The sequence below is a fragment of the Cryptomeria japonica genome, chromosome 3, assembly GCF_030272615.1.
Source record: "Cryptomeria japonica chromosome 3, Sugi_1.0, whole genome shotgun sequence".
Lineage (NCBI taxonomy): Eukaryota > Viridiplantae > Streptophyta > Pinopsida > Cupressales > Cupressaceae > Cryptomeria > Cryptomeria japonica.
Window position 1 is genome coordinate 727,645,187 of NC_081407.1, and position 72,089 is coordinate 727,717,275.

General features: G+C 35.3%; 1 protein-coding gene across 1 annotated transcript; it reads right to left on the bottom strand.

The window, feature by feature from the left end:
* Window positions 1-38,541: 38,541 nt before the first annotated feature.
* On the bottom strand, window positions 38,542-41,926 carry LOC131032456 (uncharacterized). Its single transcript, XM_057963434.2, has 5 exons — window positions 41,345-41,926; window positions 41,092-41,149; window positions 40,915-40,998; window positions 39,336-39,477; window positions 38,542-39,196 (listed from the first exon to the last, which is right to left on the bottom strand). The coding sequence occupies exons 1-5, from the start codon at window positions 41,688-41,690 to the stop codon at window positions 38,906-38,908; spliced, it is 921 nt and encodes a 306-aa protein (XP_057819417.1). The 5' UTR covers window positions 41,691-41,926; the 3' UTR covers window positions 38,542-38,905.
* Window positions 41,927-72,089: the final 30,163 nt, after the last annotated feature.

The following is a 72,089-nucleotide window of genomic DNA, read 5'->3' on the forward strand; positions in this document are numbered from 1 at the left end:
GGGAAAATGAAATCTTGGTCAACAATTGGATGGGATGATAAGGTTTCAGGATCTTGATCTTGATTTGTTTTAGGACTCATTTCTTGATAGTCTAAATCATCCTCTTGACATGGGGTTGGACTTTGGATATGCACGGGGGATTATAGAAAGGAATCAATGTTTTGACATGAGGGAGATGGAATTTGAATGAGATCCTTTGAAACAATTATGATGGGAAATGAAGTGCACTGTGGCATTGGGTCTAGCGTTTCTAAAACATGGCAGGGACTTGCATCTTCGATTGTATTAGTTTGGCAATATATCGTGGATAGCCCTTGGGGGATTTCATCCTTGGGTGTATCATTTGATGAGGATGTTATGGAAGGAGCTTGCAAATATTCGAAATGTGTAGGAATAGAGACCACTGAAGAGTCAATATGTTTATGAGGGGATGATCCATTGCTAGACATGAGCATATTATTTTGATCTTTCTCAGAAAAATCACTTAGGACTCTCCTTAAGAGATTTGTAATAGAGCTACCTTTCTTTGGAGACACATTTGAATCCTTGTGAGGTTTTGACATAGTTGCATTTGGATTTTGGATTTGTGTGAATTGGTCTGAAATGTTTGAAATTTGGTCTAATGTGAATTGCAACTTTTGTTTTTAATTTTTTGGTTGTAGTTGTTGATACTCCACAGTTGGTTGAACCAATTGTTGACATTGTGTGTTTGGTTGAGCATATTTTTGAAATTGGAGCACTGGTTGTGTTGGTTGGATTTTGTTGGACCATTGGTTGTTGATGGATCATTGGTTGTTGTTGGATCATTGGTTGTTGTTGGATAATTGGTTGTTGTTGAATGATTGGTTGTTGATTCAAAATTGAACTCAATGGACTTTGATTGAGTGAAGTCTGACTTGGGATTTGGTCAAAATTTATGTTTGTTGCTTTAAATTGTTTCATAACCCCTATTTAAGAGATGAGAGTTGGTATGTCTGATCATTCGATGAGAGCCTTCACGTCAACGAGCTCAAGGTTTGGATTTGAACTTTGAAATTTCCGAAGCGTTTTCATCATTTGGGATCTAATCTTGTAACTGTTTTTCGCTTTTTGTTCTACAATCTCTCTTTCTCGAGCTAATTTTTCCTTCAATTTTCATATTTGGACACTTGTTTCATCATAAAATGTTTGATCATTATTGCCTTGTTGTTGAGTTGGATAGAATTGTGATTGCCTTGGATTAATACTTGATTGCATTGTTTTATTCATTGGACCAACCATTGGTTAATATGTCAAACTTTATTGCGTCATAGGAGCTTCAAATCTTGTTTCAATAGACATGTCACTATGCAATTTTTTTTGGGATTTTTGAATTTTTGAATGATAATGATATGCAACTAATGGAATGACAAATGCAACTTATGCTTTTTTTTTTATACTTTTTGAATTTTGAAATGAGAGTGATATTGATGCATAAGGTCTCGGTACCGGCATAGGATAGGTTCCCCTAATCCAAGAACACACCAAGGACCCTAGAAATCACACAACACTCTTAGGGGTTAAAGAATATTAGTTTGACAAGTCCCACATCCCTTTCTTCCAAACAAAAGACGACCGGTACAAGGTCTCTTTCATTGATCGGTACAAGGACCCTATGGTCAACAATGGTTTGGTCCCTTCTCCAATTCTACAATGACTATTTAAGGTTTGATTTTAACTCCCCTAGGTCTGAGAAACCTCCTTCAATCATTGAATTAAGGTTCCCTCTACCGGTTTGGGTAACTGTTGCAACAAGGCCTACCAATCCTAATGGCCCCGCTAGACCGGTTTTCCACACTTAACTCTTTATTTCTCCAAAAGACTAGACAAAAAATTCCGGATTTGGGTACCCTTTTGGAAGTTACAAAACATATCCTAAGGGTTCTTATCGATAGGGAACACACGAATCCAAACCCTAGTTTGGTTAGGAGAATGGTATATCCCAATTAGGCCTATTTAACAAAGGTGCGTATAGACACATACCTTAACTTACCAAAAAAACTCAAGGAAAAATCTTAAGCCATTGAAAATACACCAATTTCTAAGTCTTAGTCTAGGATCAGACCTTTAACCCCTGATGTGAGACCTATTTGCTTACATTTGTTGGTGGCCACATGGAGTTGCCCACCTTAATGCATCAAACCCTCGCCTCCAACTGGTCCTAACCTGCAAAAGGCCCTTAAAATCCTAAAATACATTGGCCATACTTTCATCCCCTCCAAATCCATGAACCATCAATGAAGGATCAACAAGGTAAGGCCATTTCTTTGCAAAACCCTAGACAAAACTATCAAATCTAGAACGCTTCCAGAAATTTGCTGATTTCTTCCTTGTCTTGGCGAATTAGGACCTCAAACTTGATGCATATAAAATTTAATTGGCCACTCTAACAAATCCTACTGGTTTCCTAACTCCAAAGTGATCGTACAGTACAGTACATCGCATAGAATAACAAAATTGTAGGAAATTCTCACAAATATATTACTTCAATGATGCCAATAGTTTACAAAGTCATTCTCTCCTCCCAATTATTATTGGGGATTAAATTTTATACCTTCCTTAATGGTTATCAACCACCTTTTGAACTGAGGTGGCCGTTGGAAGGAAGTTGCTATTTGCAACCAAAAGTTGTCATTAAAAGTTGTCAAGTTTGAGCGACTTTTGACATATGTTAAATCCACGTACCTAGAGGTGCTTCAACATGTCCTAAACCTTTCTAAGACATATCCAACACATAAACACCTAGAAAAATACTCAAACAAATACCGCTAGGCCCATATGCCCATGGTGGCTTATCAATTTGCCAAATCCATGTCATTGGGTAACAAGGTGGGCTTTATTACAAACAAATCAAACATCAAATAAATGAGATTACCCTATTACATAGATTGAAATGTCACATTATCATGTGTGTCCTTTATCCTTTATTTCTCTTATTATCTTAGTCATGAGGTGCTCCTGCACCATACTCTTGGGGTGAATGAATCTCAAGTCCACTTGAGATGAGGTCATGTAATGTAGTACCATGCTTCTTGATCTGATCTTCATCCAACCAAATGGCTTCAAAGTCTAGTTTTCCTTTCCATTTGACCAAGTATTGTTTGTACTCATTGTTCCTGGTCTTCTTTACAATCTTGGTGTCCAACGCTTTTTCAAATTTAGGTAGCTCATGTTTGGGAAAATTTATATCTATTGCTCCTTCTAGGACCTGCTGTGAGTTACCTGCATTAGAGTCACCTTTAAAAGGAGTTAGATCACAAACATTAAAAATAGGAGATATGCCAAGGTCTGATGGTAATTGAATTTCATAAGCATTGGTGCCAAACTTCTTCAAGATTTGACATGGTCCTACTTTCCTTTGCATGAGCTTAATGTGTTTTCCCTTGGGTAACCTCTCCTTCTTCAAATTTGCCCAAACCAAATCTTCAACTTGAAACTGTACCTCTCTCCTTTTTTGATCTGCATGTTCTTTGTATTTTTCTGATGACTTTTGAAGTTGTATTTTGACTTGCTCATGAACCTCCTTTATGGATTCAACAAACCTCTCACCATCTGCACTTATGGGATCCATATGGGGTAGTTTTCTCAACTCCAATACCCCTCTTGGATGCAAGCCATACACAATCTAAAATGGTGACTTCCATGTGCTTCTATTTATAGTATCATTGTAGGCAAACTCAGCTTGAGGTAAGATTGAATCCCACTTTTCACCATGCTGCCTTGTAAGACATCTCAACAAATTCCCTAATGACTGATTTACTACTTTTGTCTGCCCATTCATTTGTGGATGATAGGCTTATGAGAAGGACAGATTGGTGCCAAGTTTCCTCCATAGAGTTCTCCAAAAATGGCCAGCAAATTTGACATCCCTGTCAGACACTATGTTCAAAGGAAGTCCATGAATCCTTGCTACTTCTCTGAAAAACAAATCCACTATATAAGATGCATCACTAGTAGACTTACATGGCAAGAAATGTGCCATTTTACTAAACCTATCTACTATCATAAATACATTGTCAAACCCCTTTTGGGTCCTAGGTAAACCCATTACAAAGTTCATTGACACACTTTCTCAAGGTCTTGAGGAATGGGTAAGGGTTGATAGAGACCAGCATTGGTACTTCTTCCTTTTGCCTTTTGGCAAATGGTGCATGCATCTACAAACTTTCTTACATCAACCTACAATTTGGGCCAAAATTAGTGCCTTCTTACCAATTCAAGTGTCTTGTCCAAACCAAAATGACCTGCCATATCTCCACTATGATTTTCCTTGATGATATTAGTCCTCATTGAGCACTTTGGTATGCACAATTGCCCACCTTTGAAAAGAAGTCCATCTTGGATTAGAAAATCAGAAAACTCTACATGATACCTTTCACCAAATTCAGTACATGCCTTGTAAATCTCTTTAAAGTCCTCATCTGCATCATACATATCTTTCATTGCATCAATCCCAATGATTTCTAATTGGATTTCAAATATGGTTAGCACTCTCCTACTCAGTGCATCAACCACTTTGTTGGCTACTCCTTTCTTGTGTTTTATGGAAAAGGTATAGGCTTGTAGGGATTATACCCACTTCATATGCCTATGGCTTAACTTTTCTTGGATATTAATGAAACTCAAGGCTTGTTTGTCAGTGTAGACCATAAATTCCTTTGGTAGCAGATAGTGTCTCCATTGTTTCAATGCCTGAACTAGTGCATACATTTCTAGGTCATAAGAAGAATATTTTCTCTTTGCCTCATTGAGTTTTTCACTAAATAATGTTATAGGTTTGCCTTCTTGTCTTATGACCGCTCATGTGGCCACATGACTAGCATCACATTCAATCTGAAACACTTTGTTAAAATTAGGTAAAACAAGTACCAATTGTTGAGCTACCTTTTTCTCGAGAGTTTCAAATGCCTCATCTACCTCCTTTGTCCAAGAAAACTTGCACTTTTGACCACCTTTTATGGTTTCCAACATTGGAGCACATATCTGATTGAAACCTCTTATAAACTTTCTATAAAATGTAGCTAATCCATGGAAACTTCTAACTTCACCAATAGTCTTAGGAGTAGGCCAAGAAAGAATTGCATTTACCTTATCCTGATCCATCTTCAAGTGACCTTTGGAGATCACAAATCCTAGGTAGATGATCTCTTCCTGCATGAATAAACACTTCTCCATATTGATCATCAATTCCTCTTCACTCACCTTTTTCAAAAACATGTCTAGATGCCTCAAGTGTTCTTCCTTTGTCCTGCTAAATACTAGGATGTCATCCAAATACACTATTACAAACTTCCCTGTGAATTCTTTCAAAACTTCATTCATGAGTCTCATGAATGTACTTGGGGCATTAGACAAAACAAATGGCCTAACCTTCCATTTATACAACCCTTCATTTGTTTTGAAGGTTTTTTTCCACTCATCACCAGGCCTAATTCTAATTTGGTGGTATCCACTCTTTAAATCAATTTTAGAAAAATATTTTGCACCCCTCAAACAATCAAGAAAATCTTCTATCCTAGGCATTGAAAATATATACTGTTAGGACTCCGAGACAACTAAGAGGGGGGGGGGGGGTGGGGGGTGAATCAGTTGTCTATTAATTTCAATCCAAATATACTTAACCAAACTTAATGCAAAATACCAGTAAACCAAACTTTATGCCGGTTCATAGTTTAACAGTTAATTATAATACTGGTAAAGTTTAATACATGAAACAAAAAGACAAATAACATCCACAACACATAACACAAAGATTTATACATGGAAAACCTATAAGGGGAAAAACCACGGTGAGAAACCTTGCCCACAATCAGATGATACTACTGCAGATAGTATGTGTATACAATATGGGGTCTGCACATGCAGAAAGGCCAACTACCTAGAGCTCACTGCTCAATCACAAAATGGGAGTCACACTGACTACAATTGGATGATTTAATCCAATGATAATGTACTACTCAAAATATCATCTTCATATGCTGGATTCAGTGCCGGTTAAGCTCTGATTGCCTTTTTCAAACCTTCCTTGAATCTTCAAATGATGTTTGCGTGTATAGTTCTGCTTATATTCGCATATACCTTATTACAATCCTCTACCACACCTTCTTCTGCATAATCTCACAAACGAGATCTTACATATATACCAAAACCTAAGAACAAATGTGTAGGTCGGCTTACAAAGAATATTACAATTAAATCAATTACAAATGAATCAATATGTGATGCATCATGTCGGATCAATGCATTTACAATAATAATAAATCATCTTCATAACATGTCGTGTTGATTTGGAATAGATAACGCTTGTCAATCCATAACCTAGACCTATTTGCTGATAACAACAAATATGCAAACTCGATTAGACCAATAACCAAATCACCAAAAAAAGTGTCAAAACAATGTCTTTGACATAACCAAGTAATCTCTAGATGATAACTGATCATCGTCAGTGCCGGTGAACTAGATATCGGTGACTATGCATAAGTCACTGAACATGCCAGTGAACATAACCAAAGATTTCCAAGTGTTGATAGGTGTTGATAAGTGTTGGCATCAATGACAAAACCAGTGCAACACATCCAAAATACCAACATATACCTTATGGTGATCTTGTTGAGAGCTCTTGAGTCAGTACAAAGCCTCCATGTTCCATCCTTTTTGGGTGCCAAAATTGTTGGTACTACACATGGGCTAAGGCTCTTTCCAATCAAGTCATAATCTAGCAACTCCTAAATCTACCTTGCCATCTCCTCATTTTTTGTGGCGTGAGTTTGTATGCAACTTTGTCAGGTAATGTGCCCCCTGGGATCAAGTCAATACAGTGATTGATCTCTCTCATTTGCAGCAAACTTTCTTGGTACTCCATCTGCAACTATTCCTTGGTATCTTCCAATGATCTCCTTCACTTCCAAACTGAGATCCTTTTCCTTTCCTTTTGCCCTATCATCTGTAGTAGACTTCCCCTTTGAGGTTGGTATTGGAAGCAATGCAAAGCATATTCCTTCTTCCATCTTTATCTCCTTGAGGAATGGTTTGCCCTCCATCATCATCACTTTGGACTCAGTTTCTTTCTACTCTTCATTGTTTTCAATTAGGGGAAGTAGCTCTATGACCTTGCCATTCTTTGTGATGGAATAGGTATTTCTAAATCCATCATGGTGTGCTTTGAGGTCATACTATCATGGTCTTCCAAACAAGAGGTGACAAGCATCCATGTTAACAACATCAAACAAAATCTTATCTCTATATTCTCCTATCTGGAATTCTACCCATGACTACTCTTCTACAAGAGTTTGTTGCCCTTTTGTGAGCCAAGAAACCTTATAGGGATATGGATGGGGTATCCTCCTTAGTTTCAACTTCTCTACCATTTCTATTGACACAAAATTCTCAGTAGAGCCTAATTCAACCAGAACTTTACATACCTTTCCTCTTGATTGGCAAGTGGTGCGGAAGATAGACTTCCCCTAAGGTGTCTCCATAGGTGTTGGTACCTTCAAGAGGGTTCTTCTCAACATTAGTGCCTCTCTGGTCTCTGGATAACCATAAGAATTAGGTTTACTACTACCTTGGTAATCTGGTTCTCGGGTTAGATTGGCTCTCCTTTCTCCTTGGGAACTAGACCCCATCTTCTCTGGGCATCTGCTGGCAATGTGTCCCTGTTGGTTGCAATTAAAACATTTTATTGGTCCTGCTCCTCTTCCTGATGATCTTCCTCTAAAATTTGGCCTTCTACCTCTGAAGTTGCCTTTGTTGTTGTTGTCATTCCTTGAGGAATCTTGATTTCTCTCTCCTTGAAATTCAAAATTTCATCTTCCTTTGAAGTTGCTCCTTCCTCTTGGTTGCTTACCCCTTCCTCTACTGCTCTTCTCTTGTCTTCTTTTAAGCTTCTCCTCTACCTTTAATGCTAATTAATAGCATCTATGAACAGTGTCAAGGCACAAGAGGTTAAACTCTTCTTGTATGTTCCACCTTAGGCCGTTTAGATAACTTGCCACTCTTTCACTTTCATCTTCAACATTCTTAGACTTTATACTCAATTTCTGAAATTCTTCAGTATATGCACACACATCCATCTCTTTCTGTCTAAGATTCTACCTTCTCTTGTGTAATTGGACTTCATAGTCCTCAGGTACATATACTCCCTTGATCTTTGTAATCATCTTCTTCCAAGAGGTGATCATTCCTCTTCCCTCTTTCACTCTTTCTCCTTGCACAAAATTCCACCATGTAAGGGCTACTCCCTACATCTTAGACTTGGCAATCTTCATCTTTTGGTTGTCAGCAACGTCTTCACATTTGAAGAAGTTGTTTAAGGGCTCTATCTAGTCCATCACTCCATCGACATCCATCTTCCCACTGAAAATAGGAAGGTTTGATTTATGGTCCCTGGTTCTCCTCTCCATAGACTTCAAGGCATTGACCACATACCTATGCTCTGCAAGAACTTCCTCTTCTTCCTACCTTTGTGGGTTCTCCTCTTCTTCTCCCACTTCCTCTGAGCCATCAGGTCCTCTCTCCAACTGCCTTCCAAGTTCTTAATCAACTTCCTAAGCCGATCATTCTCTTCTCTGTTCTCTTGTACCATCCTGGCAAGTTTCACATTTGTCACCTTTGGAGGCATTCTTCTAGCCTCACCCTCTGATTCTTGTGTTGACAGGTACTATTCTTCTTCCAAAAAGGATTCCTCCTATGCTCTGATACCCATCTGATGCAGAAGGTCCAGGTATTGGTATAGGATAGGTTCCCCTAATCCAATAACACACCAAGGACCCTATCAATCACACAACACTCTCAGGGGTTAAGGAATATCAGTTTGACAAGTCCCACATCCCTTTCTTCCAAACAAAAGACTATCGGTACAAGGTCACTTTCATTAACCAGTACAAGGACCCTATGGTCTATGGTCAACAATGGCTTGGTCCCTTCTCCAATGCTACAATGGATATTTAAGGTTTTATTTGAAGTCCCCTAGGTTAGGGAGACCACCTTCAATCTGTAGCATCATAAATTGTACGCACTTGCTAGGGTGGTACAATTTCACGCCTATTTTAGCACCCGCCTTGGCGCATTTTGCATTTTGCATTGCATTTCCCCTTTAGCACTTAATTAATTAAATTAATTAGGTCTAAGGTTCTATTTCATCATCTTCCACATCATAAAGTTGGGCCCTTTTCATTAAAGTGTGCCCCTTTCATTTTATTCTTCCAATACATCATTTAATCAAAAACCCTAATTAGGTCCTATTTTGAACTTGGGGGCTTGATTTTCGGGGTCAAAACATCTCGAAATCAGCTGTAACTTTGGGATTCTCTCTAAAATCATCATATCCGACGGCCCTAAAAATTTGGTGAAAAGTTGTCGGGACCATGGTGCCCAGAGAGGACCATGGCGCCCGATGTGCACATGGTCCCGGACATTTTTCCCAAAATTTTAGGAGCGCGATCCAATCATAAAATAAAGCTTAACCCCAAGAAATTGGTGGGAGATTCAATCTCTAAGTCGGCCTAAAGTTGAAATTAAGACCTAGGGTTTCATATATAAGAGCTCTCTTTCTTCATTTGAAAGGATCCGAATTTTGGTTTCAAGGACCTTCTATGCAGCGAAAGGGCAGATCTTTGAAGACTTCAACAACATTCAACATCCATCCATCAAGCATCTATCAATTTCATTCATCCATTTAAGGCTTTGAAGGCATTGAAGACCAATAGGGGATTACCGACTGAAGATTGGCTTGTACCCCTCCCTTGGGGTTGGGTATGATTTCATGTTGTTTTCATGTATTTGTGTAAGCCTCATTATATCATTTGTATTCATGCTTTAGATCACTTTGCATTTTGATTTGAAGCATTTACATTATCATTTACAAGCAATTAGGGTTTACTTTCTAGGTTGCTCTAGTTTGCTTACTTGCATTTTAGGATCTTGCACACACACAAGCTCTGCACACACACTACTTTTACAATACTACAGCGTCCTAAAATTGTGACACTTGCAATTTCGACTGCATTTCAGTCTTCACGATGGCGACGCAACACGCAACCTGAATGGAGACCCCGAAACCTGATTATGACACCAAAAACTGCATTTTCTTGCACCCTGGCCTGAACCTCCTTTGCACCCTGTTGTCCCAGGAGGTGGGACCAGAGCGCCCAGCGCCCTGGTCCCTGGGTCCTATTTTGGGCCCGGTCTCTTTTGGACTTCAGGTCTTTATGTTTGCAAATTGGAAAATTATCTTTCCTCGTCGGCCTAAGGTCGGGAAAATCAGTATTTTAACCCTAATTGGCAAGTATATAAACTACATTTTCCTCTCTCATTTGGATATATACATATATGATGGAAAAAGCGTGGAAACTATACTCAAGCATTCAAGCATTCAAGCATTCTTTCAAGCAATTGATCATTCTAAGTCTCCATTCAAGGCTAAGTGTTGCATTCAAGACAAGGATTCAACCATTGAAGAGGAGATCACATACTACATGCTACATACAACATACAGCAATACAACAAACAACAACATCTATACCTTCGCACATAAGGATACAAACATCCTTACAACAAGGTATTAGTACTTGTTTTAAATTACATACATTTACATCTACAGCATTTCTCATTTCTTGGTTAATTCCAAAACCGGGGTTTGACCTAAGGGCAAACCCCTAATCCCTAACCCCCCAATCGTCTTCGCTTTTCTATGTGTAGGTTGCAGGTACGCGGCTGAAATTGAGGATCTGGAATCCTTGTGCAGAGACGAACAGATCCCCCTTCGTTTCGCGGATTTTTCGGAGGACCGTGGCGCTGGGCGCCATCGTCCCGACAACTTTTGCTCAAATTTGCAGGACAACACCGTATCGACATTTTACTGCTAATTCCAGGTCCGCAGCTTCATCCTATATCCCTATCTCAGTTTATAAGCGAATCTTTGTCACTTTCTATGCATTCCTAGCTTAATTCTTCTATCAACATTCTTTACAAAAGAGGGTAGCCTTGCTGTCTTAACCCTTGAAATGCATTTAGCATCCAATCTTGCATTGTGTGGGATTGGATCTTGTTGGTTTCAACCCCTCTTTTGAATGTAAAGTCCCTCCTAAGTGAAAACCATCAACCCTAGACTGACTCTCCCTTCTCTCTCCTTGGAGTTGGAAGAGGGGAGAGCAACTAGGGTTCGATCGCGATTTTCCGCTTTACATTTTGGTGAACCCGACGTGAACATCCTTTCTGATTATTCATAATTAGATCTGAAAATTGGATTCCTTGATTACATTTTCATGTTTGATCTTTTGCAAAATTTTAGAGGTTAATTGCATAAAAACCCTAAATTTTCTTTTTAAGTAATTAAACTTGTGAAATGTTTAATTGTTGATGCTTGTTTCAGATCTGCCCTTCTATTACAAATTATCAACTCATATTTGTGCTTTACTTTTGAAAATTAAGTGGTTAAATGTCAAAACCCTAATTTTTGAAACCCTCTTGATTCAACCTTTGTCCGACAATTTCACTGATCAAAACATCTCCAAATCAACTGTAACTTTGGATTCCGCAATAAAATCACAATATCTTTCATCCCTGAAAATTTGGAAAAAAGTTGCGAGGACCGTGTGCACTCCGAGCACCATCGTCCCCGACATTTTTTCTGAAATTTCGGGAGCTAGATCTTACTGTATTTTTCTGCTAAAATCAAGAATTTTGGCTGATTTTATCAATTTAACACCTTCAAAATTACAGTCAAAGTTGGTCTAGTGATTGCTTGGATTAAGGCTTCTAATCATTCAAAAATTGTTGAAATTGAAATTTGTGTCAAAATTGTGTTTCTTACAGTCCTAAATCTGAAAAGTGTGTTTGCATTCATTCGAAATTTCAGTGATTTATTCAAATTTTTGCAATTTGTGACTTTTGAAATTAAGTGCTTAATTACAACAACTTTGATTTCCGCTTTCAGAATTGAATTTTGCGTGAAATTGAGTCAACTTTCAAATTTCAAAACTTGCATTGCTTTTGGTATTCCCTCTAAAATCATAAAATTCAAAATTTCAGTTTCCCTCTCTTTTTCAAAATTCAAATTTTGCATTTTTTGACAATCTTGGTAGGGTTCAATTTTGAGATTGCAACTTTAATTTGGCCTATCTACAGATCGTAAAATCACTCAATTTTTTCAGGTTAGTTGAAAAATCATCATAACTTTCATCCCTGTAAATTTCGAAAAAAGTTGCGAGGACTGTGTGCACTCCGAGCGCCACGGTCCCGGACATTTTTTTCGAAATTTCGGGAAATTGTCTTGATTGTATTTAACAGCTTAAATCTAGAAGATTGGCTGATTTTACTGAAATTTGCTACCTTTAAAATTCAAAATCTTCTCTCTCTCTTTAGTGCATGAGTTTTACAACAATAAGCCCTACTTACACTATTCCCGTTAGACGAAGCCTTAGAATTAAGTCCTTCCAAGGTTTAATTACTGAGGAGATGGAACCTAATTTGAATGGTCTTTTTAACGAGGACATGGGTAATTCCTCTAATCCTCTTAATGATGAAGAAGCTCTCCATGAGGTTTCTGTAGAACAACTTTCAAAATTGGATAACCAATTTGACGATTTTTGACAGTGGATGTCTCAAGAATACCCTGATAGTCAAGCTCTTCCTTTAATTGAGGGTCTAAAACGTATGCTTCAAAGTGATAAGAATGGAATTGATATTTTGCGTGGTATTGCACACATTGTGGATTCAAATGTGATGCCTATGAAAAGTTGTGCCGAAACCTTAGGTTATACACAACCTCCTACTCAAGACAATCATTCTATTCCTTTGACGACTCCTATTGCTAGTATACCTACTTTTACATCAAACATAATGACTACTTCAACACAAGACATTCCTCCTATGATCACTAGTCATGGGGGCAATCCCTCTTCTTCAATCAACCCTCTTCCTTCATTCAATCCGACTTCTTCATTCATTCCTTCAATGAGTGTTCCTCTTATATCTCCACAAATGAACATGACGCAAGGGGGCAATTCGTTTTCCATTCCTCCTTGTAGTGTTCCTCCTGTCCAATCATCTCCTATGACTAACTATCATAGTGTCCCACCACCTTACTCTCTACCTTCTTTCAATAACATAACACATCCATCACAATCCAACACATCTAATATGAACTCTTCGACTGAAGCGACCATTAACAATCTTGCACAAACTGTCTCTTCTTTACAGCAACAAATTGCCTCTATGAATCAATCTAAGTTTAGTGTGCCCACATTTGATGTTGCGAGCCCACTTTCTCTTGATATTGTTCGAGCTATTCCCCCTAAACATGTTGAAATTCCGCATTTGGAGCTTTATAATGGTAAGGGTGATCCTCTAACACATGTTAAGACATTTCAAACAATATGTACTGATTTTGCTTATGACCAAAGGTTGCTTGCAAAACTGTTTACTAGAACATTAAGAGACAAAGCCCTACAATGGTATTGCTCGCTGCCTTCCTATTCTATTACTTCTTTTGAACAACTTGCAAATGCTTTCATTCAACAATTTCAAAACAATATAAGTCCTAAAGTTACTTTGATTGATTTAATGCATTGTAAACAAGGTGTTAAAGAAAAAGTGACTGATTTCATTGGTAGATATAAGCATTTGTATGCTCAAATTTCTTTTCCAGTCCCTGACAATGATATTCAAAGAATCTTTATTTCTAATTTACAAAAAGACATTAGAGAAAAACTCCTGTTTTCTGAGTTTACTTCTTTCCAACAGTTGTGCGCAACTCTTCACAATTATCAACTGACTGTGAGTCAAATGGAACAATCACATCCTATGGCTCCGAGTGATAAGGGTGATAGTAGTCAACAACCACTTGGGAAGTTTAAACCGAACAGAGAGTCCATTAAATTCAATGAAAACATCATCAACAACAATGTGAATGCAGCATCAGGTGTGTCTCCTATTTCTAAGTTTTTCAAGAGAGAAAGAAAGTTTACTCCTTTGAATGAATCATTGCATAGTATTATGAATAAGTTATTGGAACAAAATGTGCTTACTCTTCCTCTTATAAGGCAAATTGATTCTGCAAAGATTACTTCACCCTATTTTGATAACAAATCTTTTTGTCAATTTCATCGTCAACCTAGGCATGATACTGAAAAATGTTTTTCTTTAAAGGGGAAAATTCAAGATTTGATTGATAATAATACTATCTCTGTTTCTGGTGTGAATGATAAAGGCAACAAATCTGTAGCTCCTCCTAACCAAAATCTTCAGATTTTTACTGATCCATTACCTTCTCATACCTCTAATGCGATTGATACTACTGATTCCTCTGTCTCACCTGATGATCTTGTGTCCATGACTCCGAATGTGATTAACTTTGTGGAGCAGCAGAAAATTCCTAAAGAACCTTCCATCACCTTTGATTCTAGTGAAACTATCAGGGCAACTGATGGTCCTTTATATATAGTTGCAAAAGTCAAGAATACACCTTGTCGTGGAGTGCTTATTGATCCTTCTTGTATGGTTAATATCATTACTGAAGAATTTCTTTTTACTTTGCAATTGAATCAAGTAATCTATGATGAAACAAATGTGGTTGTGAAATTGTTTGATGCATTTTCTTCTCCTACAATTGGTTCTATTACATTACCTATTGAGGTCCATAACAAATCCCTTGAGGTGGACTTTGCTATTATTCCATCTTCGGAACAATTTCGTGTGAAGCTTGGCTATCCTTGGCTATCTTCCATGAAAGCTATTGCTTCTCCTATTCATAAGTGCTTGAAATTTCCCCATAATGGTGAAGTTGTTACTGTCAATCATAGTCTCTTTAAACCAGCTGAAAGAACTTCTAGCGTTCCTATTGATTATTTTTGGCCTAAACAATTCCAATCTCTTCCTCCGCGAAGTGATCATCTTTTCAAATCTTATCAAAAGTGGAAAATAGATATGATCCTATCTCTAAGTGAACCTAGAACAACCAAACTTGACATTCCTATCGTTCTTGAGAAGGAAGTTCTTCCTTTGAAAGATAAAACCAATGTCTTTCCTCAAGAAGATTCCCAACCCATCCCTATGGATGTGACTATGTCTATATCTAATAAACTTCCTAAAAGTAGACCTATCCCTCCTCGTCATGATGGACTTGGTCTCCTTCCTAAACCAAATATTCCTCCTTTATATGGAGCAGTTCCTCCTCCTTCCTCTTATGGAGAGAAGAGACCTTCCTCTTCTCCTATTGTTCAACCTAAGAGATCACAACCTAAACACCCAAGTGATAAGGATGAGAACATTCCTCCTCCTCAATCTTCTCAACTTCCTACTAAGACTAGACGAAATCGTTCTGCACGTAAACGCCGGCGAAAGCGTCGTCTTAGAACTCAAACTTTGCAATCCCCAAAAACACCTTCAACAAGCATTATTCCATTTTCTCCTCAGCCGACGATTTAGCCGAAATCTCCTAAACATAAGATGCATGATGGTTTTGATCCTGTGCGAGTTAAAGATCCTATTTTTATAAATCTTGATGAAAATGTTATTCATGATGAAAATGTTATTCATGATGAAAATGTTACTCCTCTTGCTTCTGATAGTGAATATGAACTTGTTGATGTTGATAACCATCTATCTAACGAATTTTCTAAAGCACTTATCCTAGCTCCTAGACAAGAACACCGTGGCTTGGGATATGAACATAGCCCTTGTTTGGATCTTGTGATAGCTCCATCTGCTGTGTTGGATGTTCCTCCTCTAGCGTGTTCCCTACCTTCCCGAAACATTGATCAGCAAGATCGGGGGGTAGATGACGTGCTAGACTAGTTTCATTAGCATAGCAGATTCTCTCCTCCTCTCTTTTGTTACTTCTTCTATGTGTTATTCTCATTCTTCTATTTGTTGTCCTTAGTGTTGTCTACTTGAGGACGATGCAAAGCATTGAGATCTCTCGATCTCTCTCATGTTGACTCAAAAGACACATGTGTTCCCTTCTTCTAGGTGACCTTCCTTGATTGGGGAATGAAGAACAATTATGCATACATACATATGATATACATGAATTATCATACAACATACTGACCCCGAGGAAAGCGAAGTCACCTTGTGCTTTGTGTTTTGTGTCTATTATCCTTGGGCTTATCTCACACTTGGGGGCTAAATCCTTGTGATAACGTGCTCCTTTCTCATTTCTTATATGTATCACTACCTTAAAGCAATCACCCCCGGTGAGGCGTGTGCGATCGCTTTAACGTAGGGGGGCATACATCCCGTTCATATCTTTTCAAGATACTTGAAAATTTCTTGGCAAATTTAACCTTGCCTTGAAAATTTTGATATCTTTCTTGCATGACTCATAGTGAGGGAACCTTACTACTGACAGTCATGGTTCTCCCTCGTGATCTTCCCTTTTACTTTGTCAATCGAAGTCGTAAGATCCTTAGTCCACTGGGGGCTTGGTGTATCTTGCCTCCTTGATGCGGTGAAAGTTTTTCAATGTTGTTTCCTTGTACTTTACCGGAAGTATGAGCGTACGCTTATACTCCCGCTAAAGTGGGGGCTAAATGTAGCGTCCTAAAATTGCGACACTTGCAATTTCGACTGCATTTCGGTCTTCACGATGGCGACGCAACACGCAACCTGAATGGAGACCCCGAAACCTGATTATGACACCAAAAACTGCATTTTCTTGCACCCTGGCCTGAACCTCCTTTGCACCTTGTTGTCCCGGGAGGTGGGACCAGAGCGCCCAGCGCCCTGGTCCTTCAGGACCAGGGCGCCCAGCGCCCTGGTCCCCCAGGACCATGGCGCCCAGCGCCCTAGTCCCTGGGTCCTATTTTGGGCCCGGTCTCTTTTGGACTTCGGGTCTTTATGTTTGCAAATTGGAAAATTATCTTTCCTGGTCAGCCTAAGGTCGGGAAAATCAGTCTTTTAACCCTAATTGGCAAGTATATAAACTACATTTTCCTCTCTCATTTGGATATATACATATATGATGGAAAAAGCGTGGAAACTATACTCAAGCATTCAAGCATTCAAGCATTCTTTCAAGCATTTGATCATTCTAAGTCTCCATTCAAGGCTAAGTGTTGCATTCAAGACAAGGATTCAACCATTGAAGAGGAGATCACATAGTACATGCTACATACAACATACAACAATACAACAAACAACAACATCTATACCTTCGCACATAAGGATACAAACATCCTTACAACAAGGTATTAGTACTTGTTTTACATTACATACATTTACATCTACAGCATTTCTCATTTCTTGGTTAATTCCAAAACCGGGGTTTGACCTAAGGGCAAACCCCTAATCCCTAACCCCCCAATCGTCTTCGCTTTTCTGTGTGTAGGTTGCAGGTACGCGGCTGAAATTGAAGATCTGGAATCCTTGTGCAGAGATGAACAGATCCCCCTTCGTTTCGCGGATTTTTCGGAGGACCGTGGCGCTGGGCGCCATCGTCCCGACAACTTTTGCTCAAATTTGCAGGGCAACGCCGTATCGACATTTTACTGCTAATTCCAGGTCCGCAGCTTCATCCTATATCCCTATCTCAGTTTATAAGCGAATCTTTGTCACTTTCTATGCATTCCTAGCTTAATTCTTCTATCAACATTCTTTACAAAAGAGGGTAGCCTTGCTGTCTTAACCCTTGAAACGCATTTAGCATCCAATCTTGCATTGTGTGGGATTGGATCTTGTTGGTTTCAACCCCTCTTTTGAATGTAAAGTCCCTCCTAAGTGAAAACCATCAACCCTAGAGTGACTCTCCCTTCTCTCTCCTTGGAGTTGGAAGAGGGGAGAGCAACTAGGGTTCGATCGCGATTTTCCGCTTTACAAATACAACTTGGCTATTCGTGGAGGTGGAAATCACCAAAGCGGGGGTTTGACTAAGGCAAAACTCTATATAGCCGCCCACCACACCTTTTTAGATATAAGTGCAGGTTTCGGAATTCGGATGACGCCGCAAGTTGCAGATCCGGGAGAAGCAGGCCGAGACAGCACTCCACACCAAGTTTCAGAGAAAAAGACCAGGACAGGGGCGTGGAGCGCCCTGGTCCTGCTAGGACAGGGGCGCTGGGCGCCCTAGTCCCTCTGTCAGACAACAACTTTCAGCAACTTTCTGACAGCTTTTCAGGTTGCAAAACAACAGTTTCAGGGGCAGAATCAGGACAGTGGCGCCCACGCCCCCGTCCCGAACATTTTCACTCAGATTTTGACTCCGGGTACGCATTTTCATTCTTGTCTTGTCCTTGTGTTTATAGCTTTCCATTGTTTAAGTTCAATTCTGCAATCTTGTTATTAGTTCATACTTGCACTTTGGGGTTTGGGATTGAACTTGCATCATTTTATCTATCATTTGCAACAAAGGAATAGAAATCCTAATAGGTAGCCCGTGACTCTCTCTTCCACAAAAAGAAGTAGCCAATTGTGTGATACCTCTAGGCTCTTTCGTATTGCACAAGTGTGTGATTGAAAGTGAAATTAGGGCATGTTTGCTTAGTGTCACTTTTTCCCCCACACACAATCATTGAATTCATGTTTCCTCTACCGGTTTGGGTAACTGCTGCAAAAAGGCCTACTAAACCTAATGGCCCTACCAGACCAGTTTTACACACTTAACTCTTTATTTCACCAAAAGACTAGACAACAAATCCTGGATTTGGGTACCCTTTTGGGAGTTACAAAACATATCCTAAGGGTTCTTATCGATAGGGAACACAGTAATCCAAACCCTACTTTGGTTAGGAGAATGGTATAGCCCAATTAGGCCTATTTTACAAAGGAGTGTATAGACATAGACCTTAACTCACCAAAACAACTCAAGGAATACTATTAAGCCATTGAAATTTACACCAATTCCTAAGTCTTAGGCCATGATCAGACCTTTAACCCTTGATGTGAGACCTGTTTGCTTACACTTGTCGGTGGCCACATGGAGTTGCCCACCTTAATGCATCAAACCCTTGCCTCCAACTGGTCCTAACTTGCAAAATTCCTTTAAAATCTTAAAATTCATTGGCCATACTCGCATTCTCACCAAATACGTGAACCATTAATGAAGGATCATCAAGGTAAGGCCATTTCTTTGCAAAAACCTAGACAAAACTGTCAAATCTAGAACACTTCCAGAAATTTATCTATTTCCTCCTTGTCTTGGTGAATTAGGACCTCAAAATTGATGCATCTATAAGGTTATTGGCCCTTCTAACATATCCCAGTGGTTTCCTCAGTCCAAAATGATCGTACAGTACAGTACACCATGTAGAATAACGAAATTGCAGGAAATTCTCAGAAATATATTACTTCAATGATGCCAAAAGTTTACAAAGTCATTCTGTCCTCCCAATGATGATTGGGGATGACATATTATACCTTCCTCAATGGTTATCAACCACCTTTTGAATCGAGGTGGTCGTTGGAAGGAAGTTGCTATTTGCAACCAAAAGTTGTCATTAAAAGTTGTCAAGTTTGAGCGACTTTTGACATATATTAAATCCGCCTACCTAGAGGTGTTTCAACATGTCCTAAAACTTTCTAAAGAATAAACACCTAGAAAAATACTCAACCAAATACCCCTAGGCCCATATGCCCATGGTGGCTTATCAATTTGCCAAATCCATGTCATTGGGTAACAAGGTGGGGTTTATTACAAACAAATCAAACATCAAACAAACAAGACTACCCTATTACATAGATTGAAAGGTCGCATTCTCATGTGTGTCCTTTAGCCTTTATTGCTTTTATTATCTTAGTCATGAGGTACTCCTGCACCAGATATGCGACTAAGTGCAACCTTAGCAAATGATAATGCAACCTATGGTGAAAGTGCAACCTATGTTTTTTTGTTGTTTTTCAGGTTTAGACAAACTCTTGGAATGCAAACTTAAAGATGTGACCCTTAAGAAATTGAAATGATGTCAAGACCTTAAGAGGACAAAGGACAAAATTACAAGAAGACAAATTGACAATGTCTCAGTTATACGCTTGGATACTAAGCTAGGTTTGACAAAATGATAATGACAAAAGGAGAAATGTTGGACAAGGTCAAGACTCCCTAGCAACAACTTAGGGTTTAATCGAAAGTTTTTATTTGGCAAGTTTGAAAAACCTAATTTTGAGACTAAATGCAAGAGGACAATGATAATGACAATGACCCAAGATATTATATGAAAATGACCTCAAGATGTGCTATGACATAGGGATATGAAATGACCTTATGTTATGATATGCACCAAAGCTATGATTATGACATAATGATATGACCTAGGGTTATATAATATGACCTAAGGTATGATGTGGAAATGACTTAGACCAATGATATTATATGACCTAATGTTATGAGATTAGGGGGGTAAATGCAAACCTATGACAATGTGAACTTAAGACAAACCCATGGTTTGGACTATGCAATGATATTGACCTAATGGAGGAAGGACATATGCAAGGAAAATATTTATGAGATGTAATTAATATGATCTAAGTGAAGACCTAATTTTGGGATGACAATGATAATGCAAGATGCAACCTAAGACAAGACCTAGTTTGGGTATGACAAAGATAATACAAGATATCACCTAAGTGAAAACCTGGCTTAGGTATGACAATGAAATGAAGACTTGGGGAAATGATTTTAAACCTAAGTACAAAATGAGGACACTAAAATGAAAGGTAATGCCTATGTGACCTAAAACCTAGAGTTTGAACTATGCCACACCTAACCTAAGTGACATGAATTTTGAAACAAGGGTATCCAATGTTTTGAAAAACCATGTTCAAATGTTGGATGAATACTTGGACAAAAATGTGAACTCTTTGTTTGAACTTTGTTTTGATTTGGAACTTGTGTTTGAATTGTTGGGAACTTGTTTGAACTTTGAAAAATCAAGGTTGTTTGTGACCACTTGTGAGAGTTGTTTTTGATTCACCTTTTGACAAACACGAAAGACAAAATGTTTGTTTGACTTTGACACAAGACAATCATGCACCTTCAACAACAAATCCTAAGGCTCGCAAGGACAATATTTGTAGAATCCCCTTACAATAAAATACCACATTCAACTGGATAGTTAGAATCTTGGTAGCACTGGCTCCCCTCCATGACCCTCACTTCTATGGGCATACCACGCTTCGAATTCTTAGGTCATCACTTCCCAAGAATTTACTATCTCAAATTGAGGGGCACGTGAGGGGTTTCTTCAGCATGCACGTATCACAACACCTAAGTCAACAAATAGAAGGTTTTTGGTCTCTAAGAACAAAGGTTTTTAGTCAAGGCATTTGTTCAAGTGGCCATACATGCGGTGTTTCGCTCCGTTAAGGAGGCCTCCTAGCCTGTAGAGGTTACGCTCTACAACTTTTCACGTGCCACACAAACACTAAGGGAGAATTACATCGGTATGACACATTGGTACATGTCGCCTATGAGTTTCCTCATAGACGCATTTATTTATAGTGGCTCGAAAGAGCTTGGCCTTAGCCCGTTACCACTTGGGTCATTCCCTCTCACCAATGCCTGTGCAAAGTGCCAGGCAAATCAGGAGGCAGACCCTCTAAAGATAAAAGCACACCATAATAGCACCAAAAACCTGCATGCAACAACATAATAGCACCAAAAACCTATATGCAACAATGGATTAACACATAAAACTTGCATGCAAATAGATTCACAAAATTATTAGATTTTGCATGTTCACATCAAGGTCACCAAGAAATGTAACTAGGAATTCTGGAAAAACATCAAAGAAATAAACATTAGCCAACCACAAAGCTAAATTGCAATAAGAAATGTCCTAATACACTCAATAGAGCTCTGAAGACAAGATAATCAAACCAAATGCAAACCATTACAAACGCAGATATCTCCTCCATAATTCTCCATTGGCTTTCTTTCTCCTTCAAATAGGACTTGTGTGGATATCACCTACAAGGTTGCAAGTGTGATGGAAGCAAGACTGCAAAGTGAAAACAACAGCATAAGGGTACTCCAAAATGTGGTTGAAAATCAATGATGAGAGAGACCAATTTATAGACAAATTGATGAAATGATGAAATTAGCATGGAAGACTTGAAAGAGGTAAATTGATTCAAAAATGGAAAATTGAATTGGAGAAGGAAGGATTGTGACACCTTCTATGTCATGATTATGACAAATTTCCCATGCAAGGTGTGAGGACAAGTTGACATGCCAAGAGATATGACATGTTGCTATGTCAACACTTATGATGAATGAGAGAAACGTGCTTCCATCTTAGGACAAAGGAAGCACAAAAATAGGGGAAACTAGAGGGGATAATTAGTTGGAAATTAAATTCAAAAATTAGGAAATAGGTGGAAAAGAGAAATTAGTGAATTAGGAAATTAGAAATGAGGAAATTAGGAAATAAGGTGACATTAATTAATAAATTCTCATTTATTAATTAATTCACAAAGAGGACATAATTAGCCAATTAAATGAAATATTTAATTGTTAGAAGAGTGACCTAGGATAAATAAATTGATTTTTTAACCTAGAGGGAAAAGTTAATTGGATTAAATGATTAAATCACAAAACCCTAGGAGATAGATTAGAAATGAAAGGATATCAATTAGGTCATGACAAGATTGAAGCAATTGATATAGGGTCGATCATGATTAAATGATGAAGACTTGATGATTGATAAAGAGTCAATATTGATTGACAAATATCAATGACAAATTGATCAATAATTTACAAGGGGAATCAAATTGATAGAAGACAATTGATAAGGATCAATGACTAATTGATCCAAAATTGACAAGAAATGATGATTGATTGAGACTGATGACAAATCGATCGAAGATTGATAAAATTTCAACTTGATGAGGGTCGAAAAACAAAAGACCAATGACAAACCGATCACAAATTGATAAGGGATCGACAATTGACAATTGACAACGGATCTAAAAGGATTGAAAATGATGATAATTGATCAAAGATGATTGAAAATGAGAAAGATCGAGGACAAAACCCTAATTCGACATCAATTAGGATTGACGATGTGCAATTAACATGATAAGATGATCACGACTGAAGATTGAAATTTGAAAATGATATTGACAAGACCTAATTGCAAATGCCAGAACTGCAATTGAAGGGGAAAGATAATGCTAAAAAAATGACAAGATGTCGACAAATGATAAAGATCAAGTGCACGACATAGAAGAAATGTTAATAAGATGTGAAAACCCTAAAATAAGTCACACGGACATGTTAAAATATGACACCACAAGCGTTGACCATTTTTAGATGCCTACAGACCTAATGCATTTGTATGATGAAAATTAGTAAAGACAATAATGGTGAATTTTCTTTTAGGAGACCACTAAAAACTAATAAATGTAAGTAAATTAACTATATCATAGATGAGTCACAACTCCAAATTATGCAAAAAGATTACAATAAATAATGTTACAAAATTGGATGAAAGAAAATCATTACATTCAAGTGATGCTTACCATATTACAAAAAGTGTCTGCTATTTTGTCATGAGTTGATTACACAAACTTAGTAGTCACTGGTGCCATGTAGTTTTCAGAGACCTGCAGCAAAAATCAATTAGATAAAATTATGAGGTAGTTAAAAATTGTAGGTAATATAATAGCTTAAGGGGACTTAAGAGAATGACTTAGGGGTTCCTAAGAGGATTGTTTAAGGGGTCCCAAGAAGATATCTTATGGACTAAAATCAAGTGTCATATGATAAAATTAGTTATATATATTTAGAAGATGGTTTAAGAGTAGGTAAGATGATGGCTTAAGAGAACTTAATAAAATGGATTAAAAGATCCTAAAAGGATGGTTTAAGAGGAAAAATAAGTTCCTTCACTAAAATAAGTGTCATGTAATCAAAGTGTGTGCCGTGTGATAAAATTAGTTAGATATAATTAGGAGATTCTTTAAGGGTAGGTAAGATAATAGCTTAAGAGGACTTAAAAGAATGACTTAAGGGGTTTAAAGAGGATGTCTTAAGGGGATAAATTGTTAGTGTAAATAAGCATATTTCCTAATTAGATCTTGGTTAGCGTGTATTCATGTACATTGTAAGTTACTAAGGACAGTTTAGTTGTCACATGATACAATCATTTAATATTGTTCATGTTAGTTATCTTAGTGTCATTATATTAGTTTTTGTGCATTTAATTTTGTCACAAGGTAGTTGTAACTACTCTCTCATCACTTGCCTATATAAGCAAGCTTATTTGTACATTGTAATATATCAATTCATAGCAAGTCCTCATCTAGAATTTCAGTTCAATCTCTACTTGTGCATGACTGCTCAAGTTGCAACATTCTCATGTGTGGGGTTGGATAGTTTCTTGGTTGATCCATTGAAATGTGTGCAATTTCATGGGTTCATAATTTCTCCAACATGATATCAGATCTTTGTTTAGACAAATTACCTTCCCATTCAAAAAAATTGAACAATTGACCAGAAATCCGAGATCCATTATCCATCTTCCTGTAGTCCAGTTTACAAAGTTTATATCTTTTTGAAGTTGAAAATTCTTAGAATTTTTTGAAGTCACCTCACTCTATTGTACCTGATTGTGGCGACATTTTCCTCTTTCCATCTGTTGGTTGTAGCAACGTACATACCTGCAGCGATTGGAGGAGTAATTTATCATTGAAGTTTTCTTGCCAGGTTTGCAGTTTTATGTATTTGATCAACTTTGGCAGCGATATTCATATTTTAATTTTGTGGATGTGATGTGATTTAGATTAGAGCAATATTTCACCTCCCTTCATCGACTCCATCTCAAGAAGTGATATATATTTATTCCAGTGCTAAAGTATTGATGCAAATTCTTTAGGGGCAGCGATATATTCTAAGCAAGGCGTCATGTTTGTACTAGAAGTGGTAGCTTTCTATTACCTACGTTGATTATTGATCCCCAGCGATATCCATATTGGAGGTCGCATCATCTTACTGTGATTTCTCAAAGAGACACTATCATTGTTTGTTTCTGCGTTTCCATCGATCAAAGCCCTCGCAACATCTATATAGATTTATATTGAGATCACGAGTTGGTGGGATCATACATTAAGCAATATATTAAGTTTAGATAATGTCAGTCAATTTTAAATGTTTAATATTTTTAAGTCTAGAAATATATTCTTAGTGTGACAATACATATTAAACAACATATTAAATCTAAAAAAAAATAGACAATTTTGAATGTATTAACACTTTTAAACTTAAAAATATAAGTAATGTATGTGGTTTAAACGGTTCCTGTTTTGAAATCGAAATTCCCATTCAAAACTTTGTCCATCAAGGTAGCAAATATTCAAGAGGCATCAATTTTTAATTTTGATTGGAGGCGCAGGTTTTTATTGGTGGGCAGTGATATATATTATTAAGCCATTTCTTTTGAGTCATGTTTGCAACACTCATATTTTCTCCAAGGCAGCAATACATTTTCCTATGGTTCTTAGCAATTAACAAAGGTGGCAGCGATACAAATATGTTATAAGCAACGATCTTTTTTTATTTTAGAGCCAATAAGGAAACTGTCGACTTCATTCAAGAGCAGCGATATCTTTCCACTGGTTTGTTTTCATATGTCCATGAGCCGTAGACAACAAACATAAAGATGGTGCAATATCATTTCACTCAATTTCAGGTGCTTTATTTCAACTACATATTGTATTTCTTTCAAATTTGTCATAGTCATCATGGCAAATTTGTATATTTTGGGAGTCTAGATTTTGTGATGAGACTATCCTTGCATAGTTTATAATGAATTTTATAGTTTATTTTTCTGGAAAAATTATAGGTCGTGGAGTGATTGCATTATTACTCATCTTAAGGAATTTTATTTATTGTCATATTTATATAATCTTATTCCCCAATCAAGTACTTCTTGTTAGAAAATTGTTTGGAAATGTAAAAGGGATCATGTTTTAGGAGTTATTGTTATGCATGTTGATGATGATGAAATTTTAGAGTCTATTTTTGGTTTTCAGTGTCCCCATGCTCTTTGGACTACAATTTAGGAGTTATATGACAATCATGATTCTCATCCATTCCTAGATGATCCTCTTTCAAATTTCATTGTGCCTCTTCATTCTTAAAAGAAGATACCTTATGATAATGATACTATTATGAAATTTACTACTTTGGAGCATTTCGAGACTTCCAGAGAAGATGAGGTGGCTTTCAAGGTTCTCGATTCTTTGTCAGAGGTAGTTGATCTGACTTCACTTGAGACTTTCATCATCCCTCATGAGTAGGAACATCATCATCTTTCGAACTAGGCTAGAGGATGCATTATAAAAATTTTAAATCTTTTTTTGTTAAATGAGCATTTGGTAAGTATTTTAGACTTGTTTGCTGTGTCTCATCTTGCGAATTTGGGAGACACATATGAGGGGATTTCTCTCCTCTTTGATGACAGCCATTACATTCTTATTGTCACATCATCTTCGTCTTTGGATCTTGTTCCATATCAATTTTTGCACAGTTCTAGTTTGTCACCTTTTTGTTTGTTTGATTGGAGTGTGGCACCATCATCTTTCATGGACAAGGAGACACATGAATATTTTTCAGAGATATCATCATACATTTTGATTTTTCTTCCTACCAATTCCTATTTGGAAAGGGAAGAATTCCTACATCTCTACATGGTTTTGTTTCTTTGTGAGGGGAGACAAGTTGTTTCTAAGCATTGGATTTTGTTTTGTCTTCAGATACTTACCATTCTTGTAGGGGATTCTCCATTATGGGGAGGCAATGTTGTCTCTATCTTTTCCTCTTATGGGGGGCTATTCATTGTATCTTCGTGAAGAAATTAGTCATTTGGGGATTTTGAGGAGTTCTCCTTCCTTTCACTTTTTCTTTTTGGCATAGTGATTTCTCTTTTTGGAGAGGAGTTTTATTCCACGGGGCTTTATCCTTTTTTCTGTTTGTGAGAGATTAGTTGCATGATTAGTTGTGCATGGGTACCTAACATGGCCTAGTTACCAAGACCCGTATATTGCATCTTTATAATTAGTCTTGCAAATTATTTTTTCTCCCTAAGTTGCACTTAAGGGGGGGTGTTGGTGTGAATAAGCATATTTCCTAACTAGTTCTTGGTTAGCACATATTCGTACATGTTTAAATTTACTTAGGATAGCTTAGTTGTCACATGAAATAATCATTTAATATTGTTCATGTTATTTATCATAGGTATCATCATATTAGTTTTTATGCATTTAATTTTGTCACAGGTTATTTGTAACTACTCCCTCATCACTTTCCTATACAAGCAAGCTCATTTGTACATTATAATATATCAATTCATTGCAAGTTCTTGTCTAAAATTTCACTTCGATCTCCATTATTCATCATTGCTCAAGTTGCAACATTCTTGTGTGTGTGGTTGGATAGTTTCTTGGTTGATCCATTGAATTGTGCACAACTTCATGGGCTCATAATTTCTCCAATATAAATAGGATCCTTCACTAAAATTAAGTTCATGCGATCAAATTATGTGTCATGTGATAAAATTAGTTAGATATAATTAGAAGATGGTTTAAGGGTAGGTAATATGTTGACTTAAGGGGGCTTAAGAGAATGGCTTAAGGGGTCCTAAGATGATTAAGGGAAGAAATAAGATCCTTCACTAAAATTAAGTGTCATGAGATCAAAGTATGTGTTGAATGTGTTAAAATTAATTAAATATATAATTAGGATATGGTTTAAGGTTAGGTAATGTGATGACTTAAGTTAACTTAAGAGAATGGATTAAGGGGACCTAAGAGGATGGCTTAAGGAGAGAAATAAGATCCTTCACTAAAATTAAGTGTCATGTGATCAAAGTATGTTTTGTTTACAAGACATGTGTATGTTGTTGTCGTATTTGAAGAGGAAATAGAGTGTTGGTTAGCTCAATGTGTTGAGACAAAGCATAAGTTAAGTCATCCCTTCAAGTAGATAATGATATCTATGAGTATCCAATAGATTCTATAGTGGTTGTTGGTATTTAAATACAAAAATATCTTATAAAGAAGAATGGTTTGCCTACATTTGAAGATTATGAAACACATAAGAAGATTATACACTATTCACATTTGGTTGTGGTAACAAATAAAAAAATAGTTAGATATTGAGGGAGACCTATTAATAAATAATTATATAATTAGGAGATGGTTTAAAAGGTAGGTAATATTATGGCTTAAGGGGACTTAAGAGAATGCCTTAAGTGTTTCTAAGAGGATGGATTAAAGGGAGAAACAAGATCCTTCACTCAATCTATGTTTCATGTGATAAAATTAGTTACATGTAATTCTAGGAGATGGTTTAAGGGTAGGTAAGATGATATCTTAAGGGGTCCTAAGAGGATGGCTTAAGGATTCCTAAGAAGATGGATTAAGGGGAGAAACAAGAGCCAGAGCCTTCACTCAAAGTATGTTTCATCTCACACAATTAGTTTCTATATTTAATTAGGAGATGATTTAAGGGTACAAAATGACAAAAAATCAATTTTAAATATATATAATCAATATCATCAAAACATGCATTTAAATATACAAGATTATATACTAACCTATATTTAGTTATTTTAATGTACCATCTGCATCCTTGCTATTTGCATCAATAATTGTCTCATGTTCTTTCATATAAAGTTTCCATAATTATTTATTAATAGGTCTCCCTCAATATCTAACTATCTTTTTGCCAATTTGTCGTACTCTTATGTGAGAATTATCATTTGAGCCTATTCTTGACAGAAACTTATCCTTTGTCCAGTTCTGTGTCATAAGTCAAAATCCTAGGGTCTTATTTTTGCCAATTTGTCGTACTCTTATGTGAGAATTATCATTTGAGGCTATAAGAATTGTCGTACGAGTCTGAAACCTTAACTGTCTGTTATAACAACATCTCGTACGAGTATTCCAGTTTGTTGTCTGGTAACCTATTAATTGTCGTATGAGCTTAAAAAGTTTGTCTTGCAAATATATGTTTTCATCGATCCAGAAACCTGTGTTTTTGCATGCCTTTTTAGATCTTTGTCATACTTGTTTGATCAGTCTCGATACATCACAATGAGCATATACCTGGTCTTTTTCATCCTAATCTCACTCATATCATATAGTTCCCCCTTTTGCATTTTAGGCTTTGCATTCCATCTAGAGTCTCCCACATTGTCCTGGGTCAAAAATCAAAACTGTCATAAATCTCCATGGCTACCTTGGCCCAACAAATTCAAGATCTCAAGAGAGAAATATATGAAATTCACGCCCCAAAAAAATATTCAATGACCCCCTTGAGATAAAATTTTATGATATCAAGAACACCGGACTTCAAGAAATGCCAAAACAATTATATAAGGTGGAACATAAAGTAATTGAAAATCAAAAGCCAAATCTCATACAAGATCACAAGACACCTTCACCAAGACAAAAAGACATTTCCTCCAAATATCCCCTAGATAGACAGTTTACACCTTTGGGGAAATCTATTGAGTCAGCTTTGGAAGAGCTTCTTGAGCACAATCTTATCATGTTGCCTAGCAAGACCACGCGGGGATGTGAATTTTTGACTAATTATTGTGCATATAATAGGCATAACAAACATAAGACTTCAATGTGCATGGAATTAAAACATAAAATTCAATACCTCCTTGATGATGGTGTTATTGAAATTGAAGATCCTAATAATTCACCTAAGGAGAAACTAGATGTCATTACCAAGCATGATAAAAAATATGAACCTGTGTCTAGAAATGGCACACATGTAGCCTCCATCTCTTCCATGATGCCTCCATCTCCTAAGGCTTCTCAACAACAATCCATACCATATCCCTCAAATAATGAACCTAATGATGAAACTTCTCATGTTGACCCTCAAGGGCTATCCATGGTACAAATCCAAGATAATCCTTTTTTTCATACAAATCCTTTATACGATTCAGATATCTTAGATCCTATGCCATCATGTACTCCAATTCCAATCATACCCACTCCTGAAGGCCCCATCTTAAATGCTTCCCCACCATGCAAAAACATGAACACCTTTCAATAATCCCCCATGCATATCAATAATACTACCCCTTCCTTAGAAGTGGATCCATGTCAAGAGGATAATCTGCAAAATGAAGAAACAAGTCCTATCATAAAAAAAGATCAAGACATCAAAAATCTCCAATCCCATCCAATGGTTGAAAAAGATCCTACCTCCCTAGAATCCCATGATGATCCCCCTATACCTTTCCATTTCTTCCAAGATGAGCCCCTTCCATCTCAAGAGCAAAGCATCCTTCCAAATCCCATTCCTAAACCACTTCTTAAGCAAGATCATGATGTCTCTTCCACCTTTTGAAATGATCTTATTCAAAATGAAGAGTCAAACACCCTTCCTACTTTATCCAATGGTCCTCTTCCATGTCAAGATCAAATTATCTCTTCATCTCCTTGTCATAATCCTCCATGTTCACCTCAAGGATCCATCATGCCTACAGAGCCCTCTCATGATCATATCATTTTGTATATTCCACCTCCACCTCATAATGGACTCGCGTCTTCTTCCCAAAGCAAAGTGTATCCTACAAGTAAAAATATTTATAAAGGCAAAAGGGTAGACCTTCATAAGCAAGAAACCCTCCATATTAAAGAAAATATTAAGGGTCATGGCCTCAGTGACATTCCTCAAGAAGTTGGTATCCCTACTAAACCAAAATCCAAATACATGCCTTCCCTTTCATCCTTTCCATCCATTTTAGGTCCCTATATCCCTTCATCCCTTATGTAGGATCAAAAAAATCATACATCTTAGAGAACCTTCCATCCATCCAAAATACCGCCATCTCATTCCTATCCATCCACACATTTTTTTCCTTCTCCAAGAAATTTGGATGCCAAGCATAAAAGTCATAAGTCAAGTAATCCACATGTACTCAAGGATCAACATATCCCATCTAATCGACATGTCAAAATAAAGAAAAATATGATCCAAAAAGAAAAAGAAAAATCTAAAAGTACATAAAGACCCACTGAGAAAAAGAAAGAAAAATCAAAATTTATATGGGTTCCTAAGGCACTTGTAGAAGCAATGTGTTCCAAGGAACTACAAAAGCATGAAAAATTAAAAACCATGTGGATCCCTAAGCAGCTCCTTGAAGCACAATAGTCTAAAGAAAAATCAAAATTGGCATCCAAAATTGTTGTTCCTCCATCTAAACATTCCAAATATATTCCTCCATCACCTCCTTCATCCATTTTAGATCCTGATTTCCCAAAATCCCTAGTTCCTCCATCCAAATCTCAAAATCTGAGATCCACTTTTCCTCCATCACTTCACCACCCCTTAAGATGTGTGCCAATGTTGATCCCACCAACATTTCCATTCACTCATTCACCAACCTTTCAATATCTGATCCATTATCCAACACCTCATTTTAGCCCTTCCATCCCCCTTATCCAATCCTTTGCGTAAGGCTTTACCTTAGTTTCATTTCATCACCCTACCAACATCTTTGAGCATACCTTCATAGCCATGGTCTATTGCAAAACATATTCCAAGGGTACCATCCAAAGAAGTGAGACAGTGGAGTCCTTCTTCCATCTCCTATCATGCATCCATTATCTTCCAAAAAAAAAAAATTCAAAAAAAAGTAAAGAGAAATAATTTCGTCCATGTGTGAAAACCACTTCTTGTGGCGTCTTAGGCAAGTACCATGATGAAAACCTAGCAAACAGTCGTCAAGCATAATTCATTATCCTTTTGTACTTTACACTGGGGACAAGTTCCATCTGTGTACATCCATCTATTATCCCTCTTCCTCTATTATCATTCATCCTCCATTATCCCTCATTCGCTCTATCTACATGCATATCCCTTTTCCACCTTCGATCTTGACAATCTTAAGGTTCTTTACAGGATTTGTATGTCCTATCTATTGCACTTGATCCACACACTTCAGCTCCTATCCATTATTCTATCCATTTCTTACTTTTATCCTTCATTACCACCTTTGATCTTGCTTATCATATTCGCCTCCCATCCAAAACCCATCTCTTGATCTTCATCAAAATTAAGGACATAAAATGTAACAAACCTCCTGACAAGGTCATTTCTTTGTACCAAATGACATTCATTGCACCATACCCTTGCTTTATATTGCTATATCTGGTCCCTTTGCTTGGATTGACATGTTATCCTATTGTGAGATAGTCCTTGATCACATAAGCCTCCTCCATCATTCACTTATCCATTTTTATCCCATTTATTCATTCATTCACTCAAAATCCTTTTTACCTTGCTAGACACTAGGGGCAAAACATTAAAAAAACATAAATATCATAAAATATCCTAAAAACAAAATCCTAAAAAATCATAAAAAGTCTTGAAAAAAATCATTATCTTGGTGAAAACTTGGTAAACATGCACCTTGGTAGTAAAAAAAAAGAGAAAATTTGCCAAGAAGGTGAAAACCTTGTAAACAAGCGTCTCTTGAACTAAAGTGCTCCATTTATCAATGCAAATTTGACATTTCTTATTTTGTTTCCCGCTTTCTTGCATCTTTTCTTTAGCTTGTACATATCCTTCAGTCGCTTGTGTAACACCTTTGTTCTTCTTGGAACCTTCATGGCTTGAAATTGATCAATGTCTTAGTCTTAGGGAAATCAACTAATCAATCTAAATGTCTTGCATAGTTTAACCAATTCATTTTATGTCGGTAGTACCGGGTCATCCAATCTGAGTCAATTACCTGTCTCCTAACCACTGCAGGGTTTTGCCACTGACATCTCATCAAACACACAAAGAAAGAACAATGAAAACATTCACTAAAACTGTTTGAGATATGATTGAAATTTTCTTTGTATGTTGTCTTTTAATTTGGTTTTCACTTATTATTCCCTCTGAGTAACTCAAGGAAGTCTATCTTGATTAAGAGGAGCAAGGACTGGGGGCATAATACTTTTCTTTATTTTATGCTTGTAGGAATGATTCCAATGATCTGGAAACATCTCATAAACTGGGTGTCTGTGATAAGTGCCTTCACATCAAGGTGAAATTGCCACACATACCTCGACTCCATTTATTTGTATGCTACAGGGAGGTTGGAACTATTTCCTTGTCTATTTTGAGTAACTTTCTTTATTATGTAATAAAAATGCATGCTTAATTTGTCCTAGGATATGAACGATAAAAGGAACATTACGGACAAGATAATCACTATTGTCTAGTAAAGGAAGAAACTCTGCTTTGTCTGGCATGTTTGCACATAAGCAACATTCAGGTCATCCTGGCTCTTTATGCCTTGATGCTTATGTTCGCATGCTAAATCAAAAGGACATGACATTCAGGTCATCCTGGCTCTTTGTGCCTTGGTGCTTATGTCTATCTCTGACATTTTAAAATGCTCAGTGATGATAAATAAGCATACCAAATCTAGTGATTAAGGTTTTAGGTTGCATTCATACTAAGCTTTGTGCATTTAAAGAAATTTCAGCATGATAACTTTATTTTTTCTTTTAAAGGAAGCTTGAATCTGAAATGATCATCATTTTTTCAAACTTGCTCTGATTGACACGAAATTTGTACCCCTAGCTAAATTAACCATCCTGAGTCTATTTTTAGCATCGAAATCGAAATCTGACGTCACTTTTCTAGTCAAATTCTCACAACGTTGACCGCTTGGCACATTCATCAACAGGTCAATCTTTGCATCACTTTGCGCTCAAATATTTTCCAATTAACTCAGAATTCCTTAAATTTATCTCAAATCAATTCTTAAATTATTCTCTGTGCTCAAATTATCATTGCAAAAAAAAATTTATCACTCAAATTGCCTCGAATCACTGTGGTATCTCACCATCTTTTAATTTCACTCCTGATGGGTCATACTTATTACATCATCATTATCAGTGATTATATCATCAAAAGTCGAGCAATTTTTTTTTCAAATCTTCATCAAAAGTCGAGCAACAAATATTTTCAACCAAAGATTAATCGAACATCAATCAAATCTCATCAAACAAGACCTCATTGCTAGGGGCATCTCAACTTCATCACATGATATCAAGTTGAGGTTCTTTGAATCAAATCAATCTCTAGGAGCATATCAGTTTCATCACACCAAATCAAGCTGATATTGTCTTCATCTGAATCAGTCTCTTAAAAGTAATCAATTTCATCACACCTCATCAAGTTGGTTATTTGTTTAAACCTAATCAAGGGTTTAAAGAGTCTTTTTGATAGTGATCACACGCTCAATCCAAATAGGTGTTCAATTTTATCATATCAAATCAAGCTGGACATTTTGTTTCGCTAATCAGTTCTTGTTTAATCAAGTTCAGAATCAGTATTATCTCTTCGCTTAATCGATTCTAGTTCAATCAAGTTCTAGATCGGTACCTGCTTCTGTTGGCATTTTTTTATGTTTATGTTGTGATTGTCATTGATGGACACACACTTGCATTAAGATCCTCTTCATATGTATGAGTTATAGCACAATCGGTATTTGTTTCGACCGGTATGTTGCAGGTATGTTGTATTATAGTCATTAGACTATTGATGTTTTGCAGAATGTGTTTACCAGTCTAAAGTGGCATGTTGACCTCAAGTGGTATGAGGGATTAAAGCGACATAACACATTTCTACCAGTCTTCATTTTTGTCAAACCAGCAACCGGCTTTTTGTATGAACCGGTAATATTCTGTGATGAGTTACCAACCGGCATTTTGTGATGAGTTACCAACCGACATTTTGTGATGAGTTACCAATCCACCGATTGTTTGACGGTGCTGACACACTGGCAGTGCTTCTTGTGTCGTGTTAATAAGTATGTCTAGATTCATTGAACCTAGGAAATTGAAATGTAATCCTATTGGACTCACATGAAATCAGATTCCTTTAAAAGGACATCATGTCTAGGGTTTTAGGGTGTTGCTGAAAGGGTTTATGTTGTGGCTAGGGTTTAAGGTGGTTGAGGAGTTGAAAAGAATATGAATGTGTAGAAGACTGAAGTAATGCAGGAGTGCATTAAGAACAAGCTATCAAGGATCTAACTGAGCAGTCCGTGCTATTAGATAGATCAAACACTTGTTGATTACTCACATCTTTGACAAGTATGTAGCCCTTAACCGGGTAGGCCCAAAAGCCTTTTGTAAAATCCTCTAACAAGGTGGTTCACCTCTGTGAATCTAAAATCCTCTAGCAAGGTAGTCCTTGATCAGACTTATCTCCTAACAAAGATTGAGATTCCTAACAGGATCTATTCTGGTGAAGAACATTGTAAGACCTTAACTGGTCTAACCTTAACCGGTCTGGTTTCTATTCTGTAGATAGTGACTTGTGAGTTCCATCTCATCGTGGTTTTTCCCATTTGGGTTTCCACGTCAAATATCTTGTGTTATGGTTGTATTGCTTTTGTGGGTGAATGCTTTATTTGCATTTTGGTTTGCATGTGTGATAACCGGTTTGTCTGTTAAACTGTTTTACCTGTTTATCTTTAGACTATTTAAGTGTTTAAGTGCAGTGTTTTTTGGTATACTAATTCACCCCCCCCCCCCCTCTTAGTATTCATCAACTTCTTGATCCATCAAATTCAGGCTTGGTATCTTCGCTCTTCATCGGTCCTAGTTCAATCAAGTTCGGGATCGGTATCGCTTTGATCAATCTGTTCAGTTTCATCACTTCAAATCAAGCTGAATATCTCACTCTTCATTCATTCATGATCCATCAAGTTTAGAATCGGCATCTCTTCGACATCAACTGTTCTTTGAATCAATGCGTTGCTTGCACATCAATTCAAAGAGGGGCAAATGTAATACCCTAAAAATCATCATCTAAACCATGAGCCCCTAATATCGACTACATCATCAAAGTCCTAACCAAAGGCAATTAAATCAATCTTGAGCACTTAATTAATTAATTCCTAAATCGTCAATATTACATGGCAAATTAATCACTTCAATTTTAAATATAATCAAAATCTCTTTAATCGATTATCCTATTTATTTAAATAAATATCCTAGCATATTTAATTAATAAATCATTTTGCCATTAAATCATCAAAAATGAATTAATTTGAAAATAAGAAATTAATCATCAAAAAAGAATTATTTTGAAAAAGAAATCAATTTGAAATAATTTGAAAAAGAAATTTCAAAAAAGAAACAAAATTGAAAGAAATAAAGTTAAACTAAGATTATCCATTTTTTATTAGAAATATTTTCAAACATCCAATCCATAAGAGTAGCCCATTTTTCAACATCATTAAGAGCATAAAAAATAAGCAAAACCCAATAATATTTTCATAAAAGTAAGCACCCAAACATAACTATGTGAGTCAAAAACCTTTTTTTTGATCCTGCATAGACATCCCTTTATCAATTTCTTGACCCTACAGGTTAGTTATAAGAAGTATTCAAGAACAAAAGTATTTCAATATATTATGGAGAGAAGCATCAATACAAACATCACCTAGTTTGACTTCTTGAATAAATAAAATATTACTTACATTTATTAATACCCTCTGGGAGCCAAATCTACTTTACATTCCAAGAAAATATATTGTAGTTCAAGGTGATGGAAATATTGCATCCTCTGAAGCTAACACCCCAAATCGATTGCTCATTGTTGTTGTTTTGATCTCTAGTAATAATTGATGTATCTTGATCTTTGGCATATATTAGAGGGTGGGAAGATAGATGGCCAATTGCTAGGGTCTAATGAAGAGGGGAAAGGGCAATTGCTAGGGTCTAATGAAGAGGGGAAAGGGCAAGAGATTTGGTTAAGAGAGGGAGAATGTTGGGCATAATAGAGGGGGATTATAATTTTTTATTTTGAATTTACTTAACCATCTTTTTGTTGTCTATTATGATCATATTTTTATAGCATGTGGGGAAAACTATCAAGGATGGGACAAAAAAATGGTAATGGGGAAGAGGAAGAGAGTGGAGCTTGAGGTTCCATAGAGGACACAAAGGAAACCTTTGGAAGAGGATATGATTGAAGAGAAGGTTGATTAGAGGGAGTTTGAGGGGAAGAAGCCCTAGGAATTTGGGAGAGCTATGTTTTCCTAATGAGATAATCACATATCAAATTTCCCTCTTTTTTGGAAAAATAAACAAGCATTAGTCTTGTTTAAGTAAACCATTGGTTCTTCCATTTAAAAACTTGGGCCTATAAATATAATATCCTTTGCCAAAGGTTGATTCAAATCAATTTCTACATAAACTCTACAATGAAATCTTAGGCTAAAAAAATTATCTAAACTAGTTTTGCACCAAATTACTTTGACGAGTTGAGCCACAATATCACTCAAAAAAGGTTGAAATGTTGATTATAAATATGGTAGTTCTATCCACATAGAAAACACAAATTATGACCTCTAGAATGGAACTCAAAATCCCAAGCTTGGAGGTAACATATTTGTCCACATATAACCATGTGCGGACATTTTAATGAATTTAATCATACTAAATACATGACCTTTCCCCATTCCTCTTATTGTCTCAATCTTCCAACCCTTATTCTCCTAGTCTATTTAGCCCATTTATTAAGAATTGTTTTTTTGGCAACCCTCTTTAAGAAAACAAAATGATAGTTTGAATTTGGAATTCAGCTATGACATCCATTATATTATTAAGGAACTAGAATTTTAAAGTTTTTAATTTTCCCATTTTTTCCTTCTCTTAGTTAATGGTAGTAGAAACTTGACTTTTTCTTGGTAAGAACATTTTTTTTCCATCATCAATTTGAGTGCACTAGTTAGTAGTACTAGCTTTAGGTGATTCCATTTTGGTTTGACTATCTCCAAAATCTTCATGGAGATCGTCTATAGATATTGGTGAATTAGGGTTTGATTCACATCATCTATCTCCAATTATGATATATCATACTTAATTGGTTCTCATGTGTGAATAAGTGGGAAACAACTAGCAAAATCATGCTTAGGGTTTGAAATGCATCTAGTCTTCCCTTTGCTTTGTGTTTTTTCTCTTAACTTCACTCTTCATAGAGGTTTGTAATTATGTTTCAACTTTTAGGAGGATTTGTATATCTTATGCTTCTGTACATAATTGAATATATAGAATGAGTATATGAATATTCCAAAGACAACATTGTTAAAATTGATGTTTCAAAGCTGAAATTACAATGTATATGAATCAATGCTAAGAGAAAATAAATTATTCAAGCTTTGTTTTAAAGGCATTGGTGGTCCATAGAATGCATGGCTCAATTAGACTAACAAAATCTCAACAACAAAAAGGTTAGTCATTGAGTGGTATAGCACCCTAACAAAGGTCTTTTTGAGAATTGACTAGGAATCTTGTCAAACCTAGCTAGGAGCCCTAGTCACCAAAATATGGCTCAAGGTAGAAAAGAAGGGTGTTGTAAGAGAAAATGAACACACTCAAATTTTAACTAAGAACCTACCATAAAACTGAATTACCAAAGAACCATTTTACTTAATAGTATAGCATCACCAAGTAATCAACTTATAAAAATTAACCAATCCCCACATCTTTAAAAAAATGATATAATAAACTAAAATTCATACACATTCTTCTCCTACTTGTCCAATGTTAGACATAATATCAAAGAAAACCTTTCATAGAACCAAATAAAACCTTACATATACATTATGAGCCCTTAAGCAAGGGACCAAACAAGGATAACTAGTGACAAGGTCCTAAGTTAAAAGTGAAGTACATTATCATGATAGCTGCATAACCATTTCACAGGTAGTTCTCTTTGCTCAGTACCCCTTTATCATGATGCTTGTTTATTCCTTATTCTTCAAACACATTAATCAAATCAATTGACTTCTCTCTAAAACAAAAGCCAAGACTTGCAGCACAGAATGAAGGATCCTCTTTCCTAAAACAAGATATTAACTAGCTCTTGTTATACCCAATAAGTTCTGGCATTTGTCAAGTCTGCTCATATTTAAGATTTAGAATTATGTTGTAGATGGTGCTTTTCTGCTATTTGAGCACATTCTCTGTGTCTGAAACAATTTACAAGATGGTTGTTAGTCATTCCAGCAGCCTGCATGAAGGAATACACTATGGTTGGCCCAACAAAGCGAAAGCCCCTTTTCATCAAGTCCTTACTGATCAATTCAGATTTGGGTGTCTTCACAGGAATCTGCCTTGGGGAGTGACAATTGCTAACAAGTGGTTTGTAATTTACAAATTGCCAAACATACTTGTCAAATGAGCCAAACTGTTTTGCAATCTGGTTGTCAACAGTAAATTGATGTGTTAGCCATCTAATTTATTTACAATTCATGGTATTTAAAACTGAACTCAAAGATCTTACTATATGATTTACTCAATGCATTGAAATTGTTTTGGCAGATGGATTTGAAAGATACCTCAATGATGCACTTTGCATTGGCAACAACTCCACGAATCTTCCCTTCATGCTGCATTACTTTACTGTTAGATGCCAGGCCCATTATTTTTTCCTCATTAAATGAAGCCACAGTGGCTATATCAAAGTCTGCATATGCAATCCTGCAAGATATGGAGACATGTAAGGACTCATACACTGACACGACCAATGTGGTATTAACCACTTTTAAGCTCAGCCTTTTCGCATCTCTACTACATTCTAATGGTCAGGAAGAGGGGAATGCATTCTAATAGTCAGAAACAGGGGATTATGCTCTGCTGGGGTAATTCACCTCGGCTGAAACTTGAATTCAGGTTGCTCTAAGCCTCTAACTAGTGGGGTGGTGGTTGAAGGCAGTCGTTATCTAATGCATAAATTATTCTCATACACCATTATTTATTTACCATCAAAAAATAAATAAAAAATAAAAAGAAGTCCAAATAAGGATAGCAATTTGTAATGGGAACACTCCTGTAGAGTTTGCCTTACCTGGTTATTTTGACTAGCACAAGTCAATAAATCAGTAGCGGATTGTAATCAAGAGGGAAAAATTCAAACAGGGCCTCCATCCAGGTAGAGAGGGAAAAGTTTAAACAAGGCCTCAAATCACCTGGAATGTTTAGCAAACCACATGTTCCTTATATGGAGCCGGTAGTGGTAAGTTCAGTTTGCCCAATAAATCCAATGCTCAAGCTGTTTCAGGGAACATAGTTCAGTTTTCATGCTCTTGCATTCTTCTAAATGTACCCAACATAGATTTTTTTTCAATTCCACCACACTATGTCTCGGGTTTACATTTTTGTCGAGTTTTGGGGCTATGGAAGAGGTGAGCTGGGGAAAGATTAGTTTCCAAGGGCCGATTTATGAAATTAGATGATGCAGCCAGCGGACAAACGTGACTGATGAAAGATGAACCTTGAATGTAAATGGGACAAGCTCAAAGCCTTAGCACAACCTTAACAATCATTTGAGCTAGCCAGCGGACAAAAATGACCACGAAAGATGAACCTTGAACGTAAATGGGACAAGCTCAAAGCCTTAGCACAACCTTAACAACCATTTGAACTAGCTGATTACCCATATCCAACATAATTGATAGTTACATAACACTCTATAATCATAATCATGATTTAAACCATGGTTTGAGTGATTTTGCCCGAATACATCTCCTAAGTCATGGCAGCTTACTTGAAAGAGACTTCTGATATAGGTGAATGCCTACTCAACATATAATAACCAGCTATTTTAAGGCAGAGATACCATTATCTATACAGCTCAAATGTATCCATAATTTTTTTTTGCCAAATCATGCTTATTAGAATGCCTGAGCTAGCTAGTCCTATAAAGGGAGGAGAGGATGGATAACCATGGCTCTAGTCATACTTTTCTAGCTGCTTTGAAGTGTGAACAAAAACCCATATGATCTTACAAAGAAAAATGTCAAGTCATCCTGGGAGGTGGGCTCATTAGTTTTCCATTTTGAAAAACAGGTGTCCTGCTCCACGGATTAATCAAAACCCACAAAATGCCCACAGGAATCTGCTTCCAAATTTGCTCACCTGAAGACATCACGCTTGCTCAAATTTGTAGGCCAAGTGAAATCTGCCTGTGCCCCAACAAGAACCAACAGCTCAAAAAGTTCCCTGTATCATCACAGCGACCGCCAACACTTTCACAATAAATCAATACCTTCATAGCTAATAAAACCCAAAACAAAAAACTATAAACTTACAGACCTATCATCATGAACTGGAACTCCCCACTCCTCATCATGATAAGCAATGCAATCGGCACCTGTGTAGAAAGTTGTAACAAAGTAACCAAGTTCATCAGAGAATTACCCATCAAAACACATAAATCATTCAATAACCATATAAACAAAGAATCCATTAGCTTGTAGGTCTCCCTTAAGAGACAATATGATTTGAATCCTAATCACCCAGTTACCATTCCACAACCGAATAGACCTTTTTACCTATATGCACTTACTTGATTGAGAAGTGATCCATCTACAACGCACAGGAACTCTAGCCCTTTGAGATTCGACTTGGCTGGGCTGAAGAGAGTGATGTTTTGGAGCATATCTACTAAATCTCTGTTTCATGGCATGTAATTCCACCTGCCCCGATCTAACACCATTCATGCCTTCTCCATCTCTCGGCGCTTTCACATCCTTGGAAATTCTCTGAGAGCCCCTGCTTCTTGGCTTGGCCTTGTCTGCGATTTTAGCAACTGGGTCTTCACCCTCACCACCTCCTTCACTGGCAGTTCCATCATTTTTATAGCCTTTACTCATAAACGATGTTTGTCGGGGAAGCTGGTAGACTGCAAGCATGGCTTCTTACTTGGGAAAATCTATAAATTCTGTTCCTGAGTTTTTCTTTTCTCTCCTCCTCTTAAGGCTTTGAGTTTTTCTTTGCTCAGCTTCTTGTTTCCTATGTATTGGATTTGGGTGTTGCTCAGCTTTTATGCCGTCACAAGCAAAAGCGACTAGAAACGGTTAGCAAAATGGACGAACTCATTATATCTATGCTCACTGATTAACACTTTTGTTTGATATGACTAATCATGGAGTTTTCTTGGGTTCAGCACACCAGAAACAAACTAAGGTTAGGTTAGGATTTCATTCAAAAGGACAACAGAACTCGCTTCATTTATTATTGAGGTATTTTAAACTAAAAAGAGGTCATTTTCATATCCTAGTGTGCTTAGTTGTTTAAATTGGAAAAGTCTTGTTTTTGATTAGGCAAAAACAGGGTTTGAAAAATCTTGTTAATCAGAAAGATCACATTCATATTTATATTAATAACAATAGTGAGTATGAAACAGTAACATAGTTTGTTAAGGGTTTTAGGTTCTTTTCATATAGTTTATGAGGTCAATTATCTCTATTCATTCATATTTATATTAATAACAATAATGAGTATGAAACAGTAACGCACAGTTTGTTAAGGGCTTTAGGTTCTTCTCATATAGTTTTATGAGGTTGATTCTCTCTATACAGATTTACTCGAGAGATAGATTGTTCAACTCAATTAGTCATCCCCGAGAGGTAATGGTAGCCAATCTAAGTACACGACCAATTATTGACACCCTCTAAGCCACCAAAAAAAAATATTAGTTTTAGTGAAAATTTTAACAAAATAATTATATTAGAAAACGAGAATCTTTACTATTAGTGGTCAAATTATAATGTATTTTTTTATTATTATTCAATAACAATTTAAATTAATAATGTAAATTATTAAAAGTAGAGTAAGTTGGAATATTTATAATGTGTAGAGATATGAATTCGGATATAAATTTTTAATTAACAATTTTGAAGTTCTTAAATAGAAAAAGCATATTAAATTATACATTTGTAATAGTGAAAATTTTATATGTGTAATTTTTTCTCTTGTATTTTGGATTATTTTGATTAGAGTGTTTCAAATGTAATAAAAGTGTATAAGTGACATAATCTAGGGTGTCTTTAGCTCATTATGTCACCTTACCTCAATCCCGCTATCACTCATTCCTAGAGTTTTGGTCTAAATTGTTACATCCACCATGCATTGCCTTAGATAAGATCAGAGAGTGGATTGCGTCATTTTCATAGATAGATCTAGGTCTTGGACTCTTAAAATTCATATTAAATATTATAAACTCTCTCCTACTCGTTATTGTGAGCCCTCCTAGTGCATGCTTGTGTTGATTGGTGTGCTCAATTGTTGTATTTAAGAATCTTCATTTATTCATTTAGTGATCATCAAGGGCAATCTAGTGGCATGCTAGGTTTACTTAAAGAAGTTGGTATAGAGCATTTATATTGTCGTAGCAACATTATTAGAGGATTACAACAACACACATCATATTAGGTTTAATGCACACTTTTTTTTTGTATTTGATCTTTTTCTCAAGGCCATAAATTTAGTCTTATTGGGGATATTACTAGGGAGAAAATGATTCTCACAATTCAATAGGTTCCCCAAAGCTATTTATAAACATTGTCCATTCTTACATAGATTTAGACATAAGGAGACATAAATGAACAAATTTTAGGTCGTTGAATATTTCCAAATCATTCTCATAACTTATAGGTTCAAAGTCTACATATGTGGCAGTGAACATAGATAAGAGAAAATTAGATTTACATGTCAACTATAATCATCTAAGGGTTCTAAAATTATGGCATCAAAATGAATAATTTAGACACCTATGTAATAACATCTTGATTAAATTAAGAGTTAAGTACATAATCCTTTAAACTATTTAACTCCTCACATTTTCTACCATCAACCTAGATCACATACACATACTTCACAATCTCATTTCTATTGCAACAAAGAATAGAATCTCAATGCCTAGCTCTCCTTTTAGGACTATAGTTAGGCCCATTATTGTTCTAATGTTATAAAAGGACTAATATGAGATCTTTAGGTTACATTGATTTATCTTAGAGGTGTCAAACCCCTTTATTTCATTATGGTGAACTTGATGTGCTACAATGCTTTTTATTTTCATTTAGATAGTAAGTTCACCAACATTTTGTTTTGGTGAACCCATCATGTCTTATGCTTGCATATCTTCTAATGTACTTTTCTCAATCTAATATCCTTGCATTATTGCATTTGATTAAATTATTAATTAGTTTCATTTATCAAGCTCATTTGTTAACAAGTTGCATATTTCATTTCATACATAATGGGAACTTCAAAGATATTTTTGACATTATTTTATTTTTAAAAATATTTAGCAAAGGTTTTATGTTGCACCTTTCATACCCCTCCTATAGATGATGATGAGATGAACCATGCTTATATGTCTCCCAAAGTTTCTCTTATTCATGAGGATATTTTGGTGCAAGAAGATGATATAATTAACACATTTCTCAACGATCTCTCTCCTATAGATGAAGCATTGCAAAAAGATGTTAATTCTTCTACCAATATTTGTCATCCCCATAAGGATAGTTTGGTGCAAGAAGAACATATATTATACATTGACAATCCAAATTTTAGTACATTAGTGAGGAAGATGCTCAATCCTCCCCTAAAGACTATCTTTCTTATCAAGATAGTTTAATGCAAGAGCATGCCATCCACTTCCTAAATAAAATTTCACCTAATATCACATAAGAAAAGCTAGAAATTTGATATGTTTAAATTGGAACTATGATTGTATTAAAGTATTAGGATAGAGGCCTACATAATTTTCCTCTACCCCTATTTAATAAGATGAAATTATATAAATTGATATTTATAGTTAGTAAGGGATAGTATGAAGTAGGTAATCTTTCATCTTATATGGGTGTGGTTTTGACCTTGGTTATGTTTTTTCCTTTTGATTTGGTAACACACACACACACACACACACAACAACAACAACAACAACAAACAACAAATAATTTCCAAATGAATACAAGGGTAGTGAATAAATATCATTCTCATGCCAAAAAACCAAAATAAAGAACTAAATACCATCAATAATTATGTACACCACTTTTAAACAAGGAAAAGATGGTGGCTTCCTTAACAATAAAATTACATCATCTCAAATCCTTTTAGAGGTAAGTTTAAGGATAGTTTAATGGTTCTTTCATGATGTATATGCTCCTCTGGAGAAAGTATACAATATCCCTTCATTTAGTATATCACTAATATTTACTAATAATGGAGATTTCTCACTTCTTGTATTAAGAGGGTAGTGTATGATCTAAATAACTTCTCTAAAATAGTAACTAAACGTCACCTCATTTAATTACTAAGTAATTAGAACAACTTCCTCAATTATTTTTCTTAACTTACAATTCTCTACAAATTATATTTGCATACCATGAACGATCCACATGGAATCTATACTTTAACCTCTAAATTCTTATAGGTAATAGACACAACCATCTTAAATCCTTCCAAAATGGCTAAGGATTCTACTTTGTTACTCATCTTAAATCCTAATTAGAAAGATACTCCTCTTATTAAGAGACTCCAAAGGGATAATATGATAATCCCAAGATTTCCTTGCACAACTCCATCAAAATCTAGTTATATTGATATTAGGTGGAGACTAATAAATATCCTTTCACTTGATATTGTTGACATTGACCCTATTAACAATGGGTTTTATTTTTAATTGTAATTACATCATGATTTTACATATTTAGATATTAATTAAGTATTTAAGGTATGTTCTCAACTTGGATTTAAACTTAGCTTCTATGGAGGCTTAAGTGTAGTGAGGTTTCTAGTATCAACATTAACATCCTCCCCTAGAAAACTCTTGGTGAATTAAGAGTAGCACCATTAGAGTTAGAGCTAGTCAAGGAATCAAGCTCCCAAGATCACTTGCAAAGACAAAATATTCTTCTACAAGAGAGGAAAGCAAGAGCATAATTTTTCTATAATGGTTATAAAATATATTAGATTAAATATGATAAATGAATTATATGTATGTATGTATGTATGTACACACACACACACACACATGAGACCTTGCTTATATAGACAAGGTTGAGAGGTAGAACTAACTAAGATGACGACAAGTGTCTTAATCCTATTTCATGTTACAACTAGGTGATAAAATCACATGTCTACTCGAGACATAGAAAAATTTGTAACTCCCCATGTAAACATGTGAGTATGTGAGGACAGGTCATAACTAATAACTAGTTGGATAATGAGCCTTGTTCACACTATAAAGGGGAAACCATATAGGAAATACCCTTGTTCAAAATAATAATTAGGGACATTAAAATCCACACAAAGGTGATGGTTTGAAACTATCTCACTATTGAGGGGATTCATAAGAAGAAATGCCTTGATGTTGGTTGTAAATTTTGGAGTCCATCACCCTAGACAACATGTAAACACAATAGAGAAGAAAGCTACACAATTATCTAAGAAATAATTATAGAAAGGATATAAGCAAGGTGAAATAAATATCGATCTCGCATGAGTTACCACAAGAAGGAACTTAATTCCATGAATAATGGCATGTGTGCAACTTTCAGATGGGGGATGGATGGTAGCCTCTTTCAATATGAAATTGAATAATCTTGAACCATAAATGGAGATTGAATGATTGATTCAATAATGATTTAACGACATATATAAGTATTCTTCCTAAGAGAAGTTAACAGTACCCCATTCATTTAAGATATCACTAACATTTTCTTAGAATGGAGATTTCTCACTTCTTACATTAGCAAGGTAGTATATAATCTAATTAGCTTCTCTATAAAAGTTTCTAAAAGAAATCTTATAGAAATGCTATATAATTAAGATAACTTCAACTCAATGATATTTCTCAACTTATAGTCTTGTGGATAATTTATTTGTACATTCAATGAATGATCATCATCAAATACTCTTTATTGCCTAAATTTTGGCATTGATGCAACCATCTCAAGACAAAATAAACAAAGCTTCTACTTCATTACTTTTCATGTATCTTAAATACAGATTAACTACTCTTACAAAGATATTTGAGGGGATAAAATAATAACTACGATTTGACTCTCATAAATTTATTTAAAAAAAAATAGTTTAAAAATATTCTCCTAAATAGAGACTAAGCTATAACCTTGTTCTTAATAGTATTGGCATTTACCCATCAACCAGAGTTCTTATTTTTAATTGCCACTTCAATATTTTTTAACACATTTTATATATAATTGAAGTATTGTAGTCTTGTGTGATACTCTTTATAGCTTGTGATTCAAAGATAAAGATTTTACTAAAATTAATTGAGGATAGATTTTATATTTAAATAATTTGAAAATTAGATATTTTAATAAAGGTACAAGTATGAATATAAAATAATTTTTTTAAAGATTTTTTTTTAATAGGTTTTTTGGAATTTATATAAGAACTATTATTGAAAAGAGATTTTTTTTTGTTTTAGAATTTTGTCATTTTATAAAAAACACACAAAAGTTTTAGAGTGTTTCAATAGTGAAGTTATTTTCTTTTAGAATTCAAGAATTTTGCTTTCAAATAGGTTTTTATTTCAATTATGTTCAAATTAACATTAATGTCAAAGGTGAGAGTGTAATTCATAGAAATATTATTAAAATATTTTGATTTAAGTTAATAATGAATTTAAGATCTTGTATGTGAAAGAGGTGGGTTGCTTGTGTATTAAGATTTTGTATATTCATGATTTTGCACTAAAGAAGAAATTAGTTTTTTGTTTGTAAATCTATTTGGGTTATGGATAAATTTTAATTCAAAAGTGAATTAGATTCTTAGAAGTGGTTGCAACCTATTGTTGAATCTCCATAAAAATTTGATATGATAAGTTTTGATTAGGAAATTAAGTTTAAGTGGAGAAAACGAAGGTTTTTTACATAGGAATAAGGAAAACAAAAGAAAAAATACAGAGATTTAATTGAGCGAATTTATAAAAATTTAATATTGCTTTTAGGTGATCTAAAATAATTTTAAAATTCTAAATTTATTTGTACAAAGTTGAGAAATTGAGAAAATTTATTTATATAAAACTTCAGATCAATGCCAAAGAAGGAACTTTTAGTGGGATAACTTAGGAATGAGAGTTTTCAAAAATAAGATTTGTTTATAAAAACAAAAAACATGTTTATGTCAAAGTTTAGAACTTTGTCACATTTTTTAACTAACAAAGTGGTTTTGGATGAATTAATTTCACTTGAAACTAATTGGAATCTATCTTGGCATAAAATGTTTCAAGCAAAATCCTTTCAATTTAAACAATTAAATACATATATTTTCATTTTAAAATTCAAACTAGGTTGAAATTGTATATAATGTTTTATTTGAATTTTTTTGGTGAAAGTGTTACATATGATTAAATTTTTTCTTGTAATTGCCTATGATGCATCTTATGTGGTAGCCTAACCGCTCTTTTCAGACAAATACAACAAAAAGCATTTTTTACTATAAGTTTTCCTAATCAATAGTACTTTCATGAAAGTTTGAAAATGTCCTTTATAGAGCTTAGATTCTTTTTTTGATAGATTTATTATAAGTTTTTAGAACTTTGTTAGGGTTTCAAGCAGATCCAAAGAAAATATGAACTAACAATTATATGCAGATTTAAATACAAAAGATAAAGAAATAAAACAGGACACAGATAACACAGAGATTTAATGTGGTTCACTCAGAATGGGTTACGTCCACCATACACAGTCGTCCAATCTTTCTTATTATCCAGCAAAAATAGTACATCAACCTTATAATGCCTTAAGCATCCCAACTGCTTATAACATGTGTTTTTAGGGCAAAAACAAAGTCGGCCTTTTTAGGGTTTTATTACAATATCGGTTTTCATAAAAAAAAAATACCCAAAAAAAAATTTCTCGGGGACTCTCACCCCCAAACCCCCACTTTTCTCGGGGGCTGCCGCTCCCGAACCCCTGCCTGAGGCCCGGCCTGACCCTAGACGCTGGCAAGGATATGTGCTTAGTGTACAGTACTTTGTTGATCAATCGCCACATTTCAACAATCTCCCACTTGGAGATTGATCTTGCTCCACACCAAACAATCTCCCACTTGGAGACTGATACTACACAACACCACTATACATGCAACATCTGCTGAATAAAACACTAGGACTCGATTGATATAAATTCCACAATTATCAATCAAGAAGACCAACAGAAACTGATGAATAAATCAACTTCTCCTGTGGAACTGCTTTCGTGAACATATCGACAGGATTCTCACTTGTGTGAATCTTCTCAAGCCGTAACTGACCCTCCAGTTCCCCCTATAGTAAAAACATACCCTGTAGTACTCCTTCGTGAATCAATATCACCTGCCAGATCAGAGTCAACAAGTCCACTCAAAGCAGCATTAGATCCTTTGAAACATAATGACTTCGTAGTGGTTCCTTTCAAATACCGAAGGATCTATTTCACAGCATTCCAATGTTCCATACCTGGATTACTCATAAATCTGCTCACAACTCCCACTGCATATGCAATATCTGGCCTTGTGCATACCATTGCATACATCAGACTGTCAACAGCTGATGAGTACGGGATGTTAGACATTTTATTAACCTCTTCATGTGCCTTTGGGCACATCTCCTTAGTCAATTTGAAATGACTAGCCAAAGGTGTACTAACTTCTTTTGCATCCTTCGTGTTAAATCTTTTCAACACCTTTATATACTCACTTTGGAACAAATTCAAGGTTCTATTTTTCTTGTCCCATGTAATCTTCATACCGAGAATTTGCTTAGCTGCACCCAAATCCTTCATAGCAAATGACCTAGCTAATTTCTGTTTAAGATCATTTATATGTTGCATGTTAGACCCAACAACAAGCATGTCATCAACACAAAGCAACAGGATAATAAAACTGTCATTATCCAATCTCTTAAAATATACACAATGATCAGAATGACATCTATGATAACCGTGTTTAGCCATGAAACTATCAAATTTTAAATACCATTGCTGGGGTGCTTGCTTTAGGCCATACAAACTTTTCTTCAACTTGCACACCAAGTTCTCCTTACCTTTGACCTCATATCCCTATGGGTGCAACATGTAAATTTCCTCCTCCAAATCTCCATGGAGAAAAGCTATTTTGACATCTAATTGTTCAAGATGTAAATCATCTGCAGCCACAAGACTAAGTACAGTTCTAATTGAAGTCATTTTTACAACTGGAGAAAATATTTCATCATAATCTATACCCTTTTTCTATGCAAAACCTTTTACCACAAGTCTGGCCTTATATCTTTTCTGGCCTCCTTCCTCCTCCTTCAGCCTATAAACCCATTTGTTAGGCAAAACTCTTTTTTCTGCAGGTAAAGGGACTAAGTCTCAAGTCTTATTTTTCATCAAGGAGTCCATCTCCTCTTTCATGCCTAGCTCCCACTGTTGTTTGACATCCACCTGCATTGCTTCTTCATATTCTTCGGGTTCACCAGAATCAGTTAATAAAATAGAATACAAAGAAGGAGAAAATCTTTCAGGGGGTCTACTTGACCTCGTAGAATGTCTAACACTTGCAGGAGTTTGTAGGACAATCTGTTGTTGCTGAGCATCAGGTACCTATGGCATTTCATTTTCAGGAATCTCATCCAACACCACATATTCTTGTTTGTCCTATTCATGCTTCTTTTCCTGCATCTATTCTTTATACATAACCTTCTCATTGAATACAACATCTCTTCTTCTAATTATTTTCTTATTTTCAAAATCTCATAACTGATAGCCATATTAATCTATCCCATATCCAATGAAGGTACATTTATGAGATTTAGCATCAAGCTTGGTTTTGTTTTCTTTATCAATATGGACAAAAGCTTCACAACCAAAGGTTTTCAAAAAAGAATAATTTACCTTTTTACCATTCCATGCCTCCTCTGGAATACCATCATCCAAAGGGGTTGAAGGTCCTTTATTTATCAAATAGACAGCAGTATGTACAACATCTGCCCAAAAATGTAAGGGCAATCCAACATGCAATCTCATGCTCCTCGCGTGTTCCATGATAGTCCTATTCATTCTCTCTGACACACCATTTTCCTGTGGAGTTCCTGGAACTATCTTCTGCTTTCGAATCCCATTTAAGGAGCAGTAATCTTCAAATTCTTTGTTGCAATACTCACCTCCATTATCCGATCTGAGACACTTCAATTTTTTTCCTGTCTCATTCTCAACCAAAGCTTTCCATTTCTTAAAAGTTTCAAAAAACATCTAGTTTTTGTTTTAGGAAATATACCCATGTTTTTCTGGTTGAGTCATCATTAAAAATAACATAATAACAAGAGCCACCAAGAGATGATACCTGAGCTGGTCCTCATACATCTGAATGCACAAGCTCTAACTTCTCACTCTTCTTCTCTTTCCCAACCTTGAGAAATCTGACTCTTTTTTGTTTACCATAAACACAGTTTTCACAGAACTCTAAATCAATCTTCTTTAGTCCTGGCAATAGATTTTTGGAGTGAAGGATTTTCATCCCTTTCTCACTCATGTGCCCAAGCCTATGGTGCCACATTATTGAATCTGTTCTTGTAACATCTATTGTTGTTGTCCCTGTAGTAACTTTATCTATAGCAGCTAGGGTAGAGTAAGTGTTACCAGAACACAGATATAATTTGCCTACCTTCGCACCTTTAGCTACTACTAATGATCCTTTAGTGACCTTCCACATACTGTCTGAGAAGGTAACTATGCAACCTTCACTACCTAGTTGCCCTGCATAAATTAAATTTCTTCTTAAATTAAGAACATGTCTTACCTCCTACAGAAACCAGTCATTTCCATTCTGCAACTTGATCTTTATCTTTCCTTTTCCAACAATTTGATAGGGCTCATCATCACCCAAATATACCTATCCAAAATCACCTTGAACATAATCTAGAAAATATTTTCTATGGGGTGTAGCATGAAATGAAGCCCCAGAATCTATTACCCAGGAATCATTAACATTATCCAAACATAAGATTAAAGCATCTTGTAAAGTATTACTTGCAATATTAGCTTCCTTACTGTCATTTTCATTTTTGTCTCCTTCTTTGTTTTTCCGAGACCAACAGTCTTTCTTTAGATGACCAGGCTTTCCACAGTACCAACAATCTTTCTTTCCTCTAGATTGAGAGCGTCTTTTCTTTGACTTCCCTCGTGACTTCTCATTCCCAGGGCCTTTTCCTCTTTCCTTTGATCTTCCTCTATTCTCCACATTCAAAACACTACCCGATGATGTTGGAGTCTCACCTGTGCTTTTCCTTCGCTCCTCGCTTAGGATAACACCAACAATATCATCAAATACCAAAGTATTTTTACCAAAGACAGAGTTACTTATAGCCATAACCAAGCTATTCCAGCTTTCTGGCAAAGAACATAAAATCAAGAGAGCCCTAACCTCTTCTGCAAAGGTAATTTTTACCTAAGACAATTGATTGGTAATTGTATTAAATTCATTTAAGTGCTCCGCTACAGATCCTCCCTCACTCATTTTCAAATTAAACAAACGCTTCATAAGAAATACCTTATTCGAAGCCGAGGGTTTCTCATATAACTTAGCCAATGTTGCCATCAAATCTACAACCATTTTTGCTTCTGTTATATTGAATGCTACAGACGACGCAAGGCACAATCGAATGGATCCCAGTGCTTTTCTATCTAAAATGTCCCACTCTTCATCTAACATTGTTGTCGCTTTCTTTGCCTTTCCTTCCAATGGACGCCACAAATCCTTTTGATACAGGTAATCCTCCATCTGCATTTTCCATAACTGATAATTCTAGCCGTTAAACTTTTCGACCTTGAATTTGGAATCCTCCATTGCTCCCACTCAAATCTGAGAGTCCTACCAATTTATAGAATACCTCGCTCTGATACCAATTTTTAGGGTTTCAAGTAGATCCGAAGCAAATATGAACTAACAGTTATATGCAAATTTAAATACAAAAGATAAAGAAATAAAACAGGACACAGATAACACAAAGATTTAACGTGGTTCACCCAAAATGGGTTACGTCCACCATACATAGCCATCCAATCTTTCTTATTATCCAGCAAAAACAGTACATCAACCTTACAATGCCTTAAGCATCCCAGCCGCTTATAACATGCATTTTTAGGGCAAAAACAAAGTCGACCTTTTTAGGGTTTTATTACAATGTCGGTTTTCATTAAAAAAAAAATACCCAAATTTTTTTTTCTCAAGGGTTGCCGCCCCCGAACCCCTGCCTGAGGCTCGGCCCAGCCCCGGACCCCGGCAAGGATACGTGCTGAGTGTACAGTACTTTGCTGATCAATTGCCACATTTCAACAATTATCACAAGTAGTTTATTATAATCAAACATTAGATTAATTTTAATCCTCTTCAAGATGGTATTTTGTTTTATAGCTAAAAAGAAGAAAAAAAATAAGACAAAAGTTGATGTTTCATAAAAATTGACATTTTGAGTAAATTTGACTTTAAAAATGATTAAAAAATAAATATATCAAAAATCAATATTTTTGTCTACGATCTAAATTTTCAAGTTATATAAGTAAGAAAAAATAAAAATAACAAATTCTTAATACTTTTTGTGATGTCTCATTAACCTTGCTTTAAAAAAAATAAAATCAACAATTAAAATAATTCTCATGAAATTTATTAAAAACTATATCTAGATTATTAAAAGAATTGTAAAGAAAACTACTTTAATATTTCTAAACTTCATTAGCTTATATCATTTTAAAGTTCAGAACATAAATATCACTTTTAGGTAGGACCCAAGTTGAAAAAATGTATGTGTTATCCATTTCCTTTATAAAAGTGTGACATAATCATAAACTTGTGTTCATTTGGATCTATGATGTTAGTACAGTCAATATTGAATGTTGTTTGCTACTTTGGAACTTTGTGAGCAAATTTGTGAAATTAGGGAAAATATAGGCTAGTGAACTATGAAAACCAATATATTCTACAATATAATGTATTTTTTGACTAGATGGATAGGATAGATGTCCTAATGAATATGTGTGTTTTTAAACTTTGTTGATGTTATGTTAACTCCTTATTGAGATTAAAATTGGTAATTTTTATAAGGTGGTTGGTGAGTTAAGGAAATAGCGGGAAGTTATTGCAAACTTCAATAACATTTGACTATCCTATTGTAAATGATATATTGAATATTCTAATTATTATTACAATGTTAGGATTATTTTGGAAGTAGGAGAATTTGGATATCCTCATCAAAGATAGGCACATCTTGGTATGATATTCTCTACTTTGTGTCTAACTTCTAGGAGATCACTATCTCGTTAGATAGGTTAGTGTGAGAATTGAACTAGATCTTCTCACTATATACACCACATCCAATAGGATCTAGTGCTCTTGTTGGAAGAAGACCCAATTAATATATGCTTAATTCTCACCTTTCATCACTAGAAGCTATAAATTCTCTATATTGAAGTCTCATGGCCTATTATTTTATTGTGAACACTATTCTATATGTTGAGATAACATCTCTATGGTTGGTGTACTTTTTCTTCTTTCTTATATGATATAGCTAATACCTAGGTATGCTACACAATTGGGAGATGAATTTAATTTTGATACATTGAGGTTTGTGGTTTTGTGTTCCTATAAAGTGTAGAGGTCAACACCTTCTTATAAGTTGGTTATAAATGAGAGATTAAGGGATTTTTGTTAGGTGTCAAGAACGCATGTAATACAAGAAGCAAGCTATTCTACCTTAAGAATTAATTAGTTAATTAAGATGCATGAATTTGAAGGGTGAGTGCTCTCATTATATGAGATGTGAGTAGTAACAGTTTGGAGGTGTTATATATATGGTCTTAAGTATGCAGTATTAGATAGATTTTATGTGGTTGAGGCACCCTCGTGGATTTCATTATGTGGTATTTTCGTATGAGTATCATATCATATCTTGTGTTTTGTACTTATGTCTATTTACTTTGTGAATGCTAGAAGTGATGTGTGGTAAAATGTTATAGTATCTTTAGTGCTTCGGTATATTTATTTAGGGCGTTATTAACATTATGAACATCTATTTTGCAAATGGATTTTATTGGATACAATGTATGTATTGGAATAGATTTCTTGGATACAATGTATGTATTGGAATAGATTTCTTGGATAAATTGTATTACAATGAACTTAAACAAAATTTTAAGTTGAGGTACACTGAGAACATCAAGAAAAATTTAAATTGACAATCTAAAAGTTAGTAGAAATTAGATTTATAAACAAATATAAGACCTATGCCTCAAATTATATCCACACTAATAAAAACTAAAATTACAATGGCACAAATAATCCAAAATAACAAACATATTATTACTGATTCCAAAAACGTTATGAACAAATTAATATCCAACATCTATTATAATTTCTAATTAAATATTGCTTCTAATCTTATCTCTTTTTAAAACATTTTAATCATTTATGTTTCTTATATTAAAAAAGTAAATAGTATATAAAATAAATTTGCAATAATTATCTAATTTATATTCTCCCCTCGTAGAAAGAAAAACCTTAAGCGATAGACATTGCTAATAGTCATAAAACTAGATTCCGTTTGTCCTTTAACGTTACGGCACGTACGCACATTTAATAGACTTACTTAATATTACGCCACGTGGCTGAGTTCCGTAGAGCATAATCCATCTTTTGGGGAAGTGGCCTTTTGAGAGAATCCGGAAAGTATTTTTAATTTAGCATTTAAACTCGAATGAGAATCCAATGACAAAATCTCTTGGACCAATAAATAAATTGTATGGGATGCTTAGTTGACCATATTATTTTGTCTCTTTTGTGGATATTTGAGAGGATCCCATGTAGATGTACTTGTTTGCTAATCATGACCTCATCACATGACTCCCATACAAATCAACTATATTGGGGAGTATGGGTGATTTGAATTATACATAAAAGGAGAAATAAAAGCAAGTCAAAAAAGGATTTGTGAAGAAAAGAGAATTAAAGAAATGCAATGATTAGGTAGTTTGAAGGGCAATGAACATTAAATAGCGTTAGATTATAAGATTTAAGAGAAACTACATCTGTTAATGATATTAGATTTTCACAATTGATAGTTGCATTACTAATGTTCTTCTTCTAGATTGGATTGTATGAATTTTTTTTGTATACATCCATACAAGTATCAATAATAGAACAATTTATATAGAAAAGGTTGACCCAAGCATACAACCTGTAAATAACCACTTGGTCCAAGATCAAATTCCTGACACACTATAGATAAAGAACAAATTAGAGTCAGAATTTGAATAAGCTTCAAAGTTGTTTAGAATATCGAACGCCCCTTTCATGAAGCTACAAAAATTGGTGTTTGATTTCCTCCAAATGCTTGCAGTATTTAACATCTTCTTTCAACTAAGAAAATAAAAGAGATAAATTGTAACATGATGTCAGAGTTAAACTTAAGCATTTTTACTTCTTGATGCATAATATGATTGAAAAACATGACTAAACATCTACATTTCCACATATGGAGCAAGATATTTTGTCTATAACTATATTATTACAAAGTCTAGTACACAAAATAGTTTTATTTAAGCCCAACACATGATAACCAACAACATGGAAATGACTAAATATGATACTCCATTTTTTTGTGCAACAACAATTCCAAAAAATATGTTTTAAGCTTTTAGTATGTTGGTAGTAAGGACACTTAGTTAGTTAAATATTTAAACATTTCAATCTAGCCCCCACCAGAAGCTTGTAATGTAGGATTTTCCAAGGCAAAAATTATGCATTAGCCTTTGCTTTGGACTTCCAAATTTGAATGCTCAAGTTCTTCCACTTCTTTTCTCAAAATTTATAACTCCATTTTGTGTTGTCTTGGTTTTAAAACCATATTTGACAAGAGTTTAAGATACTTTTTCTTCAAAGGAAAACAAAAAATTAGTATTTGTCAAGCCACATCTAATCTTTAACGAAATTACATTGTAAGGGCGTACAAAGTTTCATAAGAAGTTCTATAGAAACCAAATATTTAACAAAATTCACAAACCCATTAGACTTGTTGTTTAAACAAAAAATCATATTTTGTGTTTTGCTAGTTATTCCAATCAAGGAATTTGAAGTCCCAAATATCACCAAACTATTGTACATCTTTTTTGAATAAATAATGAGCTTATTTAGAAAAGGTAACAATAAGTAGTTGTCCATGAAATTGCACAAGGTTGTTCTACAAAATAGAGGAAATCACAAAACTAAAGCCATGTTGGAAGGAATCCATCTTCTAATTTTGAAATTGACAAACTTGTTGCCAAACCTTCCAAACATATTGTAATGAGAATAAAGTGATGTAGGGAGACTCTCCTTCTCAACCCACACATATACAAGTCGATAAATGACTTCACTTAAATATGATGTAGGGTACTCCACTAATATAAATAACTCAACACAACAATGAACAAACAAGAAATTTACAAGACATGATTCTTGTTTCAATTAATCTTCCTAAAAATGAATTACAATGTTGTTCTAAAATTACAATACTTCCAACCTTAAAGGAATCATAAAATACTCTCAAATTTTATTACAATTCAACAAATTGATACAAAATCAATACATGTGCAAGAGTGAACTACAAGGACATCCTCAACCAACTCTAAAAATAATCTTTCGACTATTGAGTTTGAATTTGCTCCTCTAAATTTGATCATCAACCTTCAAATTGAAAAACTAAAATCTCCAACTCTACCCCTCAATATATAGACTCGTGGGGGCTCAAAATACAACAATAAAACATTGCCATGGGTCAAAACAAGCTTCTAAAAAACCATGTTAAAAATCCATACGACCCCAACTTAGTGAACAACTTATAAATAGTAAAATACAATAAATGAATCACATGGCCACCACTTTCTTATCCAATTAGGTATTTGTCATAATGATTCTATATAACTCCTCTAGACCCCAAAAATAACACATGCAAATACATGCACATTTGGGTGCCCCAATTTGGGAAGCATGCAAGTGACATGTATCAAAATGTATAGGCATGCAAGACAAAAGTCACTAACTTCCAAAATAGATGCCTAAGTTTAGGATTCTTCCAAGATTCTCTTTCAACTACCATTGACAAGTGTCCACAAATTACTTCCACCTTCCAAAGTGGGTGCATTGGTCAAGGATTTTTTCATTATGCATTGTAACCTCCTCTGACATGTGTCCAACTCCCCTACAAGATGCTACCTTAAAGACTTGGCCAAATATTTACTAAAAATTTAGGCCCCAAATACATTAAATTTATTTTTTAGAATATTATTCCAGATATTGCATAAAAATTAGATAGAATATTTTTTGGTTGATGCAAGATTGCCCTTACACCACCAGATGTTCTCACATCAAACACCTAGGGTAAGAATCTTTTTGTGAATATGGATTCACAAAATGGATTGGGTGGTAAATTCACCTTTTCAAATTGTAAACAACCTTTAGCAAACTCCATCACTTAAACAAACACCTTTGATCATTTCTTCTTTCTCCTCTTCTGACACCTAACTGGAACAAGTATTCTTCTTTGACAACTTTGTTCTACACTCAACCTCCTCAATGTGGAATCAACTCCACCCTAAACTGACCACCTGCTCCAATTGTATATCACACTCTCCTCTAATCTTGTGGGATTCAACTCACCATAGTCTAACCACCTCCACCAAAAGGCACCTGCATTAAACTCTGCAACACCCTATAAATATTTCTCTGCAAACCCCACATCACTAGTGAAATCCTCTTGAACTAACTCACCCATAACATGTGAAAATCACTGTTCTGCAGTACTAAACATTCATTAACTGATTCTTAATCCACTTGAAGCAACTAAATGAAAGATATATGCAAAACATAAAGCAAACAGTCACCAACACCATAACACTAGGATTTTTACATGGAAACTCAATTAAGGGAAAAAACATGGTGGGATTCTAACCCAAAATATTAATATACTCTAATAAAAGTATAGAAACATTACATAAGGGGAATGCACATACATTCAAGATCACTGCCTAGAGCTCATTACTCAATTTACAAATAAGGGTTGCAACCTCGGAAGGCTCACTGCCTTACAAAATGTTTGTAAGAGATTACAATGAGGTTTTAACTATGAATTAGCATCAACAAATGCTTATATATATTTCTGGCTAAGGACAAAATACTGTATCTTACACGACTCTACAATACTGTTATGTTTTGATATATCGCTTCAATCTAGAGCACAATTCTAACACTTGCACACGTGAAACTGCGCACAATTGATCATACCCATCTCTCATATCATCGTCATCATACACTAAAATTATCAAATAAACCTTTCTTATATATCCGGATCACAATTTAAGAACCCTTTCATGTCGGCTTCAAGAATAATACACAAAAGATGAAATGTGTGAATAAGTCGGCTCAAATCCATCTCCAATGCATATGTAGACCAAAAAAAAATGTCCACACGCTTCCCACAAGACAACTCATCAACCTAGAACACATAAACATTCACAAAAATTAATTCGTAAAATCCATAAAATGAATTATCACAAGTTACAGCTGATATGCACCGTTCTTATCAATAACCACTCTACCGGATCTTCCAACTTACATCAAACTCATCACCGGAGGCCACAATCCTAAAATAAGATAAATTACATGTTCTCAAACCCTCCCCGAAATCTGCAAGGAAAAATAATCAACCAAAATAATCCGCCAACCAAAACATTGAACATTTTGTCAGATTTCTTGTTTTCTTATCAGACCTCAACAGACTCAATAAATCTTCAATCAATCTTTCAAAATAATCAAATCATGAACTGCGGATACCAAATCTGATATGAGTTGTCATCAATGACAACATCCCATCATACATGCAATGTCTCTTGCCAACAATCTCCCCTTTTGGCATTGATGGCAACACTTAGGAAAAATGACTAAGTGTTGGACAAAAGCCAAAATGTATACATTGCAACCAAAATTCAGAATATCAGACTCCAAAAGTCAATAACTCCGCCTAATATCAACATTTTTCACTTATCTACTCTCCCCCTTTGACATCAATGACAAAGGTAGAGTTCTGGAAACCAAAAATCCAAGCCAAAAATGCTATGTACACACTGTCCTTTTATACTCACAAAAATTTGAAGATGTCAGCATAAGAATTCTTCAAGGAATTTAGATGATTGTCCCAACTCTTCTTAAAACTCTCCATCATAGTTATGATCCCACTAAGAAAATATGCAAGTGCCTCCATTGACCTGAGGTTGGATGGCTCTGAGGATTTCATGGCAGGTTGAGCATCTTCCAAACCACTAAGCATAATATCCATTTTAGGAGTAATAAGGATCCTAAGTTCACCGACTTGACCAATTATTTTCTCCTTTTCCTGATTTAGACTCCTAATTTTCTTAAGCAAAGATATTACTTGTTTTTCATGACTGCTCAGGGAGATTGATAATGGATCAAATGACTAAGATAATTTGACAAGTTGATCCTCATTCTCTTGAACCTTTTTCTCAATATCCTGAGTAAACCTAGATAGCATTAGACATGACTTGTAAATATTTCCTCCCTTAGATAGTGCATTTTGAATGCCTTTTATACCCATATCCAAGGTGATTCTATTATTTCCTCCCTTAGATAGTGCATTTTGAATGCCTTTTATACCCATATCCAAGGTGATTCTATCATCTACAACTATCTTCTTCAAAGTTTGAAACCTTCTTGCATAAAACTCATTACAAACCTTCTCTTCAACAAATTTCTCAAATGATTGAAAGTGACTATCCACATAATTGATTAGGCTTTTTCGTTGACTAGATGGGGTGTCTGATAAGTCCTTCTGAATGAGAGCATGATTTTCTCAAAGACACTGGATGCTAAAGTAGTCAACTCAATATTCTCTGCGTATGGCTTTACCAGATCTTCACTTGCTTTTGCTTGAGCGAATGCAGCTAGTTTAAGCACCTAAATAGGGGACAAAGAAGCAAGGTTGATGGGGCCTTGAGTAAATTTCATATCCTCTACATAGATATGCTTCCTCTTAATTGGATCCTCAGTGTCTCTTTCCTCAGATGCAAACTTAACTTCTATCTTATCTTGGTTAACATCTTTCTTAGTATCACTGGTATCAGTTGTGTCCTTACCTCCAACAACTCCAACTGCTTTCGAAACCGGTTTAGCTGACTGTCCTTTCAAAATAAAAGGTTCCTCAATTTTAGATTCATCTCCCAGGGATGACATATCTAGGACTTTCAGAATAAACTTAACATCTTCTTGATATTTTTCAAGTATCACCTTATACTAGTTATCCAATAGAATTTCTCTCAAAATTTGTTCAATTTCCTTCCCGACCTCGTCACTTTTACCAATCATAATTTTGTTCTCTTTTCTTGCTTCTGAATTTTTCTTTGTTTTCTTCAAGAATGCTATCAACTTTTGTCTTTGCTATTACAGGACAGAGTTGGACCAATACATATTCCCTTATCCTTTCTTCTTCTATCTTGGCAATTTCTTTTCTTAAGTCTAGAATGTCATACAAGCTCTAAGGAATCTCTGACATTATTTCAATTAAAGCTATAATATATTTATTTAGATATTCAATAGTACTTAGCTTCTTCTAAGGTTCTCTTACCAACATCATCTAACAACTCATAATATTTAGAAATAGGTTTAAGGTTACCTTCCTTAATGATGGTTTCCTTAACCCTCCTTACAGTCATAATAGAGTCATTTGATTGGGTCTTCTTACTAGGTTGCTTCTCACCGGATGATTTTTCTTTGACAACTCTGATAGTTTTAGCACTTTGCTTTATTTCCTTGATAGCATCATTTGACTTTGTTTCTTCTTCATCATCAGGGATGAGTACTCTAACTTGAACTCTCTTCCTTTTACCGTCACCAAATGTTTTGACTTGAGGCTTAGGTGAATTGACATGTTTCTAACCACCGAATGAGGGTGTAGAACCCTTTGGCTGCTTAGGTTTAGGAGCAAGAGCTTCTGATTTAGCCTTCTTTGGATTAACGATATCTTCTTCTTTCCAAATATTTTTCTCCCTATCTCTCTGGACCGCCTCTTTGGTGATTCCCACACTTTTCGCTAGATACTCTACTTCCATCCCAACTTTCCTCTACATCTCGGGATTCTTGAACTTAAAGTGTAGGTCCAAGATCTTTTCTTTGTAAGTTCTGAACCTTTCCTCAGATGTATCCATTGGTTTCCTTAACAAGTGTTGAGCATATGCATCAATAATTTGTGCTTCAACCTCATATTCCATGGGCATGATCCATGAAGCTCTAGGTTCTACAACTTCCATAAGACATTGGTCAGTATCAACCATAAAGCATATTGTGTCTTCATATTTCTCCACAATCTCCTTAGGGATTCTCACACAGCTTTGCATCATTTTTTGAAATGTTTTAAAGTATCCCCAAAGAATGTCACTCTCGACTGTAACATCTCCAAGATCATAAAGTGTTTCTTTGATTTGCACTGCTACCCGGCCTGCCATAGGCCCACTGCACATTCCCAACTCTCGAGATCTCATTCATAAAGTAGAAATATAAACATATAATCAAGGTTCTAAATTTGAATACATGCTTCTTATCTTGTTTAATTTTTTTCAAATTACTCAATAGTTCTCTTGAGAGCACTTCACACAAATCATACTTTTTATCTTCTTCAATATCTGATAAGCCACATAGATAGTTGTACCAGATACTGAATTGTCTCGACTGGATTGATATAATTTGTAACCCATCACCATAGATGCAAAATTGACATCATATTCAAAAATATCATTGATTTTCATCGACCTCCTGTCAAATTGGGAACCAGTTGCCTCAGTTACCATCTGATTCTTAACATTCCTTAAAGTAGTTACCTCACCGATTGAGCTTAAACAAGTTACTGCCTTAATTGCACTCTGGGTTATCTTGTAAGGTTTGTCAAGCCACATGAATTCATCATGTATCCTTCTCAAGAATGTGTCGAACCTACTCTGGCTTATCAAACACCAAAAAATTAACAAATTGCATGAAACCCTTCTCCTCAATTGATTTGAATTCGGGTTTTAGGTTGCCCATTCCATCAATCATGTGCTTTGTGTATAAGTTTAGCATTTGGGAACTTTTGATCTCTTCAATGTTATAGTGGATGTAAACCCTAATATCTTCCACATGTAATACTTCATATAGAACAGATGAAAAAGCACCATTCAGATCATCTTCCATGGACTTACAAGGATGCTTCTTGAAGTTAGGTCTAGCTCTTTCAATAACATCTACCACCAATGGGGTCACAATACCAGAGGACAACATATTGAAAATTCAAGCTTCAAACTGAAAAAGGAGTCAACTGATAAATACCTCTCAACTGGATGCAAGATTGAATGATGAATCTTCTGTTAGCTCTGAATCTCTAGAAATTTTGCTCTTCTTTTCTCCATTGCTTTCTCTCTTCAAATGCAAAGTGAGAAATAAAAGGTTGATTTTCTTTTTACTCATGACATAAATGCCTTTTAGGTATAATAAATGCTCTTAACCATAACCCTTCTGGATACCCTGCATACTGGCAGATCTTCAAGGAGTCTTCTGCAGATCATCAAATACTTCCAGAAAATCTTCAACTAAATCTGTAATCAACAAATAGTCATTTGTAGCCTGCCAGAACCAGGTATAGATCTTCAACAAGGGGTTTGTAAGCTTTTCATGAAAATCTCCCCCTAAGGTTGGATGTCTTAGCTTAGTTATCGAATGAGGTTCCAACACTAGAATCAGGTGTGGACCCACTTCCTGCCTCTGAATCAGTGTTAGTAACCCATGTCTTCTTCATTTGATCTATGATCTCTTCAAATTTAGCTTTACCCTTCTCATTTGGCTTCACATTTTTGTTCTTATCTTTCAGACCTCTCTTATTCATATTTCTTCTTCTACAATACTTTGGAATGTGACCGGATTTGTTGCAAGCATAGCAAACAACATTTCCTTGGATAGACCTAAAATTCATCTGATTTCTTCTTGTTCTGCATTGATTAGCAATTTGTCCAAACATTCCACATCCATAGCATCTGGCATTTCTTCTATTTTAAAAATTATTCATCACAATTCTGCATACATTTGCCTTATGACCATATTTATTGCATTTGAAGCATTGACCGGTAGAAGATGAAGTATTATTGATCATCTTATTTTTGCATTGACTAGCCATATGACCAAATTTATTGCAAACAAAGTATTTACCATTGAATTTATGAGCATTAGGTTGCCTTATCGGACGCTTTCTTGAGTTGTTCTTCTATTGAGCTAATTTGGAACTTTTACCTTTCTCAAAACTGAGCCCTTGAGTGTCATTAGGATTCTTCTGGCTTGCAAGCATTTCATCTAGTTTGGCTAAACTGATCCAAAACTTCTCCTTGTATTCATTTGCAGCATCCGGATCAAGTTTCAGAAGTAGTTTCTGCTTACCAAGATCTTCATCGTGTTCTCTAGCATCTTGTAGATCATTCTTCAACTATCCAATTTCATCTTCAAGTTTGCAACATTCTTTATATTTGTCTTTTAGGGACTGAGCAAGCTTCTCTTCATTCTTCTTCCTTTCTTCAATCTCCTTTGTCAATTTCATTACTATAGCTTTCATTTCATTTTTCTGAGCTGCATTAGGTCTAGCAAGTTTCTCACATTCTTCAGTCTTCTCCCTTCGAGCTTGATCATCAATGGTTTGATTTTCTTTCTCCTTTATCCTATCAACAAGTTCCTTTCTCTTATTCCTTGACTTGTTCAACTGATCTTTCAGCAATTCAATGAAGTTCTCAACATCTTTAATATTTGATTTCAATTCTCGGACATTGGCTTTGGACTGATCAAGATCATCAAGTACAACAAGAATTTGTTGTCTCAGATTATTGGAATTCATTGATTCACTTTCCCAGATCTACCTCAAGCTCTTAGGCTTCTACCGAGGAACTAGGCTCTAATACCAATTGTTGGAATCAGTGAACACTGAGAGGAGGGGTGAATTAATATTCTGCAATACTAAATATTCATTAACTGATTTTAAATCTACTTGAAGCAATTCAATGAAAGATAGATGCAAAACATAAAGAAAACAATCACCAACACCTTAACACCAGAATTTTTATCTGGAAACCTGGTTAAGAGAAAAACCACGGTGGGATTCTAACCCACAATATTAATATACTTTGTTAAAAGTATAGAAATATTACATAAGGGGAATGCACATGCATTCAGGCATCCTGCCTAGAGCTCACTACTCAATTTACAAATAAGGGTTGCAACCTTGAAAGGATCACTGCCTTACAAAATGTTTGTAAGAGATTACAATGAGGTTTGAACTATGAATTAGCATCAACAAATTTTTGTATATAGTTCTAGTTAAGAACAAAATATTGTATCTCACACAACTCTGCAATACTGCTCTATTTTGATATACCACTTCAATCCAAAGCACAATTCTAACACTTGTGCACATGAAATTGTGGACAATCGATCATACCCATCTCTCATATCATCATCATCATCATAATACACTAAAATGATCAAATAAACCTTTTTTATATATCCACATCACAATTTAAGAACCCTTTCATGCTGACTTCAAGAATAATACACAAAAGATGAAACATGTAAATAAGTAGGCTCAAATCCATCTCCAATCCATATGCGGACCAAAACAAAATGTCCACATGCTTCCCACAAGACAATTCATCAACCTCATACACATAAACAATCACCAAAATCAATTCACAAAATCTGCAAAATGAATTATTACACGTTACAACTGATATGCACTGTTCTTATCAATAACCAGTCTATCAGATCTTCCAACTTACATCAAACTCATCACCGGAGGCCACAATCCTAAAATTAGGTAATTACATGTTCTCAAAGCTTCCCCGATATATGCAAGTCAAAATACTTAACCAAAATAATTTGCCAACCAAAACATTGAACATTGTTGGATGTCATGTTTTCTTACCGGACCTCACTGGACTTGATCAATCTTCAATCAATCTTCCAGAATAATCACATCATGAGCTGCGGATACCAAATATGATATGAGTTGCCATCAATGACAAAAATCCAGCATAAATGTAGTGTCTCTTGCCAACATCACCATCATTATTATTATATCTCTCTTCACGACAAAATTATAAATAAATAAAATTTTACCTCAGTGTCATCCATTGCTGCAACTTTTTCTTAAATTTTCTTCTTTATTGTCAATAGTTTCAAGCCCTCACAAACTTTCTTTTGTTGCAATCTCTTCCTCCTTCTCAAGATCAATTTCCAAGAAGCTATTGATTCTTCTAATCTCCTCTTTCATGATGATATCCTCATCTTCATTAATTTGCTCATCAAACATGAGACCTTCAAAGTCCATCATCTCAGCCTCTATCGCAACCTTATTGTTCTCATTTTTCATGTGTTCCAACAAACATGTCTCAACTTTAGCTTTATCAACTTCTTAATATTCATCCTCTTCCTCTTCCTAAGTGTCACATGCATGACACTTTATCGTATCTTCTTTCTTTCCTACATTCAAAACATCATTATAATAATAAAAATCGCCATCACCTCTTTTTTGATCAAGGGTTCTTCTCCTTTCCAAATCTTCTTCTATTTCTTTCACCTACTATTTCAAATTTATAAATTCTTCTCTCATTCGATCTCTTATTCTCCCTCCAATTTTCTCAATTCCAAGAATCCTAAGAATCCACCCAATAACAAAATTCTTTTTCCTCTTTCTTTTTTCCATACTCAAGGATTCACAAAGCCTCAACACAAATCCTTTATGTATCTCCTCTTGCAAGTTGCACATGTTACATATGCAACAAAATTGCACACACTCCACTCTCAAGTCCTAGTGCAACTGCCTCACAATTGGTGCTTTGCCTACACACTCAAGAACACTAGCTTTGATGCCATTGATGTAGAGAGAGACTCTCCTTCTCTACCCACTCACATGAAAGTTGACAAATGACAACTTAGATTTGATATAGGATACTTGCCTAAAATAATTCAAAACAACAATGAATAAACAAGAAATTTACAAGATATGATTCTTGTTTCAATTAATCTTCCTAAAAATGAATTACAATGTTATTCTAAAATTACAATTCTTTTCAGCCTTAAAGGAAACATACAATACTCTCAAATCTGATTAGAAATCAACAAATTGTTATAAAATAAATACATATGCAAGAGTGAACTACAAGGATATCCTCAACCAACTCTAAAAATAATCCTTCAAATATTAAACCGTAATTTGGTCCTCTAACTTTGATCTTCAACCTTCAAACTAAAAAACTAAAATCTCCAACCCATCCCCTTAATATATAGACTCATGGAGGCTCAAAATACAACAATAAAACATTACCATGTGCCAAAACAAGGTTCCCAAAAACCATTGTAAAAATCCATATGACCCTAACTTAGTGGACAACTTGTAAACTTAGTAAAATAAAATAAATGAATCACATGACCACCACTTTCTTATCTGATTAGGTACTTATCATAATGATGCTTTGTAACTCCTCCAAACTCCCAAAGACATTCAATCTTGGGTGCCCCATTTTAGGAAGCATGCAAGCGACATGTGTCAACATGCATAGGTGTTGTCCTCATTTTTGTTTTAAAAAATGATGGACCATTACATAAAAAATTTATCAAAAAATAAAAAATTTACTCTATTGCATGCTTCTCAAGGCAGAATTTTGCTTCGCCCTTGGAATGGCTTAATCCTCAGTCCATCCTTGAACCACGTTTCAAATTTCATCGCATTCTGGGTTCGTTTTCTATTTCTTTCCTTCAATTTTGGGTTTTTTTCTCCCTGACTACAAGTGGGAAACTTTCCTAAAGTTGCAAGTTTTAATGTTTTTCTTTGTTTTAGTCTTTGTAGGGAAATTTTTAGCTAATCACAAGTGCACATTATGAAAAAAAAACTTGTAACTTACTTTTTATTTCCCTTTTGATGCTTTTAGGCTTTTTAAGTCATAATAGGGATATTTTGGATAAGTTACAAGTTAATTTTAAATTGCAAATTTTAAAAGTCACTTGTAATTCTTTTATAAAGTTCCTATTTTTGTCTTTTTACTTGTAATGGGGATTTTATTCTCCTATTACATGTATTAAGTTATTAAAACTTGTTGAGGGGATTTTATTTTCCCTTTACAAGTTATTATAACTTGTATTTCTCTCTCAAAAACCCAATTTTGCTTAGAATGGAGATAAAGTGACATTTTAAAACTTGCAATTGAGTCTCAAAAACCTGTTTTGCTCCATAAGTGAAAATAAAGGCATTTCAAAACTTGCTAAAGGGTTTTTAAAACCCGATTTTCCCTTGTGCAAGATAAAGTAATATTTTAAACATGTAATATGAAGTCCAAAACTCAATTTTTATTATTGCATGTAAAATAAAAATTGTTCTTTATTTCCAAAAACCCGACCAGCCAAGAAGGTGGATTTGTTGAAGATTTCAAGCAAATTTTTGTGGAGATTTTCTAGGAGGAAGAAGGCATTTTTAACCCATTTCTTCTTTCATGCATTCTTGGACTCTCTTCATGCCATTTGGAGCTCATGAATGTTGGTTTCATGATACTTTCCATCAATCACGTGTTTTATAAACTTCACGATTTTCTCTCACGAAATGCCATGAATCCTTCCTCTTCAAAGTCATTTATGCTTCCTTCACCTAGGCGTTGAGGTTAAAGGAAGATTTGACTGGTTCTTGTGTCATTATACTTGCATTTTGTGCCAAATTTTGTTGTTTAGTCTCCAAATCTAAGTTTGGAAAACGTGGCTAGGGTTTTGGGAGTTCAATTTATTGTTTATTTAAGGGATTGTCTTCTTCATTCAAAGATTGTTTCATCTTTTGAGGAGGCATTTCAGATTGAAGCAAGGTATGTTTTATTTTCTTCTTGTTTCATTTTCTTGTTTTCTTGTTTTTCCATTATAGTTGTAAATTCGTATATATGTTGGTTTTGCCCCAAAATAGGTTTTTGTGAGAGAGATTTTCCCCTTTGCAAAGCAATTTGTGAATTGCATTGTTCTTCCCCATTTTCCCTCTTTACTTGTATTCGGGATTTTAAATCTCGATTACAAGTTGGATGAAAATAATTGATCTTCCCTTATGGTTATAAGAATTTAACCATCTTTTGTTGAAATTCCAAGTTGCAAAGATGAAAAACACCCATTCTTCCAAAATCGGGTTTTTAGAACCATCTCATTTTTCACTCATTTCTCCATTTTCCATTTTACAAGTATACTTGCATTCGGGTTTTAAAAATCTAATTGCATGTTCGTTCTTCCCCACTTGTATAATTGTAAAATTTTCCCCAAGATCTGAAATTGGTCAAAGTCAAATTTCCAGCATTCCCATTTATTTCCCATCTTTCTCTCACAAAGTCGTGAAGTGCAAGGGCTAGAGTTCTTCCCATTTGAAGAAGGAAAAATGTTAGTTGTAGCTAATTATGATGTTGCCTTAACATTTTTAAGTCTTCATCATAGTATACCAGGTTGTCCTTCAATGTCAGATTTACCATCCTCTCCCATTCCAAAGAAGATGAAGTACAAATATGACAAGTACCAGAATGAAGTTTCACCTTCACAAGTTTCCTCTCCTTTGGATCACATCAAGGATATGGAGATAGGGCATGTGTACATGTCAGAATTCATTAAGAGGGTGGAGGATCCATAGGATAGTAATATGCAACATTTGTTGGACAACCACATTCATCATGCATCTTCTTTTCCAGTGGCTGCCATAGAACCTAAATTTGTTCTCGCTTGTGCCCATCACTTTGACAAGGAGACAAGAACCATAAGAAATGATGATGGTGAGGCAATAATCCGCTTTGATGTAGATACTATTGAGAAAGTCTTCAGAATACCACCAACACCTGTTTATATGTGTTGGTTAACAGATTTGCCCCTTTCTTTAAATAATATTCAAATTACAATATGACTCTTGTACACCCTTTTATGAAAGGAAAACAAATGAACCAACAGTTGGGTGAACCCATTTAAGGTTCATACTTTGCATTAGAGCACAACTCCTCGTGAGATTTACAATGAATTTTTATGCAGAAAATTTAGAAATAAACACACTTTTCACCAGAAAGAGCGAAAGGCTTTTGCATTCATTCATCAACACAAAAGAATGCTATGAAGACTGAAACAAATATTACTTAAGATCTATTTCAAATATAGAGCTCACAGACTTCTACTTCCACACATGTTCATTCCATAAACCCAAAATAAAGTAAACTCAATGCAGTGTAAATATTGATTGATTCTCTCTCATGTATCACACGACAAGGCGGATTAGTGTCATTCAAACAACAATGAAGATTACCTATAAATGATGAAAATCAATTAATCCACAAACACAAAGAGAATTGGTAAATGAAATGATATATTTCACGCATCAACATATATCCCAACAGAGATCACTAATCCTCCAAACATAGATTTTAAAGATTGCATCCAAAATAGAATATTCATTCAAATACCATAAATATCAGTTCTTAAAAATTTAAGGAGATCAAATCTGTTCCTCCAAAACATCATTTTTCGGACCTTTACTTAAACTTACTTACTTACATTTATAGCCCCCAGGCCAATAGTTTGTTACACCATAACTAAAACTTTTAACACTAACCTAGAGTTAAAGAAACCGTTTGCTTGAAAACAAAATGAAACTAGATAAACAACTGTCGTAGATTGGCTAACAAATCATTCATTAGTTGATCAGAACTCCACTGTGGCAGAGGAGGCCACTGATTTATCTGCTTTGTCATGGAACTGTGCATCTTACGCCACTCCAGATGTGCTACTGAGAAATTCAAGATGACTTGAAAATATGAGAGTCCAATATGTAAGATGTGTTGCTTCCAAACCTCCTTATCCATATTTACCTGCAACACCTTATCTTTATGTGCCTCCAAATGATCAGAGAAAACTATGAGCATTGACTCTATTCTAGCCACCTTTGAGAAATCATCTGTAGTCAAAGACTTTGTTTCCCTAATGAACTGTAATCTTTCCTTAAAGATCTTCGCCATGTCTGCAACAGTTTCAATTGTTTGAGCATCTTCCTTCATGAGTTGAATGTTGATACACTTAAGATCTTTTTGCATGGTATTCAATCAGATCTACCAACCCTTTAAGCAATCTTGTAGATTCCTCATGACCTTATTTAATGATTGAATTTCGCCACTCTACATTCTTCCTCGACACATAAAACACATTGTCATCTAGACTCTCCACAGGTTTCTCAGCTAATAACTTCATTACACCAAATTTCTGCACATCGTTCATTTGTGCAAATACTATCACCCATTTAGTCCTTTCCTTTTCCCAGGCAACAACTTCTAGTTCTAACTCCTTACTTACGGTTACAACATCTTCATACACTTTTACCAAGTTGACAATATAATCTGAGCCTTGTTGTATTATAAGATTAAGCCATTCATTGAACTTCTTTGTCACCATTATGTTTATCTGAACCTGATCTAGCATCTTTTGGTTCACTGGAGACTTGGGATCAAAGGATAGTGTCATTTGTGATAGAGGTTGAGGACTTGGATGGTGTATAGCATTAATGTATTCAACCATTTGGGTGACAATTTGTTTCAACTCCTTTTTATCCTTTTCATCTTTCCAAGATCTTGAAATAATCCTCTTTGTGGAGGATTCCAAGTGCTTGACATCGACCGCCTGTGAAGCAATTTCTAAGTCAATTTTCTCCACAGTGAAGTCAGCTTCAGTAGGTTTCTCTAAATCTCTGTCTGGGAAAGGTTTAGCTATTTCAACTGTCTAGTGACATGTAGCCTCGTCTACCTCCACCATTGTCTGAGTTTTAAGTTTCTTTGACTTAGACACTTTTCCGAGGCATTTGCTTACCATATCTTCCATGGGGATTGTGATTGGGACAACAATGCACTTTTTCCCAATGGAAGCCCCTAACCATCGTGGAGTTCTTGAAGTTTCTTTGGACAAAGGAGTTGTCTGAGCACTTGGGAAATCAACAACAGTTAGGGTGTTCATTGGATTTGGCTCACCTTCTGGTTCCTTTCCTGTGTCTGCATCTTGTCTTGGAGGATTATTCAATTCTTATTGGTCCATTATCACTTCAACTTCTTCACTTAGGTCCAAGTCTACAATGATTTGGCTCAATGCTGGCTCTTTGCCCTTCTTTTTTCTTCTTGAATGAGTCACTCAGACCGGTGAAGAACTCAGCAGGGACCTTTTCGATCTTCTGGGTT

Excerpts from the sequence above, each read along its gene's own strand:
- LOC131032456 (XM_057963434.2), bottom strand. The coding sequence starts at position 41,690 with ATGCTTGCAGTCTACCAGCTTCCCCGACAAACATCGTTTATGAGTAAA. Across the intron at positions 41,150-41,344 it reads ATGGATCACTTCTCAATCAA|GTGCCGATTGCATTGCTTAT; the intron begins GTAAGTGCATAT and ends CTTTCTACACAG. Across the intron at positions 39,478-40,914 it reads AGCAAGCGTGATGTCTTCAG|GATTGCATATGCAGACTTTG; the intron begins GTGAGCAAATTT and ends CATATCTTGCAG.